At 42.3% G+C, this 72089-nt stretch overlaps 1 protein-coding gene across 2 annotated transcripts; it reads right to left on the reverse strand.

Moving 5' to 3' along the window:
• Window positions 1–6182: 6182 nt before the first annotated feature.
• On the reverse strand, window positions 6183–48487 carry Gypc (glycophorin C (Gerbich blood group)). Of its 2 annotated transcripts, none has more exons than XM_047547116.1 (3): window positions 48094–48487; window positions 16153–16203; window positions 6183–14556 (listed from the first exon to the last, which is right to left on the reverse strand). In XM_047547116.1, the coding sequence occupies exons 1-3, from the start codon at window positions 48131–48133 to the stop codon at window positions 14360–14362; spliced, it is 288 nt and encodes a 95-aa protein (XP_047403072.1). In that variant the 5' UTR covers window positions 48134–48487; the 3' UTR covers window positions 6183–14359. The 2 variants fall into 2 exon arrangements, with proteins under 2 accessions (XP_047403072.1, XP_047403073.1); XM_047547117.1 differs by lacking the exon at window positions 48094–48487 and adding an exon at window positions 17356–17454.
• Window positions 48488–72089: the final 23602 nt, after the last annotated feature.

The following is a 72089-nucleotide window of genomic DNA, read 5'->3' on the forward strand; positions in this document are numbered from 1 at the left end:
ACTTTAGAATATGTAGAAGAAAACGAGAGGGAGCGGGGTATGAAAAATGGTGGAATGAGACAGACATCATTGCCCTATGTACATGTATGATTACACAAATGGTATGAATCTGCATTGTGTACAACCATAGAAACGAAATTATGTACATTTGTGTACAATGAATCAAAATGCAGTCTGTAAAAAATTAAAAGCTAAATAAAAATTAAAAAAAAGAAAAAATAATTCATGAGAATAAAAAAAAAGTAAATCAAATGACCTTTCCTATGCAGCATGTTTTGGGGGGCCTACTTTTTCTATGCCACCAAATCTAGGACAGGGATTCAGGCTCATATGCTATAGGTGTTTATATGTTGGTGAATGCTAATATATTATAGGTTGGTGTTAAGGAATTACCCAGAGAGACAGAGGAGATGCCCAGGGAACCTATTTGCATTCTGTTCACTTTTGTTCCTGATAGAATATATTCCTCTAGACTAAGGATTTTAGAAAACGTTGAGAGTTTTCATCATTGTGGCCTGTAGTGGGTGAAGATACCATCTAGCCCATTTCTCATGACACTAAAGTGATGTTTCTAAATCATGTCACTCTCTGCTCAGAATCCTTCAGGGGATTCCACTGATGACAAAGCAAAAGAGTCATGGATGCATTCTGAGAAAACCCTGTCAGAAAATTTTGCCATTGTGCAGGCATTCTAGAGTGCAGCTCTCACATGAACCTGGATGGTGCAGGTCCATCACTTGAAGTGACTTTTAGATAAAGTCATGAGACGCAGTAAACAAGATGTATGAGGCTGCTGCCCACATCACACATCAGGCTGTTTTACACAAACTTTTTTTCTTTTCTTTATTTTTAGCAAAGAAATGCTTTTATTCATACTGAGAACACTCAGGGTAGAACTGGTCTATTTTTTCATGTTGAATTTTAAGAGCCATACAATTCCAATTATTTCTGAAATTGTGAATTACATTATTTTTCTAATTTTTTTATTGTAAACAAATGAGATACATTGTTTCTCTGTTTGTACATGGAGTAAAGGCATTCCATTTGTGTAATCATAAATTTACATAGGGTAATGTTGTTTGATTCATTCTCTTATTTTTTCCCTTCCCCCCACCCCTCCCACCCCTCTTTTCCCTCTATACAGTCCTTCCTTCTTCCATTCTTGTCACTCTCCCTAACCCTAACCCTAAACCTAACCCTAACCCTAACACTAACTCCTCCCACCCCCCATTATGTGTCATCATCTGCTTATCAGCGAGATCATTAGTCCTTTGGTTTTTTGAGATTGGCTTATCTTACTTAGCATGATATTCTCCAACTGCATCCATTTGCCTGCAAATGCCATAATTTTATCATTCTTTATGGCAGAGTAATATTCCATTGTATATATATACCACAGTTTCTTTATCCATTCATCAATTGAAGGACATCTAGGTTGGTTCCACAATCTGGCTATTGTGAATTGAGCAGCTATGAACATTGATATGGCTGTATCTCTGTAGTATGCTGATTTTAAGTCCTTTGGGTATAGACCAAGAAGTGGGGAAGCTGGGTCAAATGATGGTTCCATTTCAAGCTTTCTGAGGAATCTCCATACTACTTTCCAGAGTGGCTGCACTAATTTGCAACCCCACCAGCAATGTATGAGTGTACCTTTTACCCCACATCCTCACCAACACCTGTTGTTGCTTGTGTTCTTGATAATCGCCATTCTAATTGGGGTGAGATGGAATCTTAGGGTAGTTTTGATTTGCATTTCCTTTATTACGAGAGATGTTGAACATTTTTTCATATATCTGTTGATTGCTTGTACATCTTCTTCTGTGAAGTGTCTGTTCATTTCCTTAGCCCATTTGTTGACTGGATTATTTGTATTCTTGGTGTAGAGTTTTTGGAGTTCTTTATATATTCTGTAAATTAGTGCTCTATCTGAAGTATGAGTGGCAAAGATTTTCTTCCACTCTGTAGGTTCTCTCTTCACATTACTCATAGTTTCCTTTGCTGAGAGAAAGCTTTTTAGTTTGAATCTATCCCAGTTGTTGATTCTTGCTTTTATTTCTTGTGCTATGGGAGTCCTGTTAAGGAAGTCTGATCCTAGGCCAACATGTTGAAGATTTGGACCTACTTTTTCTTCTATAAGATGAAGGGTCTCTGGTCTGATTCCGAGGTCCTTGATCCATTGTGAGTTGAATTTTGTGCAGGGTGAGAGATAGGGGTTTAGTTTCATTCTGTTGCATATGGATTTCCAGTTTTCCCAGCACCATTTGTTGAAGAGGCTATCTTTTCTCCATTGCATATTTTTGGCCCCTTTGTCTAGTATGAGAAAATTGTATTTATTTGGGCTTGTGTCCGTGTCCTCTATTCTGTACCATTGATCTACCTGTCTATTTTGGTACTAATACCATGCCGTTTTTGTTACTAGTGCTTTGTAGTAGAGTTGAAGATCTGGTATCGTAATACCCCCTGCTTCACTCTTCCTGCTAAGGATTGCTTTAGCTATTCTGGGTTTCTTATTCTTCCAGATGAATTTCATGATTGCTTGCTCTATTTCTGTAAGGTACATCATTGGAATTTTAATTGGAATTGCATTGAATCTGTATAGCACTTTTGGTAGTATGGCCATTTTGACAATATTAATTCTGCCTATCCAAGAACATGGGAGATCTTTCCATCTTCTAAGGTTTTCTTTAATTTCTTTCTTTAGTGTTCTGTAGTTCTCATTGTAGAGGTCTTTCACCTCTTTTGTGAATAAACTTTTTTTCTCATAAGTTTAAGGAGTGCACTCTAAAATAGCAGACACATATAGTAAACACATAAACCAACATCACAGTCATTTATTACCATGTAGTATGTACAGTATGTAATTGCATGTGCTAAACTTTTATCCTACTGGCAGCTCAGGTTTGTTTACACCAGCATCACTGCATACACCAGAGTAATTATGACATGATATCTGGGCTTCACTAGGTAATGAAAACTTTTCAGTTCTGCTATGATCTTGTGGTACCATGTCTTACCTGTGGTCTGTTGTTGACCCAAATGTCATTATGTGGCACATGAATTTAGAAACCTCATAACTGGACCCTCGAGGCTATCAGTGTGCATCTTTCTCTGCATCTCTCGGCTTATCCCTGCCACCTTCCCTGCTCCTCATACATCCATCAAACACTCTCAGGACTTTGGACATGCCACATCTATTTCTGTCTGGTCACTCTCCACTTCCCTAAATTCACATTCACAAACTCAAATAATTGATGACTCAGATCATCAATTCCTATTTATCCATTCATATCAACAGAGTTCTTCCTTAAGAAGGTTTGCTTGACCACCTTCTCTTTTCCTCTGCCATCATCTTCTGGTTGTGCATGAAGCATCTTGTAGTTCTTTCTATTTCTGCTCTTAAAAAACCATATTAACATTTTTGGGTGACTATTTCTGTTGCTGTCTCTGTGACCTCCTTGAGGAGAGACATTCCTCTCTGTAGACCCAGTGTAGACACAGGGTCAGGCACAAGAGAGGTACTCCCTGCAAACTTGGTTACTTGGAACGAAACTGTATTCTTCTACCTTGGCACACAGTGGTGTTCTGTGCTCTCAGGATCCCACAAGTTCTTCTCTGCCTTGGACAAAGTACATAGTTTCCTAGTCCAACTCCATCCCTCAGGGCTTGCCCAGCACTACCATGGGAATTGTGTCTACATCCAGGTAGGACCTTTCTGGAAAGATGCACCTTTTTCTTACGCATCCTAGGCTACACCCATGGTGAGGTAGGGAAATCCTGATAAAAACAAAATACCTTGTTGGAAATCTCTGAGGTTTTCTTTGTCCTGACTTCTGGGGATTTGCTTGGGAAAGCATTTTCATTAGCTGGAGCTAAGATCAGCTCTGTACACAGGGAAATTGACTGGGTATGTTCAGTGCTGTGGATGAGCCCATTCACCTCATGTCCTGCAGGAATGTGTCTGGGTCCTCCTGGGGCAATTCTCCTGTAGTCCTTCAAGTTGAACAGACCCAAGGCTCCCAAAACTCAGAACGCCTCTTATTTCAGAATCAGAAGTTTCTAAAAAAATATATGGAGTGGTTAATTATACTAGCTGGAGCCTGAGTTCAGATCCTGGCCCTGCCACATTGTGCTCTGCAATCTGGATTAACTTTCTAATGTCTCTTTTTTCTAAGCTTTCTCATTTGTAAAATGGGAAGAAAATAATAACACTGTGTTAGTCAAAGTTCTCCAAAGAAAGAGAACCAATAGAATATGGATTTATTAGATTGGCTCTCATGATCGCAGAGTCTGGAAAGTTCTATCATGATCATTATAAATTGAGAGCATGGCTCAGTCCATGAAGTCAGAAGCCTCAAAACCAAGGAGCTGGATGATGCAATTGCCAAAATAAGGCTGAAGACCTGTGAATTTTCAGAAGACTGCTGATACAAGTTCCAGAGTCTACAGGCTGAGGAACCTGGAGTCGGATAGTCAAGGGTAGCAGCACCAGGAAAAGCGCCCACTCTAGAAGAAGAAAGGGGGTGGGGAGAGATTGATTCATTTTCTTTTATTTTTCTTTTTTAATTGTTTGTTCTAATTAGTTATACATGACAGCAGAATGCATTTTGATTCATTGTACACAAATGGAGTACAATGTTTCATTTCTCTGGTTGTACACCAGGTGGAGTCATTAGAACAAACATTTCTAGTTTTCCCAGCACCATTTGTTGAAGAGGCTATCTTTTCTCCATTGTATGTTTTTGGCACCTTTATCTAGTATGAGGTAACTGTATTTATGTGCATATGTCTCTGTGTCTTCTATTCTGTACCATTGATCTACCTGCCTATTTTGGTGTCAGTACCATGCCATTTTTGTTACTATTGCTCTCTAGTATAGTTTAAGGTCTGGTATTGTGATCCCTCCTGCTTTACTCTTTCTGCTAAGAATTGTTTTGACTATTCTGAGTCTATTATTTTTTCAAATGAATTTTATTATTGCTTTCTCTATTTCTATGACCAAAAGACATGGAAATTTTAATTCAAATTGCATTGGATCTGTATAGCACATTTGGACAATATTAATTCTGCCTATCCAAGAACATGGGAGATCTTTTCATCTTCTAAGGTTTTCCTTAATTTTTTTCTTCAGTATTCTGTAGTTTTCATTGTAGAGGTCTTTGACCTCTTTTGTTAGATTGATTTCCAAGTATTTCATTTATTTTTTTGAGGCTATTGTGAATGGAGTAGTTTTCCTAATTTCTCTTTCAGAGGATTCACCACTTATGAATAGAAATGCATTAGATTTATGAGTGTTGATTTTATATTATGCTACTTTGCTGAATTCATTTATGAGTTCTAGAAGTTTTCTGGTGGAATTTTTTGAATCCTCTAAATATAGAATCATGTCATCAGCAGTGATAGTTTGAGTTCTTCTTTCTCTATTAATATCCCTTTAATTTCTTTATTCTAATTGCTCTGGCAAGTCTTCATGGACTATGTTGAATAGAAGTGGTGAAAGAGGGCATCCCTGTCTTGTTCCATTTTTTTTACAGGGAATGCTTTCAATTTTTCTCCATTTAGAATGATTTGGGTTTTGGGCTTAGCACAGATAGCCTTTACAATGTTGAGGTATGCTCCTACTATTCCAATTTTTTGTAGTGTTTTGAACATAAAGGGGTGCTGTATTTTATCAAATGCTTTCTTGCATCCATTGCAATGATTGTATGATTCTTAACTTTAAGTCAGTCTGTTGATTTGATGAATTACATTGTTGATTTCCAGATGCTGAACCAACCTTGCATCCCTGGGATGAACCCCACTTGATCATGGTGCACTATTTTTAATATGTTTTTGTATGCGATTTGCCAGAATTTTGTTAAGAATTTTTGCATCTATGTTCATCAGAGATATTATTCTGAAGTTTTATTTCTTTGATGTGTCTTTTTGTGGTTTTGGTATCAGAGTGCTACTAACTTATACAATGGGTTTGGAAGGGTTCCCTCCTTTTCTATTTCATGGAATACTTTGAGGAGTATTGGTATTAGTTCTTTGAAGGTCTTCTCAATTTCAGGAATCAAATAGACCACAACACAAAAATATTGGGTGACTTTAACACAACTCTTTCACTACTGGATAAATCTTCCAAACAAAAACAGAACAAAGAAACCATAGAACTCAATAATACAATCCATAATTTAGACTTCACAGACATATATAGAATATTTCATTCATCAATGACCGAATATACTTTTTTCTCAGCATATGTTTTCAGAAGAAGATTTTGGAAAAATGTGAGATAGGAAAGTATCAAGAAACAGTGACTTATAACCAGCTACTAAGTCTAAAGAACCTCTGCTTCAGGAGCTAAGGCTCTCTGCAGAATAAATGCAGCCAAGATGGTCAGGTTTGCAGAATCTCAGGAGACTGTGGGTTACATAATGCAATGGGGTAGACCACTCCGACAGAAGTTAGAGAGCAGGTTGAGGTAACTCATAAAGGGATCTAATTTTGGAAGACAAAGAGAAGAGGTAACACTGGGGCTCAAGTCTCAGCAACCAAAAAGAGAGAATCTCAGAAAAGCTTCTTTGATTCCCATGGAAACATCTCCTAACAGTCTTTGCACCCTGAGTAGTTACTGTTAATATACAGGTGGACTTTCCCTATTTGTGTTCTTTTTAGATTCTTGAGTTTACACTGAATCCATAATATATTTTAATATAGTTTCATGTAAAAATTATATCACAAGTATTTTCCCAACTTATTAAGAATTCTTTACAACATTGTCTTCTTGCTGTAGAATATTTGATTGTGAGTCTTCATCATACTTCTTTTAACTCTCCCCTAATGATGAACACTAAAACAGTTCTCCATTTTTCCTACTGCAAACAGAGCTACGACACTCTTTGTTAAACTGAAATTTTGGTCTGTATTTCAGAATATTTTCTCAGGATAGACTGTTAGAAGTAGAATTTCTGGGTCAAAGAATGTGAACATTAACAAGATTCTCGGCACACTGTCAAATACACTGCCTGAGTCTTTCCTCTTCAGCCAGGGTAAGCCCATTGGACCCTTGGTGGCTTTGGTTAAGCATCTTTTAAATAAGCTCTGCTTTAATTAACATTAAAATGTGATACACAATGTACACATACACCTACACAGATATGTATATACATGTATTTATACTACAAACATTATATTTGTATTTCTTTGATTAGTTACACAGCTTTACGTATTTTCTTGTTAGAACAATTTTTCAATGCCAAGTGATTAACAGTGGTTGAAATAAACAAGTTTGAGAATTTCCTTCTACCTCCCTAGGGAATAACTGAAATTAGTTGTCAAGAATTCTAAATCAGCTTGGCTGTTTCAAATCTCCAGCCTTTAAAACAATTTTTTTTTTTAATCAAGCACCTCTGAGAGGAGGAAAAAACCTTCATATAAACAATCAAAAATATCTTTCTGATGGTACATTTTAAGAAGATATTGGAAGGAATGGAAAAATATTCTTGGTAGAGCTTTCATCACTTTTAAGCATCTTTGTATCTCACAGTACTGGTTTATCCCAACAGTTTTATGAGGATGGGAGGGCAGGATTTATTGCTCCCCTTTCTACTAATGAAGAATTCAAATCTGTAAGAGAGATGACTCTTCTCCACGACATCTTTCAGGGACCAACTTGCCTTCAACTAATGATGATCAACTGCAAGACATCAAAAGGTCACATCAAACATCAGCTCCACAGCTGGTGCCCAACAATGCACATGTATCCATTCTCTCACAGGAGCCCAGTCTAGCACAGATGCTGGCACAGCAGAGGTGCTAGTATTGCTCACTCTGGGATCTCCAGGTTCCCATTTCTTTCCCTTGCAGGAAAATTAGGTTACACATAAATCCCATATTGGTCTCAGTGACCTTGTCTAAAAGAGCCTTGGGTATGTTGCCTGATTTTAGCACAGCCTTTTTCTGGGTCCTGTGTCTCAATGGCTAGGTTGTGATTTTGACCTGAGATGGCATCAGTTGAGTCTTGCAAAGCTGTAAAGTTGAAACCATCCATGTTCTTTGCCCTTCTGTGTTTATCCCGTCTGCACCATTCAGATGTGCCTTAATGTCTCCTTCGGTTCCCCAAGCTCCAGGTTCTTGTACCCAAAGATTCTCTGGATAGAGAAGCAGGGTATGATTTTCACTAGTCCCTGCTTCTCCTCTGCCTTGAAGAATGTTTGTAGTGGAGAGCTTTGCAATACTTGTCCTAAAGGAGAAAACTAAATTCTAGAATTTCTGGTTTACTTGGGGTTTAACATTTGGGTACAATGGCTTTTGTTTGTCATCTCAGGTGCCATACAGGTTGGGCTTGATGAGGTGGCCCTTTTGAATCCTTTGTTTTTATTTTTCCTCTGGGATTCTAGCTAAGAATCAATCCAGAGTTGCTACAGATGTATCTATATGATACTGAAGAACCATAAAGATTTTGGTTACAAAGCCCAATAACCAGTCTTCATCTACAAGCCCAACAAGTCCATTTTGATCTTTTGCTCCTGGGTCAGGTGGATTCACAAACATAACCAGGTTCTTTGCAGTCTCTGGGTCCAGCCTCGTTCTTGGTAATTTCATTCATGACTCATGCTCCAGGAGAAGCATTGCACTCACAGCTTCCAATCTTGCCTCTATATTTTGCATTTGACATTCCCTCACTTGGATGACTCCTTTAGAAAGTGGCTCCTTCAAGAATCCTTCCTTGACCTTCTTAGTCCATTAGGTCCTTTTGAATGAGCCCTTGGCAACTAGAGTCATGTTAGCACATTTATTCTTATGTTTTCCAGGGTGGAGACAAGCCTCTGCTCTGTCCTACATTTCTGGAATTGTGCCTGCTGCATGGTTACACGTAGGGAACATTTGTGGAATGCATGAAGGAATGAATGAAGGTGTTTTCACTGCCTTATGCTGAGGTCTGGGTGCTCACCACCCTTCGATCTTAACATTTCAACTGTGACCTTAAGGAGACAATGCCTGTTACACAACAGCTGGGAGCAAAATGGTTCTTCCCCAGGGGAAGAAGTGGCCTGACCTTGGCCATCTTAGCAGGCTCAAACGGTGCTTGATCTTGAGAAAGCTAAATATAGACCTCTTTTCTAAGTCCTTTTTTTACTGGGAGGGAAAAAGAATTTCAGTTATTTGAAAAGTAAAAGTCAGCCAATATATTCAGTTCAAAGTCAAAGACTGGGAGGTCGGAATATCTACCCTAAGTATCTACCCTCCTTTGAGGTCTGTACTATTGGCAAGAGAGACCTCTTGATCACAAGATAATATTAGCAGTAAAGGTGGGCAGATTCTACCCAACTTCACTGCTAGGCTCTGGATTTATGAATCTACCCAGGAACTGGACATTTCCACAGCTGTATGCATTTATGTGATAGTAAGCGGATAAAAAGAACCAAACTTGCAGCTATTTCTCCCAAATACTATCAAAATGATGGAGAACAATTTTCTTCTTTAAACTCCCCAATGAAGATTAAAAAGCAGATGTTTTTGATTTTCTGGTGAGATGTCTGGGATACTTTGAAAGGCCATAAACACAGTAATTTAGTGCATTGCATGGCTTAATGTGTATGCTTATTTGTTCAACAAGTATTTACTGAGCATGTGTGGGCTATTGGGTGCTATGTTAGGCAGTGATTACTTTGTTGGTAGAAGATTCTTCATGGGTCTTTCATGTTTTTCACATATAATGAGTGAAGCAGGATTTGCCCTTTGTTCTGAGCAAAACAAAACAAAAATGTTATCAAACATTTTTGTATTTGCATATAAAACGGTCTTGGAAGACAAAGATAGTGCCTTCCTTCAGAGCAAAGGGTTGGTAATGTTTGTCGTGCATTATAAGGGAATCTAGTTTTCTTAGTTAATGGTTTCTCTTCTGCAACTCAACACCTCACAGTGTGGGTAAGCATTCTTTGGGATCATCCACATCACCCATGTGGGACTTAGGCACAAGGAGATCTGATACAAATATACTAATGTTCATGCTGTTTTCTGGGTTGGTAGTCATAGTCTCTTGTCTTTTAGCAAGGAGTCTAACGTCTTCTGTTAATATCTGCAAAACTTAGGTATACTAATGTAATTCACCTGAAAGCAGGGTAGAATTTAGACCCTTCACAATTCTTGGCAAGATTATATCCTTATTTAAACAAATATTCAAAGTACCTTAAAATTCCAATATTTTGATCTTCATGTTGATGAGAAGACTGAGATGTTGAAGAAGTTAATTAATTCTTCCTAAGTCACAAGGCTAATAAGTGCTGAGTTGAAATTCTTGTCCAGGTTTGACTAATTCTAGAGCCACCATCTTTCAGTAACTTCATGTTGATGTGTCAAATTGCAAACATTAAAATCTGTCTATAGTTCTCTTCCTGGCACTGGGCCAGTTAAACTCCTGTTGGTACTCAGTCATCCCTGTTGCCATGATGATGAAAATGCTCAGGCAAAGAATGGAAAGCAATGGAACAACACAAACAAGATAAAATCATCAGTTCTTTCCATTAAAAAAAGAAAAATTCTTCTCTAATGTTTACATAGTACTTGGCTCAGAGCCTTGACCTACTGCCCTTTCTTCTGGCTAACAGATGAGACCTGTTTCTCACCAGGCAGGATGAGTTGAGTCATGTGAAATCCAGACTAAACAATGGGAAGCAGGAGAGGTGGGTGAGCTCCTGGGTCTCCATTTCCCGGTACAGGGTCCGAGCCTGCATCAGTCATGAGAAGTTCCCTTGTAAATTTCCACAGTAACTTTTCATCTTGTCCTGTTTTAATTTGATCATTGTTTTACCCTTATGATAGAAACCAACATGTTCCTTGAGGGTTCCTATTGCCTGCAGTACAAAGGCCACATTTCTTCATTTGGAGTCCAAGACCCTCCATGGCTCAGTCCTTATGCACTGTTTACCTGACCCAAACCTCGCTTTGTCTCTGAAGCCCCTCTTGGGTCTATCTCATTCCCCACATAAAAAGAATCCCTCCCTCTTTCATTTACAAATTTATCTGTATTGCTTTATTTTCAGCAACTATAACACTTCAGGGTTGTGCACATTTTCTTGCTTATCTTCTCTACTGCATCTCAGATGCCTTAAGGCAGAAAATATTATCTTCAGTTATATAATCCCCTCATTTATAGGGGTACATTTGTTTGTGGTTTAGAACTTTATTCTTCCTCTCTCTCTCTCTCTTTCATGTGCACACATGCGCACACGCGCACACACACACACACACACACATTATTAATCTGTCTCCAGGTTTGAAATTTCATCATTGAATATGGTCCCTGATTTCCATGGTTAGACTCAGGAGTTTTTGACATTACTGTAGTGTGAAAGCATACCCATACAATCATTCTGTTGTTTGGTTTCACCACAATATTCTATAAGTTAAGTGAGTTATTCAATATTTTATTATTAAATAAGCTTTATGTCAGATGATTCTGCCCAACTGTAATGGGTGAAGTGTTAAGAGTTCTGAGAACATTTAAATAGGCTAGGGTAAGCATTGTTAGTAGGTTAGGTGCATTAAATGCACTTTGACTTAGTGATATTTCAATTTATGATGGATTAATTGGGACACATTTCCATCTTAAGGAGCATCTCTACTGTTTGGGGATGACTACTTTCTAGAAGCATGACTCATCCAAGAAGAGTTAGTATAGGTGCTTGGTCATGATGTCATCTAGCAGATCGTTTTCCTTTTGACGAGAGTGGCCTGGGAGTTAGCTACCTGAGGGCTTTGGATGTGGACGAGGAGTGACTAACCTGACACATTTATCTTCCTAACCATCCTGCCAAGGTCAGAAAGGCCAACTAATCTTGCGGTTTCCTCTCACCACACAGAGTGATCTTGCATCCCAGGTCAGCTTTTGGCAGGAATGGGAAAGGAGTCACAGGGAACAGGCTATCATGGGCCAGGTCCATCAGATGACAGAGACCTGGCCTGGGTGAACTGACCCCAGTACTGGTGAGTCATTCCAGCATCCCCAGGTCCTAGAGCTGATGTTCTGCTCCCTGAGGAGTTGCTGTTGATCAGCCACCTACTGAAGTGTTCTACGTATACCTCTGTATCCACTGATCCTATGTCCATGTAACTCTCAAAAACTGGAAGTGACGTCGCAGCAGAAAGGGATGTTAGAAGTCATTAGTTTGGTGTTTCCTAAACATGTTCCAAGGAACACTGGGTACCCATACTTGGTGTTTGTCACAGGTATTCTGTGAGGAAATGGGATCTGTGGCCAAGGACATTTGGGACATGCTGCACTGCTCTGTTCCTGTCCCTCAAGAGCCACAGTCCATGCTAGACTGTAGAGATGCTGAGACTTGCACAGGTTTAATTTCATTTAACCATGTCATTTTCTAAACTGATTTGCACATGGAACAACAGCCTATTTGTCTTCACTATTCTATAATTATTTTGCCAGGCTGGTGTTCTGCAGATCAGTCTGGGAAGTGGGAATACACAGTCGTCCTGCAGTTTATTGGCAGTTCAGTTTTCTGCAGTTTCAGTTACCCATGGTCAACTGTAGTCTGAGAAGATCAAATGGAAGATTCCAGAAGTAAACAGTTCATAATTTTCAGTAACTTTTATTACAGTTTATAGTTGTGCTATTTTACTATTAGCTACTCTTGTTAATTTTTCACTGTGTCTATAAATTAAACTTGATTTTAGGCATGTATACATAAGAAGAAACATAGTACATACAGGGTTCAGGATTATTTTTGGTTTCAGGTATCCACTGGGAATTTTAGAACACATCCCTCTCAGACAAAGGGTGGCTACCGTCGTCGAGCCTTGTATGTTATAGATGAGAAAACAGAGGGCCAGAGAGCTGGGGACACCAGGGAAAGATCTTGCATCTGACTAGGCTCCTAAAATCACCAGCTCCTGAGTTCTCTGTGCTTCTCTCTTTTATGACACTGGCAGGGCTTCTAGCTCCTTTAGCTGGTGGCCATTCCCAGCTGAGTTTGGATCCCCATCATCCTTCTAGGGAGATGAAGGGAACTGTTCTGCTGACTGTTCTGAGGTGGAGATGGTGCAGCCTCAATAAACCGAAAGGACTCCTGAGTGGACCCTGGCACCCCAGGGTGCAGTCTTTAATCTTGGAGCTGCTATTCTCTTAGTGATTTGAGTTGTTGGGACCCTTACAAAAAGAATGATTAATGAGTTCATTTTCTCTGTTATTCTATTTAAATGACATTTCCTCCTCAGGAGGAGTTTAGAGTGATGCAATGAGGAATTTTCATTAATAAATATATCCACTATCCACTATCCACTGTATTAGTGACACTGGAATATAGTGAATGTTGAGTACTTGACGCATCTGTTGCTGTCCTCAGTCCTGTGAATCATGTGCACAGAGGTACATTTTTAGCCATTTTCACTTGAAGGATGAAAACACTGAGGTCAGAGAGGTCAAGAAGTGGACCAAGTTCTCAAAAGCAGGAAAGGGGAGCTCAAACTCGGGGAGTGGTGCTCTCCAGCCCATGTCCTGCCCACTGGGTGCCATCTTTATTGTGATTGTGGGAGGATGGGGTTCACTTACAATTGTTGAGCAAGTCTATTTTGTCCCTATACTGTGCATCAGAAAATCAACACTTCAGCCAATGCCCTGACCACTTGAAATATCCCCCTTTTCAGAGGGATATTAAGTCCTTACATTTGTTTATGCAGTTGGTGCTGGTGTGGGAGAAAGATGCCGATCACTTGTCCTCCCACCTCCCTTGCCAGAACTGGACAGTCCCAGCCCCATGCACATAGACTCTGTCAGAGAACACAAAATCACATTAGGAAAAAGCAAGCACTGGGTGTTTGTCATTCCCCAGACAATTTCAGTAGTGCTGTTTTGACTCTGAATGCTTGATTACATTTCAAATTTATTTCCAATCATTTTGAGCTGGATCAATGGAAGACAAAGGTGCCTTTGAGCTCTGGCACCTGCTGTTCCCCCACCCAAATGTCAAGGACTGACATTTGATGCCATTACTGATATCTCACTTCCTTGGGTCCCCAGCCCCCAGGCCCTCCTACCACACTCATACACTGAAGAACTTTCACATTGATAAAATGACATCCTGAATTTCCCAGGACGACCTGTGTGTCCAGACTTGCTTTCTTCCTGTTAGAGCAAAAGCTGGCCTTCCAAGGTGGCTGCTGTGTCCCTGGGTCCCTGGGAGAGGTCTCTCTCAGCCTGTGTCCTCCCCTTTCCTCCCTGGGCAGCCACCACATGTTCTGAGGTGTGAAACTTGAGAAGAGTCAGGTGCCCTGTGGGGCCAGTAATGGTGGTAGGTGGGAGATGCATTTGCTCTCCTGAAGTTGGAGGAGACTTTTGGGGAGGTGAGGTCTGGTGCCCTCAGATAAAGTACTCTTTCCTGCTGTTGTCACTGGCATCCTGGAGGGCAGGGTCACTCTGCAGGGCTGCATCTGCACTCTCGGCAAACTCTGTGCCCTTGGCCTCATTGGTGTGGTATGTGCCCTTGTGTCGGTACAGGTAGCGAAGCATGACAAGGAGGAGGCAGACCAGGACTAAGGCCACAGCAGTGATCACAGCTGCAGGAGGGAAGAAATGCAGGAGTCAATCTGGAGCAGATGCTCTAGGACCTGGAGCAGAAGGTGGGGACCCCCAAGGTTTGTGCCAGCAGGACAAACATCCTGCTCAACGAGCCACAACCTCAGGGTGGTTACTTCCATCCTGTGCTTATTCCTGCCTGGTGTGCTTCCTTCAGAATTCCCTCTTTTTATCTCCACCCTCAGAGATGCCCTCTACTATGCTCCTTAGCTAGAACAGCATCCCAGAATTGATTCCTGCTGGAACATGCTCCTTGTCTCCTGAGGAAGACAGGTCTGTAAGAGAATCACTGCAAAACATGCAGTTTGCACAGTGCAAGTATGGGGGTTGGCTTGAAATGGAGAGGCTCGTGTGATGTAGAATTGTTATCTTTTCAGACAATCCTGACTGAGGTGTTTCCTGGAGAATGAGACTTTCTGTGGTAAAACCAGGAAAGTCCTGGAAAACAGGAAAGAGTTGGCTGCTCTCTGCATAATCTACAGGGGGGAAAAGGGCTATTAACTGAGCATAAGGATAGACAGGTGGTGGGAGATATGCTTTGGAAAACTGCCCCTCACCCCAACCCACTGCCACTCACTCTTGGGAGGTGAGGACTTGAATCTGCCAGGAGGAATTGGATTTGGCCATGTAGAGGATTCCCGGCCACAGTCAATGCCCAGGATGCCTGGGAACTTGGGGATGCAGGAAAATGAGGCATGAGGCAGGTCAAGAGGGGTCAAATCACTCCAGGCCTGGGGAGTGATGAGGCGAGGAGTTAAGACTGGTGAATCTGAGAAGGGACTGAACAACAGCACTCTCAAGGGGAATATTTCGAATTTGGGCATTTGATTGGAAGCTGCAGAAAAGCCTTTATCTTAGAATGCAGGTTTATCTGGAAAGTCTTGGGGAGGGGCTGTTGGGGATTAGGTGAGGCTAAAACTGTTCCCAAGTCCCATCCGTATGGAAGAATTTCCTAAACTTCCTACTGTCTTCAGGCGGGCACTTGTGTCTGTACTTAATAATATTGTCTAGGAAAAAGACGGGCTGAGGGCACAACGAATGGGAGAATGCTGGGTTAAGTAAAATTGAACAGGTGTCTTTGATGGTTCCTCCTGCTTGTAATTGTAGAGGTTCCCTGAGTTACTAATACGTGTGAGCAGGGTGGGTCTTAAGGAAGTGAATAGAACATGTGACACCTTCCAAACTTGGTTGCTCCTGAAATGCAGTTTGGAGTGACAGCTGTGACCATTGAGGAGCCAGCTGACCCGAGTTCAACACAAGGTGAAGAAAGGGAGATGGAGGAGAGGTATAGGCAGCCCGGTTAGTCCGCCAGCCCAAACCCTGTTCTGCCCAAGCTGCTTCCTCTAGCCCAGGTCTCTGCGGGTCAATGGTCTAGAGAGGAGGTGCATCTTGACAGGTGTACCCAGGCTGCCCTCATCCCCCTACCTTGCCAACTGTACCAGGCACCATGCTGTGCATTTCTTATACCCTCTGAATGAGGAAAAGCACTGACCATCCCTTTCCCCATTGGTATCCTCAGGCCAGTTCTGCCCTGGATCTTTTCTGACTACCAGAAAGGTCCCTGGCAAGTTACTAACCTGCAATGATGGCAATGTCCATCGTGGTGTAGGTCATCCCTGGACCAAGCTCTGTGGACAAAAGAGAAGAGCCCGAGGTGAGAGAGGAAGGCTCTTTGCACACAGCAGCACCTCAGCCGTAGCCTGTACCCTCTGCACACCTGTGACCAGCTCTGTGAATGGACTGAGTAGACAGAAATGGCATGGTAGGTGCAGAGACCTTTGTCCAGGTGTAAAGACCCTAACCCAGGCGTGGCTTGTTCAATGAGCAGGATGGAAAACACCAGCAAATCATCAGGTCACACCAGGATGGTCCGAGCTCCCTGCTGTATCTCAGCATCAAAGCCAGGGCCTGTACCTGGTAGAAACTCGGCTGTCATTTGTGGTATGTATAAGGTGTGCAAGACTGTGTTGAACTCTGCCATTGTGGTGTGTCCACACAGACCAGGTGTTGGCTTAGCTGTCCCCATCTACTCTCTCCTGTGGTCTTCATAACAATCCTGGGAAATCCGTGATGTTATGAGCCCGTTTCACAGGTAGAACATTGAGGCTCAGAGATGCGATGAGCTTGTGGCCATGCAGACCATCTGATGACTGTCTGGGTCTTCATTGTTTCTCTTATCTTTGGGTGTACTCTCTCTTTTTCTCTCTTTAACAAGCCCCTCACTGAGCCCTCTCCCTAGGTTTCTGCATCAACTATCCTAGGGGGAGGGGTACCCTGTGGCACTAAGTTACTGTTTTTCTGCAGCTCACTGATCTAGTCCGAGGGTGAGGATTCCAAGGAGGGCGGGAACCTCACAGTACCTTAAGATACTGCATAGACTGTCTCCTCTCCTCCGGGAGGTAAGTAAGAAGAAGGATTTATTAGACCACAGAAATAACAGTGTTAACACGGAAATCCCATGTTCCCATTACAACAGCTACGCATATTAAAACAGGGAAGGATGCTTCCTAATAGCCATTTCCGCTCAGATAATCACTTCAATTATAGAGCTATGAGGTCATTCTCCCCAGGGCAGCTGCCAGATGCCTCTTCCTGATAAGAAACTGACTGTGGTGTCAGGGGAGACAGCGGGCGAGGGAGAAACAGTTTCCATGCTGGAGACCCAGAGCAGGGGGGCAGGAGAGCCAGGATAAGGGGTCTGGTGCCAGCACAGAACCCAGAGGTGGGAGGAAGATAAAACCACGTTATCAAGGCAGTAAAGAGATGGAGTGGGCACCCACCTGGAGGCAGGGCAGACTGGACCAGGCAGGGAGGAAGGCTCAGCTGTCAAAGTGCTTAATGGAGGAGGGCTCAGCTTTCAAGACTTAAAGCAGGAAGTTCATAGTGATGCTGGATTCTGGGATCCAACTGGGACACGTACAGTCTGTGATTCAGTACCTGGATCATAGTAGGTATTCAATAAATATTCACTAAGGCATGAATGAAGGCATGCCCAGGTGAATGAGTGAATGCAGAGGCTGGCATTCTGGACCTTTATCAATCACATAGGAACTCATTGACAGTAAGAAAGAACAGCACCTTGCTTATAGTACATACATAGAAACATCAGTATGAATGTTTACAGAAGCTCAAATACTCAGAATTGTCCTGAGGAATTTTCCAGGTGAAGACCAGCATTTCATATATCACTCTGTACAATGCTGCCAGGGTTAGAAGGGACTTTTTATTCATTTTTAAGAAAAATAAGCAACTGCTTACCATGTGCCAGTATTTAACACATTTCAACTCAGTCCCACAACAATCCCATTTGGTAGGAGTTATTATTATTCCCACTTTACAGATTAGCAAACTGAGTCCCAGAAAGGTGTTATGTTTTCTTGGGGTCATTTGACATTACTATGAGAGTCAGGATGTAGTCAGTTCAAGACCAGGCAACTTGGAGTCAGGGTGTAACCCTGTAGGGCACTGCCCAGGGCACAGCCTCGGCAACCCAGCTTCCAGAGGAGACATTTGACTTAATTCATGTGGGGTGCATTTTGTGGCTTGTGTTTAGGACCTGCACTGAAACCTATCTGCTTGGATTTGAGTGAAATTTCAGCATGCCTATTCCATGATTCTCAGGTGTGAGAAGACCTTTTTTTTTGGGTAAAGACCCAAAATGTTCTGCATTTTTCATTCATGGCTCTCCTTAAGATTGCAACATTTTTACCACACAGTAAGCTCCAAAAGTCCAGATACCATATTTGTCCTGCTCAGAGTTCTATGTCCAGCATCAGGTTGGGTGCCTGACACTGAACGACAATTGGTGAATATTTGAAAGTGTGATTCCTCACTTTATACATTGTTGGTGGAACTGTAAATTAATACAACTACTATGGAAATCAATATGGAAATTCCATAAAGAGTAGGAATGGAACAACTGTATGACCTGGATATACCATTTCTCACTATTTGTGCAAAAGAATTAGAGTCAGCATACTACATGACACATGCATGCCCATAGTTATAGCAGCACAATTCATAATAGCCAAGTTATGGAACCAGCCTAGGTGCCTTTTAAGAGATGAATGGATAAAGAAAGTGATATATATATACACAATGGGGATTTACTCAGCTATAAAGAAGAATGAAATTATGTCCTTTAGTGCTAAATAGATGGAACTAAAGAACATCATGAGACAGAGCAAGTTTGCTAGAGAGGGCTCAGTTTTATAACAATGACAGTCCCTCATCAATTCACCAACAATTAATCAATGAATGGATTAATTCACTAATGAGGACAAGCCTTTATGACCTATTCACCTCCCAAATGTTCCACCTCCAAATACCATTAACACATGACTCTGGGAATGACCATTCCAACACATGGAATTTGGAGAACAAACATTCAAACCTGGCATCTGGGAAACTCTTTTCTTGTAAAGGGTTGTCTCTATACCTTTCAGCTTGTCTCTTAGAGTTCTTCACTCTGCCTTAGAAACTGATGAGGAAGCTTCCATTTCTGGTCTTCCATTGTCCCATTGTCTGTGCGATCCAGTAAAGAAGGAGGAATTCAGTTGCAAGGGCAAGAATTGAGAGTGAGAATGGTTTCACACTGGAACACCCAGGTGTCCTGGGAGCAGGACCATTGTTTTAAACTTAAAAGTATAAGGGGTCTTTGAGGAGCTATTATGATGAGAAATCATGTTGATGACAGCAATTCATCATCTTCAGCAGCAGCAGCAGCATCTGCTGCGTGGTGGTTTGACAGCACCGTGCCACTTATTAAGAGCATTCAATTTCAAGGAACCTACAGATAGAGTTAGAAAAGTCACTTTATAAAGTGTTCTGAGGCAGTGAGGGCTTTGTATGGGTCTGATTTGAGGTTCAGGAGCAAGATAGCTATGGGGAAGGGACAGTAGCCTTTGTGGGCATGGCGATGTTCTCCTTGGCTCAGGTTGGGATATTTTCTTCTTGCTCTCAATTTCTCAATGTCCTTGTGCAAGTAAAGTTGGCAGTTGAAAGCTGAAATTCATTGACTGACTTCAGTAGGAAAGGTTGAAGTTGAGAGTTGAAGCTCATTGATTGACTTTGTGGTAGGAAAGTCAAATACATTTATTTTTCCTTGATGATTTGTTTTTATTACTTTCTGAAAGGATGTGGTAGTCAGGCTCTGGGTTTCAGAATATGTGTCTCCAAAGAAATGAATGAATAGTTTAACACACATCCATGCATTTCTTTCAGAACCAAGGAGAGCAGTTCACGATTTACCCATCTCCAGGCTGAAAGTAAAGAGGAAGATGGCTTCTGTACCCAGGACTTGGTTGGGAAGGCACAACATATTTAATGAAAACCTAGACTGTGCACACCCTCTGTGTGATAAGGTGCCTGTATGGGTACTACAGAGGTGCCTGCTATTGTTAAAGAGGGACCTCAGCAGTCTGACTCAGCCTCAGCTATTTGACTCGGTCCCAGGACTACTGGATTCTTTGACGGTGAGGAAGCTCATGCCTATGCTTGCTCATTCTTCTCTTCAGAAAACCTTTTCTAGCACCTACTGTGTTCCAACAATATGCTCTATATTAAATCTGGGCTCCGGTCAATAGGAGTTTACTGTGTAAGGATGGGGACGTGCATGGGTAAGTTCAGGTAGTGTCATTCTTCAATGTTCTCAGAGAAGGTTTCCTGGAGGAGGTGGTCCCAATCCTGCCTGTTGAGATGATGGATGGCATTGCCAGCAAAGGAAAGAGGCATGGTGGTGACATAGGGACCTGGATGGAAGGACTGTGGATTGTGGAGTGATATGTGAGGTTTCTGAGTGGAGAAGGATGGCCTTCTTCAATAGGGATCCAACTGCTGTGATGACCAGTCACTGTGTCAGAGGCTGGGCTCCAAGAAGCTGCTGAATGTATGCTATGGGGACTTCACCTGCCTACTCTCCAGCAAGACCCACCCCTCCCATCTGTGCAGAAAGTATGTGTGCACTCACCTGGGCTTGCAGATAGAATTCAGAAGTGAGGCCCATGTGAACTTGACCATCCAAGACACACATCTCAAGGTCAAAATCATGGCCCTGAAGTTCCCTATGGGTCACCTTGGAAACAATCTCCCTTCCCCCAGGGCTGCCAAAGAAGTGCTGTGCATTTTTTTATACTGCTCTGATGCTTTCTTTTTCCTAACCATTATTCTGTCCTGCCTGTTGCTGCTGTATAAAAACATGGCACCGATGCTGGCACTGGATCCTTGCAGGCTACACCGTACGTACCCTCCATATCAAATCACTGTGTTGTGGTGGAAGCCTGGAGGCCTGGTGAGGCTAGATGGCAAAAGAAGTCGCTTCTCTGCCCTGAAGAAGACAATTATTTCTGCATCAGTTAACTGTGGAGGAGGCACAGACTCTGCACTCAGAAGGTAGCCAGGAAGGGACATCTCTTCCCTGTGTACGCTTTGGAGTCTTGCTGAGGAATTTTCATACCTAGGCATTTGCTCTTGGGATGTGCTCCCAGGAGAATTGGAAAGAAGGGCAAGGATGCTGTAACTCAAAACTCGGGTATCTGGTTACAAGGTTTTCTCTTTGTGTCTCTCTCTTCTATTATCCCTTAGTCATTAAAAAATAAACTAACAGAGCCTTATTTTAACAACAAGACCAATCTATCTTAGTTGAGTTACAGGATGTAAGTAAAAGGAAAAAAGCTTGGGCCAGAAAATAAAAATGGAATCACCTTCTCCTTAGTCCAGGATAGTAATACCAAGTGAAACCGACTGAGCAAAATGAAGTCTTCACTGTTCACATGGGGGTCTTCCTCTAGGGAGTGGGTAACCTGTCAACTTGGATTGGGTGGATTTTGTGGTTTATTAAGAAGGTAGCAAATATCCTCTCTTTTCACAGAAAAGTGAAGTAAAGGGGAAACGCTGTCTACCCATCCCTCAATCTCACCCCTGGCAAACACACCCAGCCTAGGATTTCTAGAAAAATCAAATTTAAAAGAGACAGGAAGAGAGGGAGGAGAAGATTCCAGCCAGGCTTCCTTGTCTGGCTCCTGGGAGGATCCTATGTGATTGGGAAATTGCCCAGAACTTGGTCAACATCCTGCTGCTTGGGTTGGGTGAGGGGGTGGTAGGTATCAACTGGCAGCTGGAGGAACTCAGTCTTAAGACAAAATGCTGAGACCACACAAAGGGAGATTATTCTTCATAGAAGGAGAAGAAAAATCTACCCTTAAAACGGTTAACAGTTGATGTGGCTTTAGCACAAGGGGAGAGGAGACTCAGCTATTTAACTTCAAATTTGCATTTGTCTTTTTATCAAGTCGACTAAACATTGCAAGAACAAAGCCATTAGGAGGGAACTGAGGCTGAGGGCACTGGAGAAGCAGTAGAAATCACCTGACAGTGAGACGGCATTCAGGGATCCAGGTTCTGGAGGAAGTCATGCCTCCTGGACACAATCGCTCCAGAGACCCTGAGGGTTGGTCTTACATCCTCTACAGAGAATTTATGTCCTCAAACACTCACTCCTCCTTTTCCCCCTGAATTCTCCTTACATTTGCTTCAGCATCTCTCCAAGAGGACAGAACCTTAATATGGACTGTTTTGCTTGTTACTGGTGTGGGTCTTTTTTGCCTGATCAATCCATGCATAGAAGAAAAAAACGTAGGTAGAAAGGAGACCAAAGGGAAGGAAAAAAGAGACTATAGCTGTAAATCTAAAATCTCCATGATCAGACTTGTTCCCCAGATCTCTTTTTTCCTCCAGGTCTGACATTCCCAAATTTCTAAGAAAACTGCAAATCTTAGAGCTGCTGAAAAGTCATTCCTCTATAAAAATTGCCTTATTTAGGCTAAAGCTTAAGTGAACTGTTAGCCTACACGATGCATTTTCATATTAGAGGAAACAAAGGGAGATGTATTTTAAGAAACCTGTAATACAGGCTAACTCGATTAGGTATCTTCACCTTTCACTTACTAATAGAGCTCTTCCTCTTTGCTAAAACCTGACATATCCCTAAATTCTTTTCTGCAATATGTCAAGCACCTGGAAGTTCTGAATAGAGATGTCCTCTGCCTTTGGAGAGATGTCCTCAATCCCTCTTATGGTGACAGATGGAGGTGATAGGAAGCATCCATTCCGGCAGGACCTAGACTCTCATATAACTGTGGACCAGGTCTGACCTCTGATCTTCAGGATAAAGAAATGCCCAACCCTCTGGGTAGACATGCATGTCATGCCTTGCACAGAACTCATATTCAATACGTATGGGTCCTCAAAGAAGAGAAAACACATCAAGTTTCTCTCTCAGACGTCAATAGGAAATTGAGACGATTGTAGCACTCAGTGAAAATTTGCACAAAACACAAGATCCTAAGAAGGGAAGGAATGAAAGACTCTTATGAGTCAGTCTCTTTGAATGGAACCTTATCCTACCTCTCTCATCATAAGGTGGGATTCTTACCTATGAAGTAAGCAATTTCTTTGGTTGGTTATCTCACCTTCTGAAATCTCCTCACCTCACCCATAAAACAGAGACAGCACAACCTCTGCCTAAAAGGGTTATTGTGGGGCTGAGGAGCTAAGGCAATGGTACTCAAATTTCAGTGCATCATAATCACCTGGAGGACTTACTAGGTTCCAGGTTGCTGTCTCCCTTGTACCAAGATTCTGAGTAATCCATAGGTCTGGGGTAGGCCTGAGAACCTGCATTTATAACATATTCCCACATGCTGTGGATGGTGCGTGTCTGGGAGCTTCACTTTGAGAACTACTGAGCACATAGCTGTGAAAGTATACTGACCATGTGACACAGTTAAAATGCTAACCATTACCTTCCACCCCTTTGTAAGGTGGTGATATCAGGGCTCAGTAATAGAATTGGGGGACCAGATACCCTCTTATCCATGCAAATAAAGAGTCACAGTCACAGCCACCTCAGTCACAGCAGTGAGTTACTGTCTGCTTTTTTCCAGTGTCTCTTTCTCTCCAGTTGATATAGCTGGAGACCTGAGAAGTAAAAACTCTGAGAATCTGTCACCTGTGCCTGTTTCCCTACCTTCACCCATGACTGGTATTGGATGTGGGGACATGGGGCTCTTGTTTCAGGCTCTGGTAGATGCACAAACTCTTCTAAACAACGGGTCATGAGACTGCAGTTTCCACAGGTTTATTCTTTGGCAATTAAGCAAATTCTGAGACCAATGGAAGAAAAAAAATTACCACTGCTGATTGGTGATGACACAGTGGGGAAATGTTTCACTGAAACACCAGAATGACAGAGGAGATATTCTGAGGAGAAGGGAGCTGTGCATCCGAATCAGTGCGTGCTTGGCTTCTTCCCAGCTTCCAAGCTCCAACAGAGGTGGCTGGAGTGCAGGGGGCCCTGGGCATACTATTTGCATCTGGAAACTTCCTTGAGAAGAAGGAAGATGCACAGAAAGGCAGAGGATGCTCCCAGAGCCTACACCTGTGAGGCTGGGGCTGGGGCTGGATGCCTGGCTTGTACACTGGTGAGGTTAGCACAACTGCCAGGCATGGAGCAGACAGGCAGCAAGTGCTGGCTCAGCTTGGACACTGGTACCTGGACCATCTTGCAAAGTGATTTTGGTCTTTCTAGTATTTGTCACTTTACACGTAAAATGTGGTGGCACTGTGGTGTAGGCATGTTGAGTATGTACCTACTCTGGTACCTGGAATAGGTTGGGCTATTTGGACATTTGTTATTATCACTGCTAATTTTGTTGGCATGACAATGGTTAAAGGGAGGTTCTCAAAAATGGGCACTTTCAATGTTCTTGTACACTATTTGGCAAATGTATCATCCTGAGAATCAAATCATCCACTTCTAGTGATCCTAGTGGAATAATCTTCAACAGAAACAAAAATCTATGCTCTGAAAAGTGCTTTGCAATGTGGTTTCAAATGGAAAACAGAACAATATAAATGTCCTGCATCAGGGAATTGGCTGTATAAATTATGATACACCTCTCTGATAGAAAGTGATGGAATGTGAATTCTTAGTGGCAGGAAGAAATACTTGTGATATGATGTTAAGTGAAAGGAACCAGACAGGTCCTGTAAGTAGCAATGGTGCTAAATAGTCCCCCCAAAATCTTAGACAAAGGAATACAAGGAAATGCTCTTAAAATGTTAGGTGGTGGTTTTTGGTTGGTGGATAGGGGTCATGAGCAGTTTTCTTTTCTTCTAATATGTAGTTTTCTGTACTTTCTAAGCCATACCATGTGCTACTTTTATAGTCAAGAAATGGGAATGGATCTTCCGAACTTGCTATTTATTGTTTTGCAGAATCTTCAAAGTCTCAGACTAGGTTGTGAAAGTAACTTTCCCCTGCCCTGCCTTGCCCAATAGGCTCCAAGCCCCACTGCAAGCCTTCACCTCATCACAGGTAATGCCATCCTCGTGCATGGTGGCAGGAAAACGTCGCTTAGAAGGAGGGGGTGTGTGCTGTTGAAAAGGAAGGCACTGAGAGAGGAAGGCAGATGCTCCATTCTGCCATGAGTTTAAGTGCTGGGGAGAGAAACGGCCATCCTGAGGGGCCCACAGTGTCATCAAGGGCAGCCAGGTGCTCACAGCCAGGAGGAGGGGAAGGTGTGCTGGAAAGTCTGTGAGACATCAGGAGAGGTGAGCCACTGTGCAGAGCTGAGCAGGGAACCAGGAGTGGCCAGGGGGTCATGTGTATCCAGGTGTCACAGCCAGGAGGCTGGGGGTGCTCCTAGAGTCATCTGTGAGCTCTGCTCTGTTCCTTCAGCTGTTCTTCCTCCAGACCACACAGTCCTGGGTTGGGCCCTCTGATTGCTCAAGGGGTAAAGTCACTGGCTTAAGGGAGGCCAGAGGTAGCCTGAGAAGCTGTTTCCCATCCCTGTCCTCCACCTGTGTGTTGGGCGATCAACCGTATCTGGCCGGATGGCTGTGTCCTGCTGAAGGCCTAGGTCAAGTTCCACTGCCTGACCTTTCAAAATCTCTGGGTTCATGGTCCTTATTTCAGATAGGAACTCTCAAAATTTGTCTCTTTTTTAAATTTCTTGTGTGTGTGGACTGCTGGGTGTAAGGAAACCTTTTGAGAGGCAAAGGTTCTGACCCCTGCCACAGCGACTTTTGAGTTTTTCCAAATTCCTAATTATCCTCTAAATTCAGATCAAGGTCACTTCCTCTGAGAAGTCTTCCCTGATTTCTGCACAAGGACTGTGTGCTCCTTCCTATACTCCCACGTGGTACAGCAGCAAGCTTTACTGGAAAGGACCATGCAGTATATATTTTAGTCTTTGCAGGCCACATATGGTCTCTGATGTATATTCTTCTTGGCTTGTTTGTTTGGAAACCTTTAAAAATGTAAAAACCATTCTTAGGTAGTTGACTGTACATAAACAAGCCTCTAGATGTATTAAGCCTACAGGCTGTAGTTTGCCAACTCACTTGTTCATATCACCATTAAAATGCTCTGCAGTTTTTGGTCCCTGAGCTATGGAGAACAAGGACTGGGTTTCATGCCTTAACATCTGACATATGCCAGATGAATCAATAAGTGATGTTGCATAAAATATCCTCTGACATGTCCCAACTGATTTTGCTATCATTATTTTATTCCTATACACCTGCTTCTTACATGCTGAATAAATAACCTCTCTATGATTCTCTAAGTCACTGAACAGTCACTCCACAGATGTAAGCTAAGCTTCCAGTGACATTAATGGCTGTCATTTATTAAATTCCTTGTGTGCAGCAGGCCTTTGTAGATTCCTAGGGACACAGAGGTGAGGGTGGTGTCCCTCTGCACATGTGCATATGTGCCTGTGTGAGCACACACGCATGGTTCAAGTTCAGACCACCAGGCCCCTGTGCAGGCCAGAGTCACACTGACCTGCCCTCTGAGGTCCCTTCTCTCCAGCTGGATCATACACACTAATCTTTGCCACTTCTCCAGAGGACTTAATTCACTTAAAAAAATCATATAATTGCATTTTCAGCATAATTAGGTACCTAATTACATGACTAAATGTCCTCGATCAGGCTGCATGTGTAAATAATGATGATTTAGTTAGCCATGCTTTGTTATTGGGTTTCCAGGAAGCTCATCAGTTTGCACACAGGATGTGGAAAGTGATTTTCTCCTTCCTTCACAGAGTTTGACAGGCAGGAGCAGCAGAGCCCAAATCCAGAGTGAGCAGGGTGGGGAGAAGATGGTGGGAGGGGACTTCTACTGTCTGCAATCTCAGCTCAAAGACTCAGGGTAAGGCTCTTAGATGAGGGTTCAGTGTCCATATTATATTCCAAGGACAGTGAGGCTTTTCGAGGAGGCATGCTTAGAAAGAAAAGGCCAAAGTAGCTCAGAGACAGCAAAAGCCACAGTGTGTGGACCAGAAGGGTGGACCTACAATGGTGAAGGATCCTGGGAGGAAATAAAGGCTGGGAACAGGAAGCAGGAAGTCATTTGTGCTCCTTCCCTAGAATGCATCTTTTCCTCCTGCTCCAGAGAATTTCTCAGGGTTACAGGAAATGCCACTGTGCTTGTGGGGGAGAAAACCTAAGGCTGAGGGTGGTGGCCAGGCTCACATGAGATGATACTGATAAAAGTCATCTGGGAATTTATACATAGTATGTGTTAGTCATTTCACTCATGACACTGAAATTGTTTAAGGTCTGGACACACTCTGACATAAAATCCTTAAATACAAAGTGCTTAAGCTGCCTTTAGGAAAGCCTCCGGGTTCTACTCAAGAATGGTTTGGAACAAGCTCTTCAAGGATAGACATACTTAGAAGAACATAATCCAGTCAATGACCTTCTGACACCAAAAGGTCAACCTGCAGAACATACTAACTCACCTGAAAAGACACTTGCCACCTGAAAAGAGTCAAGATGACCATCTACACCTGCACAAAGAACCTTATACTTCAACCCTTCTCACCATCCAATCAATGAGCAGCTTCTCCCTTCTTTCTTCTCAAAAATTCCCTCCCTACTAACTGCTTGAGTTCTGACCCCTTTGCTAGATGAGTGCAATGAAGTGTTTTCTTTTTGCAAAAACCCAGTGCCACAGTATTGTCTCACATTAGGCTGTAAGCCTTGATTGATAACAATATCACTGAGATTTGCTAGACTAGTGTTTGAAAAGGGTGCTGGGAAGGCAGGATGAACTTGGGTCTAAATATTTGGAAGATACTACTGGGGCGTTGGTGAAGACAAGGACAGGCACACATCAAAAATTGCTCTTTACAAAAATCTTAGAAGTGTTTCCAGGGTTATCCTGATGGGTGGCACAGGGAGCATGGGTTTTAGTGCCAGACAGATTTGTCAGAAGGCCTGGATCCCTCCATTCCCTTCCGCTCACACCCCTTTTTGACTTGTGGTTCTCTCCTCTGTTGAGAAAAGACTTTGGTGGCAATGTACACAAAGCATCTGGCTGACTCCTGGGGGATGGTGCCCAATGTATGAAAGCTCTTGTTATTGTCCTCATACATTTGAGAGCGGTTGCTTCATGTGCACACGTGATCATGTGTACATGCAGTCATGTGCACACTCACAGAAGCCGAGATTTGTGCTATGTGAGGGTGGGGTTGGCAGGAGGATGAGGGGGCCAGTTCCTGTAAGTGGGGATGGCAGGTTGTGCTTGTTTATCTTCTGGAACACTTGGGCTTCCTGAGTCCTTCCCACTGTGCTTTTAGCCCCCCTTTGTCCTCTAAATCCTGTCTTCTGTGTATCAGGCAGGAAGGGCACTTCAGGAAGTCACCAATTCATTTCCCAATTTGCATCTGTGACAGAACCAGGAAGTTGCCTGCCCCCACTTTGAGCGCCTGTGCTGTCTTTTTTTCTGTGCCTGAGAAGGAAAAGTCATTTATTTCTACCATTCCTGCCCAACTACCCCTTTCCGTCATCTTCCCACTGTTTTTCTAGCTAGTGAAAATACTTCATTATATATTTCAATCCATCATCCTGGCAAGCTCCTGCTCCATCTTCCCAGTCCCCCCTCCCTGCCCATGTCTTGTGATTTATATTTGCCCAACATTAATCTTTTAAAAGTGAAGAAGCCATAAACACATACATAATTCTGTCTCTTGTCAGCTGAAATTCCATGACACAAATCAACTGCCATCTAAATTAAATGTTTCTTTCATAGAAAGTGATAAATGCCCTAGAGACTAATCAAAGAAAAGCCAACAAACTTAAACCTTGTTTCACCTCTGGAATTTGTAGGTGATGTGATTGAAGTACAACAACTCATAAATGTCTCATGACCAACAGGAATAGGAAAATTGCACAATCCTCTTGTTTCAATGTTGCCAGGGGTCTTAGCACTTTTAAAGCAGGCTTGAAACCTATCATCTAATCTTTTGGGAAGAAGGATAATCAGAACACAATCTACTCTTTGGTCACTATGGTGTGTTGATTTCTTTAATAAAGGCAAGCAAAATAATAGGATGAAAATAGTTACCCAAAAAGACATCAGGCAGCCATAGGATTGGATATATTTGAACAATCAGGATTAGGGGTTCTCTGATAGGCCAGATGGTCTAAAACAGTACAGATTTCAAATGCTCATATCCTGCTAAGTACTGATGATTTCATACTGAAACAAATGAAATTTTATTTCAATTAACTACTTTTGCATTTTTGTAAGACATAAAAGCAGAGCTTTTAGGAGAAAGAAAAAGAATATGAAGGGCTAAACCCAGCATATTTTATTCATTTTACTACCTTCCTTTTCCTTGTCTTATTACTTCTTCCACTATCACTACCATGTTAGATATTATTAATAAGTTTTGTTATACAGATGCTTGGGGTGAGTAATAGGCAATGACAGGTCTTGAAAACCACATTAAGGAAGGTGGGTCTTTTCATGTAGGAGGTGAGCAGAAACCGCAGGTAAATCTGACAAGGCTAAGAGACCAGGGGATCTGAGAATTTGAGGTTTGGGCAGGAGTGTGATTAGAAGTTAACAAGGCAGTAAGGTTATAAATCATATCCAGTTACTGAATCATTTCACAACCATATTATTTCAAGTATTATAAATGAAGATGTACTTCAGATTTTTAAATTTACATAAAAATAGGTTTCTAGACCTAGGGGTGTAGGTCAGTGGTGGAGTACCTGCCTAGCTTGTGTGAGGCCCTGGGTTCCATTCCGAGTACCAACAAAGTAGAAAAATGTTTCTAACCATTGTGGGTGGCACTGACAAGATTGATGGGAAGGATGTGTAAGAAGAGAATCTGAAAAGCTTCTCCAAAGATTTTTTTTTTTTTTTTTAAACTAGGAATGTTTCATCCACCTGTAAGGCTGTGCAGTTGGGGACGTGGCCTGGGGCTGCTGTTGGTTGGGCTCCCTCACAGGAGGAGTTTCTTGTTCTTGATTGTCAAATATGGCTGCACATGGAATCATCTAGGGTTCTTTCAAAAACACCCTCATTAGGCTGAGGAAGTAGCTTCATGTTGAAGCACATGCTTAGCATGTGCAAAGCCTGGGTTCTATCTCTAGCACCATCAAACAAAACAAAAAAAAGAACACTCATATATAGGTCCATCCTACCAGGATTGCTGGATAACTATAAGACACCAGTTCAGATAAATAATAAAAAAAGGTTTAGAGTAAGCACATCTCAAATACTGCACGCCAGTTCCACACATGGTTCAGTCCTTTGAACTCACAACATGTGCTTAGGGTTTCACAATCACAGATGCTTAGAAGCTAAACTAAACTTTTGGAGTTGCAGTGGTCAAACAGGGTATGTATCTGGGGGTGGCAGTAAGGAAACTCCAGACAGTGCTTCCAGAATGAAAGGAAAGTTTTTGGCATCAGAACATCTGGCTTCCAACTGGAACACACCACATTAAATGAAATACCTGAATTCCATACCTGGGTCTCAGTGTCTTAGTTGTAAAATGGGAACAGGTGTACCTACCTCACAAGCTATTTTTAGTGGGGCTCAAACTGCACCCATAATCCTTTGATCCTATGGGAAGTGCTGACTCTAGGTTAATGTTGGGGCCCCAGGAACCCTCTGATACCCTTCTCCACCAGTCCTCCTCCTTAAACCTTTATTCTCAAGTGTTCCCAATCAGGTCCTGTGATCTGCAATGCCCAGATCACAGGTCTTCTTTGGTGTATAAGAAAATAAAGAAGTTTCTTGGGTCTCACTGCTCTTATTTCCAAGTTGTGTGGCACTGGGGATGGGTCCGAGAAAGCAGCTGGTGAGCGGCTAGTCCAGGTTTACTTTATCAGTACCAGCTGCCCAGTGCAGGGGCCCCAGGAGCCCTTGCAGCTACCTGATAAGAAGCTCAGCCACATGGGAGTCTTATCAGAGGCAGGCCTGGGGGTTGGGGGAAGAAGTCATTCTCACCAGCTCTAATAAGAGGGAGAAAGGCCTTCTGAAGAATTATGAAGCCCGTGCACACTCGCACATGCCAAGGAAGTTGCCTGTTTGTGAGGCCAAACTCTGTGTCCTGCTGGTGTAGTCTAGAGGTAGCATTTTGCCTCAGAGACAGGGTCCCCAAGACCCTGCTTAGGACAAGGCACATGTGTCCACATAGCATGGGGTCTTTAGCACTGTGGAGACCTCTTGGATTTAAACCACAGGTGGGGCCATTTAGGTCTCCTCAACACTGTGTGTGTGTGTATGTGTGCGAGCAGGGTGGAGGGGCAGGAAGTGCTTACCACAAAGTCATCTGTTCCCTGAAGATCATGGTGCCTAAAACACAAGCATGATCACAAGGTGAAGGGTGATACTGTCTGTTTGCATGTGTGCGCCTATGTGGTACAGACGTTAGAAAAAACTCTTGAATTCCACTCCTGGCTCTGACATCTGCTATTGCTGTGGCCATTGGACAGTTACTTCATACCTTGCCAAACCCCCTGTACTCAGGGACAGTCAGGATACCAAGTTGTATCAGGACCTGTGTTAGCTTTCCCTCAGTACAATATATAAATACCTGAGGTAAATCAACTTATAAGGAGCAAAGATTTATTCTGGTCCACAGTTTGGGAGGTAATGGTCCAAGATCAATTTGCCCCACTGCTGTGGGCCTATAGGCAGGCAGCACATCACGGTGGGAGCCTATGGTGGAAGCTGCTCACCTCACGGGTGAAAGAGAGAAAGGAGGGGACCAGGGTTTCAATATTCCCCTGGAGGGTAGTCCCCCAATAACTTAAAGACCTCCCGGTGGGTCTCAACTCTTACAGGTTCCACCTCCTCCCAATAGCACTATTCTGGGGACCAAGACTTTAACACATGGGCCTTTGGGGGTCACACAAGATCCAAAGTATAACAGGATCTGAGACCCATACTCTAAACAAGTGTATAACACCACTCCCCTTCTCAAGAGCACATGGATAGGCCATCCCTGCATGGAGCAAGCTCACTGTGAATACCTTTTCCACCACCTCTGCCCTCCATTGTCCCAGGCTGTGGCGAGGATAGAAGGGATAAGAAATATGAGTGTACTTTAGTATCCATGAGAGACAGGAGAAAGTGGCCAGACTGCCAAAGCCATTAGGCAGAAGAGAAGCCCAGGAGTCAGGAGTCTGTTATTTCTATATCACCTGGATATTTGTCCTGAGGTCACATAATTTGAGGAGGAAAGTATACAGGATAAGCCCATGGGTTTGTGTTTAAGGGGTTTTGCTTATCTTCCCAACATCAGAGTAAGCAAGATGGCCCCGGCAGATGAAAATTATCTCTGACACCCTTCCTGGTCTTAGGATCCTGACCTCTAATGTGACTTGCCTTCTGGGTGAATATAAGAATTTGTATCTCTGACATGGCTGATGCGAGTTCTAAGAAGGTAGAATCCTGTGTTAGAAGCTAAGCTGTGTGAACTTGAGCTTCTCTCTTTACCTCTCTGATTTGGGGGAGGAGAAGAAGCCTGTGTTTCAGGGATAGACTTTCAATGTGCCAGCGAAGACCATGTGAGGCTGAGTGTGGCATAGGCCTTCTTTCTTCAGGAATGTGGCAGCTTGGACCCAGGAGCAGTAGACCAAGACCACCCTTGTCCACACTCTCTCCCAGTTGTCTTCTCTGTTCTCTGCTGGACTAGACCCTCCACCCTGAGGGGAAAAGGTCAATGCTCTGCGCTCTCTGCTGGGCTGGTGCCCCCAGGATTTATATCAACTTGAATTTTCAGGGGAGAGGCTTATACACATCTACCCAGCCTGCACAGGGCTTGCTTCCAATTCTCAGTCATGCTCCTGGATGATCCCTGAGGTCTTGGAGAGCTACATAACTCCCGGAACTGCAAAAAATCTTTACCCAGAAGATCCGTGCAGAAATTTCAAGCAGGTTCTGAAAGCTGGTCTGTATGTGCTTGTGTGCGTGTGTACATGTAAACTGGGCACTTGGAGAAGTCCTTCCTGGCTCTCCTTCGTTTCAGGACTCCATGGAATCCCTAGGATCCTCTTCTCCTTTTCCAACTCCCACCACATGCCACATCTTTGATGCCCAAGGCATTAATCTCAGCTCCTGGCTGGAGAATTAACTGTGACATTAAAGGCTCTCTCTCAGAGCAATGAGTGATTTAGGTTTGAAGGGTCCCAGATTCGGGGATAGTAGAGTTGCAAACACAACAGAAGTGGGGACATGATCCCATTCATTGGCCCTCTGCCACTTCATTTGCCTGCCTTCCTCTCCTAGTTACCTCTTCCCACCTCCTCCCCCAGCTATACTAGCTCCCCTGGTGTTCCTTGACTGGGCCAGACCTGCTCTTACTCCAGGGCCTTTGAATCTGCTGTGCCCTTTGTGTGCTTCTCTAAGATACCCCCACGTTTGGCTTTCTGATTTCCTTCAAATATCTCTTAAACATCACCTCTTGCATCCTGGGAAGACTTATCTGGCCACATTCTGAAATATCAGCCTATCTCTCCCCTACCTTCCCTACCTCCCTAGTGCCATCTGATGGACTGAGCATTCTACCTGTGTATCCCCTTTGGTATTACTGCTGGCTGGTTTGCTGTCATATCCCCAGGAATGACACACAGTTGGGGTGTCCAGTCCTCGTTTGTGGAGTGGGACACCTGGCCACAGACTGGCCAGTACAGGTGAAGGAGACAAAGAATGCAACAAGGGAAAAATCTGAATACACCACCTGCTCTTGGTTCCTGAGTAAACCCTGTAGGCTTCACCACTTACTTGCTTTATCACCTGTTATTTGCTTTTCTAGACTTAAACCACATCACCTGCTCTTAGTTTCTTGCTTTTTCTGGATTTTTGAAAATTGCCAATTTTAGAGGTACAGATAACACCTCTGACATATGGGTCAGGATGGTAACAGCTGATGAAGTGACTATACATGTGCAGACCACCAATTACTTCCTAACCTCCAACCACCTTTCCCTACGCCTCAGCTCATCAATATCCCCCAGCCCTATCCTTGAGGAAATAGATTTGAGACTTGCTATCCTTTCTCCATTTGCAGCCACTTAGAGAATAAACTCTCTTTTGCAACACTTGTCATTCTGTGATTGACAGTCTGAGTGATGGGTGTGAAGGGATAAATTGGGCCAAGGCCAGGTGTGGTGGTACATGCCTATAATCCCAGCTACTTGTGAGGCTGAAACAGGAGGATCTCAAGTTGGAGGCCAACCTAGACAACTTAGCAAGACCCTGTCTCAAAAGATAAAAAGGGCTGGGGATGTAGCTCGGTGGTAGAGCAACTCTTGGTTCAATCCCTAGTATGGCGAAAAAGAAAACAAACAAAAAACCACACATACACAACAAACCAAAAAATAAAACTGAAACAAGAAAACAACAGCAACAAAAAATAGAACAAAGAGGGGGGTTCAGTAATAGCACAGGTGTAAGGCCATGGTTGAGCATGGTAGCCAACATTTTTTAATTGGCCAGATGTGGACATCTCCCCTGAGAAACCATCTCTAAATCTGGTGACAGTCTCGTGGGCTGACATGGTTTCAATAAGAAAATGTGCAATGCATCTGTCCTGGCCCTGCCACATGGAAAGGTTGCTCCTTCTTGCCCACATAGTGGTGAGAAGTGCCACTTTCTGAACACAGGTTGGAGATGACTAACCCCAGTTGCAGGGCTCATGGAGAGCCTGATGTGCTGTGCATCTGCTCTGGCTTTTCTTCCTCCTACCTGGGTGAGGTGAGAATTTCTGAAGGGCAGTGGCAGAGCTCTGAGTGCCTGTAGGCACAGAGGGGGTGCAGGAGGAAGGGAAGACTGTAAGAGGCACCTGAGAAATGGCAGTAAGGAGAACCAAAGTGCTTCTTGTGTCCCCAGGTCAGCTGGACCCAGCCTGAGCAAGCCTCTGCTCCTGGACCCCACATACAGGTTTTCTTTCCATGACTTTTCATCCATCCATGAGTCTGTGGTGTCCCTAGAGAGGGGAGCTATGGAACCAGGTTGGTTCTTGGCCTAGAAATTGCACCACTTAAGATTTTCCTGTTGAAATCATGAGTTGGCAAACTTTCTCCACAAAGGGCCTGAGAGTGGTTTAGGCTTTGTGGGCCTATGGCGACTGCTCATCTGTGCCATCATGGCATGAAAGCAGCCACAGACACTCGGTAAGAGAAGTGGCATAGCTGCTTTAAAACTTTATTTGTAAAAGTAGATGCTTGCTGGATTTGGCCCACAGGCCTTTGTTTGCAGACCTCTGTTTTGTCTATGTCTCTGTGTCTCTTGACTATCAGGTTAACATGCACTTTGTATTATGACTTCTCATTGAAGGTGCCCATAGAGATCGAGTGGCTGAGCTGTATCTTTAACCCAGGTCTGTCTTGGCGAAGTCTGTGACCCTACCAGAACACAGGGACATGTCCCACTGCCTTGGCCCTACTAGGCCTCATGTCATCCTTCAATACCTGTGAGGCTGTATAAACTCAGGCATTGGTGGGGAAGCAGAAGCCAAAAGGAGGGGGAACAGTAGCCCAAGGCAACTCTCACTCAGTGTTGGGCTGAATCCACAGCTGCTGGGACTCATGCATGTGGCTCTGACTGGCATGGGACACTGGTTGGCTAGGCCCTGCCACAGAGGAACCCTGAGCCCTGGGGGTGTTAGGATCCCACAAAGGGCCTATTCAAATAGCCATAGCCTGGCCAAACTTAGGGTTTGGTCTAGGAAGGCTGCAGCACAGGTTCCAGGTGGAAGTTACTGCCCTAGAAGACACAGGCTCTGGGGCACAGAACTCATTTGTTCTTGGGGAGGGTTTCAATGTGGGGATTTCAAAGGAGAGCTATCATCAGGGCCTGTGGGGCAGGGGAGTGGGAGGTCAGCCTTTCATTTCCCCATAAAGTTACTCCACAGCTCTGGGACAAGGAGGCTGGTGTGGCCAGGAACTTAGATAATTATGTCTCCAACACAGTACAACCTCAGAGATGGCTTTTATCAAAAGCACCACTCTGGAAACAAAACAGAAACCAAAAGCCTCCAAGGAAATAATAAGAAGGCTCAGAAGTGCTCATGAGTGGGAAGCAGGGGCTCTCAGGGCATCTTCTCTTGAAGGAGCACCAGGCATTTCATCTGCTTTTGACTACCATGTCCTCAAAGATGAATTTTAACTTCCTCCAGCATTGTTTGTTTTCTCAGTGAATGACAAACATTGTTTCACTCAAATGAACTTTTAAAAATAGACTGTTTCAAAAGGGGGTTTCAGAGGTTCCAGGATTCTTAAATAGGAAATGACCAAGGGGTAATTACCAAAGTCCGATATAAATAAATGTATTTAGCCTATTTGAACCAACTTTCCTTCACTTCCCTGTGAATGAAAACTTTGTTCTCCTTCAAAAGTCCTCATTTCCTGCACTTATGAGAGAGTGTTTTGTAGGAGGGACTCAGAGGGGGCCCAGAAGTTGAGCCCACTGGGGTCAAATCACAGTCCTGCCACTTATAGTGGTGTCCTGCACCCTGAAGAAGGGGGTACCTTCCAGGGCACTCAGCTCACAACACAGGATGATGGCCAACAAGAGGATGATGGCCAGGATGCTAGTAGACAATGTTTGTCTCCCATTTACAAAGGCCAGGCCAGCCTTGCACAAGGGAGGACTCTATGTTGGCACTATTTTTTCTATTTTATATTCTTGCAACTTGTCCTCACTCAAGTCATTCTCCAGATTTGGAGTATTCTCAAAAATCAACATTGATCACAAATGACTTGTTTCTGCAAGTACAAGATTTTAATTAAACAAGTAAAGATGATAAAGTAGAAATTCACTGTAATTTACTCTTAGCTAGAAAGGTACCAAAATATACAAGGAAAGTTATATGACTTGAAGTTATTCTTTAAATATCTAAATGTCTATTTAGCTAAGTCAGAGCAATTCAATCTGAAAGCTGAATTCATGTGATAAGCTCTTTCTCACCAGGAGAAGTGAATTCTTTTTATTTATATCATGGTGTGTACTTCAGTATCCCAAGAAACCCAGCAATACTTTGAGGGCAGGGGTGGTATCTTGCACTATCTTCATCTCTTCTCAATTCCAAGGACCATGACGAGGTGGAGCCACCGTAATATGAAATGCTTCCAATGATGAAACCAGGGATGTATAGTAATTAGAAACACTTATGAATGAATTGCTTTCATAATAGAAATTTACATCCACTTTCTTTTCCAACTTTCCAGATTTTCTTTGTAGAGTATGAGCACAGGGCTTCTGAAGTCTGATAACTTGTCTCATAGAATTAGAGAAGTGATAAATGGCTGTGTATGTGTTATAGTCTGGCTATCAGCAAACATTCAACCACAATGAAAACATTTTGCAACTTTGATAGAAATGGCTTATCAGGAAGGATCATCTAAGATCTAAGCCCAGAGCATTATTTCTGGCAAGAAGTAGGGACTGTTACTGGTTAACTGTTCTGACTCTGGTAGGCACTTGGCAGGAATTTTCATACTTGTCTCAGGATGGAGCTATCTATCACAAGGGCCCTCGGGATATGGTCACCAGATCTCTCATTCTCTACTCAATTGGATCACATTGGCTTTTGTCTCATGTATTTCTGAACTTCAGCTAAGAATTAATTTTTAATATTGTCACTGCTACTAACAAATAATAAAAGATTAAAAATAATTGCAATGATGACTTACAGTTGTGACATCATTATTTTGTGTATGCCTTTTGGGGTGGGTCAGTCCTCAGGTGGGAAGTTACTTATTCTGAAGATTCAGAGATATATGGCTTTCATTCCAGAGGAGACCAGCTTAGTCACATGTGCCTGAACTAGGTGTGGTGAGTGTCCTGTGGGTCAGGCTGCTTCTGAATGACATTTAGACTTGTTTTGTGTCCTGATATTCTTGGGTCTTGCTCCATAACTAAGCTAAGGCCCTTTGACAACATGTAAACCCTCCTGTATTCTCTGCAGGACTTTGCACACAGAAGGAACCCACTGGATTAAAGTCAGTGTGCATCAGATCCACTGCTGTGCTCTGGCTTGAATTCACTATAGGTGGGTGGAAAGCCAAAGGGTCATGGCTCATGTTACCTGCAGCCCAACACAGATCATGTGATAGGTCTGGAATAAAGAAGGATGTACACAGGAGTCATATTTGGAAACTGATTCGAGAATTTAACTATTGGTGAATAGTTTGAGGGGCAGTCACAGGCAACCTTCCAGAGGGAAGGTGCCTTTCTTTGTCTGTTTTTTTGCCTTTTGGTACTGGGGATTGAACTCAGGGGCACTCGACCATTGAGCCGCATTCCCAGCCCTATTCTGTATTTCATTTAGAAACAGGGTCTCACTGAGTTGCTTAGAGCCTTGCTTTTGCTGAGGCCGGCTTTGAACTCACAATCCTCCTGCCTCAGCCTTCTGAGCTGCTGTGATTACAGGCCTGCACCACTGTGCGCGGTCTCTCTTGTCTTTATTGATAGACTTGGGGTAAGTTCAATGGGGAAGGGCATAGGAAAGATAATATTGAACCAAACCCCAAGCAGCCAAAACAACTTCGCTGAATTCTTCAAATTTTCATGACACTATCAGCCTGGTGGGGCCTCATTACCACAATGACCTTGGGTGAGATAAGATAGAAGCAGCTGTGAGGGTTGGAGCACCTTGCAGGTGGTAGCCAGGTGTTCTGGACATATTCCGTTTGCAGGTAAAGAAATGGGTACAGCATCCCCAAAACACTGGAGTAGGAAAGTTTCAAAAGCACTGGGTACTTGATGCCCAAGACTAAAGATGTTATAGTCAGCATTTATTTTACCAGTTATCTCTGGGAGGTCAATAGGATCTATGAAGTAAATGCTTATCTACCCTGTCCCAGGATGAGCCAGATCCCAAGATAACTCTCCTCAAGCTTCAGGCTCACACCTGTCCGTTGCTGCGGAATGCAAGGAGTTGGTGTGTGAGAAGAAACAACTGTGTATGTGTGTCCGTGAATGTGTGTGCATTTGTGTACATGTTGGAGTAGGAGAAAGAAGGAATGGGAAAATGTAAGGCCAGCATCACAATTTCTTCCTTTTCATGGCCCTTCCATCCTCAGCTCCTCCCACTTAGAAATCCCATGAAAGAATTTCTGGGGCACAAAGAGGCCACTCACAGAGGAGGTGGAGACCCATATTCCTGTTCATCTCTATCTACTACAACCTGGTTTTGTGAATTCTGCCAAATCACTTAACTTTCCTGAGCTTGCTCTGTTCATTTGGAGGGCAGATGAGCAGCGCCTCTTGAACTGAGGAGAGGTGACAATTTTGGAAGTACCCAGCGAGGTGGAACACAAAATGCAGTCAGGCAGTGGCGAAGGTCCTAGGGCTTTCTGCATTTTAACACAAGACAGAGCTGCCAGCTCAGGGGTGGTTCTCGGGTGGAGGCATTCCAGGAATTGGTGGGGGCAGGACATTATTCCCTCCGGTGCCCTTGCAGTCACCCTGAGAGGCAGCTGCCCACTGCATCTCTGGGGACAGTGGGTTGGCCTGGGCTGGCAGGACTCACTCATAGCCACCAGTCAGCCTTTGGACGGCTGCATTAGCAGCTGTTGGGCCACCAAGTGGGTGAAAGCCAAGCAAGGTGGAAGAGCACATAAGGCCCTGGATAGGGTAGACAAAGAAAGGCCTTTCCTCCAGAGGCTGGGACAGCGACCGAAGGCTCTGTGGAGCCAAACAGAAGGGCAAGAGGTCAAGGCAGCCTTCAGCCTGCATGTCAGGCAACAGAGTCCCAGAGGTGGAGGAGAAACGGCAGGCTTCAAGGCTGTACAGTGTTGATGGTGCTCCCGGAAGCCCTGGGGAGGTGACTCTTTGAACCTCTGCTGCCACATCGCTCACCTGGAATTAACAGTATCCACATGGGTAACATCTTCAGGGTTAAATGGGGAACAACATGTATACATCCTCACTGAGGAAAAGAGTGGGCCCTTGCCAAGCGTGCACCTGTGCTGAGGCCCTGGTTTGGGGTCTTGCTCCACATCCACCCTGTGCCCTAAGTTCCAGGGATCAGTGTCTCCGCAGCTCCCCACTGGGCCCCATTCTATCCAAATCTCCTCTGAACTGCTCTCTACTCATTACCTGTCCAACCCATGAGTATCTTCAAGTTGCCTTCTTCTCAAAGAACCTTCCTACATCCTGGCTCCTGGTCATGTACCTATGATTCTACAACGAACCTGGATTGCCTTTGAAATAATGAAACAGGCAAAGGAAGCTTATTTTTAAACTTTTGAATGAAGAACAGTCTAACTCTGCAACTTAAAAGGCCAACAGAGTAAGAGAAAGGGATAGAAAATGAAAAGAGAGAAGTGTGTGGGGGAGGGCCACCCCCAGTCCTTCAGCCTCAGGTGGCTGGGATCAGGGCCACCTTGGGACTTCCATGAGCCAATATTGAAAAGTATAGTTTATGGTTAGATGGGTATAAAGACAGATGTACTCTTTGACCTTAAATATAATTTCCTTCCTTCTAATTTTAAAAGAAACAAATGCATGTTCGTGGAACTTTAAAAGCACTGTGGACCCTGAGTACTGTGTCTGAGGGTGAGTGCAACTGGTTGAGCTGCTCCTGTATAGCCTTGGGAAGGTACGTAAAGAGAAGGGGACCATTAGGGTCTGTCAGGGGCTCTCTGCAAAGTCCTGTCTCATCTACTCTTGGTTTCAGTATCATCATATGCAAAAGAGAGATAAAAATACCTCCCCTGGGGCCATTCAAGGGTGAAATGAGATAACTTATGTCAAGTGCAGCCTGTCCCAGCTTTGAGTCAGGGATATAGTCACTGTAAGGAGAGGAGAGGTCAGGAGAGTTTATTGAGTTGGTGAAAAAAAAAAAAAAGATTATGAAATTTAAAAAATCTTATGATTTTTGCCATAGCTAAGATTAATTTCACTAAAATAAGTTCTGCAGAAGTTGAGGGAAGAAAGATTAAATGATACATCAGTCTCAGGCATGATCCAAAGAAGCAAGGACTGGGTTTCCTCATAGAGGCCTCACAGGAGCCCGGGGTGGGCTGGAATAGGCCAAGAAGGAGCCCTCTTGGACAGATGGGAGCCAAGGTTTTCAAGAGCACCCCAGAGAATCCCAGTTGTGAACCCATTCAAAGGAGAGCATAACGCATACCAGAGAAATGACGAATGCCAGGAAACACTGAAAGGGAGATGGCATCAGGCCAGGGAGTAGGAAGGAGCCATCAGGCCAGGGAGCAGGGTGCACGGGCAGCTGAAGGGAGGGGGAGGGCAGAGCCAAGAGGAACTCGGAGTCTACTTTGGTCACCAAGAGACGGGGTCTTACACATAGTTGGGAGGAGGTGCAGTAATAGTGGAATGATGGCATGCTTTAGACGCTTGCCTGTGCTGGTTGGACCTTCACATAGGGACATCCATCCATCCATCCATCCATCCCACAAGATATTTTTAAAGAGCCCATTCTTCCCCATGGAGAACAGAGCTGAGATTCCTGCTATCCTGTGAGGCAGGGGGCAGAGATAACACCACAGCCCAGTACCAGGTGTGAAAATGGATCTGCAGAAACTAAGAGATTCATCCCAACTGCACAGCTAGTGTGTGAAGTCGACAACTGGGTTGCAGTGTTTCCCAGATTAGGGACACCTAGATGGACCTTTGGCAAAGATGTGAAGATGATCCCTTTTTCATTCCTTTTTCTCTCTTGACTATTTTAACTAAATAGAAGAGAGACCAGGAAAGGGAATTGCGAGGAGGGAGGGACAAATGGAGGCATGGGGAGCTACTGGGGAATGAAACTGAACAAATTATTCTATGAAACTGAACAAATTATTCTGTGTGTGAATATACCACAATGAATGCCACTGCAAAATTATAATGCGCTAATTAAAAAAAAAAAAAAAACAGAAGGAAACCCACTAGAATAGAGGAAGGGGATTACAGGGAGGGAAAAGAAGAGGGAAAGAAGAGATACTGGGCAGTGAGACTGGTCAAATTACATGCACACATGAACAAATGCATCACAATGAATCCCACTATTATGTATAATTAAAATGCACCAATAAAAATGATTAAAAGAAAAACCCTCAGTGTGAGGATTCAATTCTCAAGGTTCAGAGGGAGGAGGCGGCCCTGCTGAGTGTAGGGCCTTGCCCTGGGCTCTCTGGGATCTGGGAAGCCCGTCCCTGTTTGGAGTATGATTTGCAGTGGCACATGGTCAATCAGAGGCAAGGCTGGGGAGTGTGGAGGGAGCAGGACACACTCAACACTCAGTGAGTTGCAGTCATTAAGCATGACCATGAGTACAGACCAGGTACCACACTAGGAATTTTATCTATGAGAAGACAGTTAATCCTCAAAACAAACTCCTAAGGTGGAATTATTATGGGATCAAGACTAGCTACAGAATTTGGGGGCCTAGTGCAAGATCAAAATGCTGAAATATAAAGACTTTTAAATAGTGAGAACAGAACATGAAGCCAAGTGAGCACAGGGCCCTCTGGGCACTGGGCCTTGTGGGAACACACGGTTGCACACTCCTGAGACCAGCTGGTCTGTTTTGGATAATGAACTGGGATGTAAAAAAGCCCAGCAACTGGTCCAAGGTCACAGCTCACAGTGGGTCTAGATTATAAACTAAATCTTTGGACTCCAAATGCCATTTACTAGCTGGTACTACTCATTTTTGTCATTAGTACATTGACAAAGGGTATTTGGACAAGTAATTTTTAAACAGTAGTGAAGGGGAACCTGAACTTGAAGCCTCTAGTATTGATAAGGTATGCGTGTAGGTTTTAGCAAGCATCTCAAGTGAGAAATGATGGTAAAGGAAGTAGACTCTGATGCTTGGTGAACAGAGAAGTCACCAACTGGGGCCCAACACAAAAGACACAGGTTTTGATCATCTGTCAAACCACAATTTCCTTCCCCTGAGATTCTGCTGAAGGTATGGGTATTCATCAGCTGCTGATAAAATATAAAGATTCTCCAATACAGAGTCTAGGGGAAAAATAACAGCATTTGGGTTTGCATTCAGCTGGAAGCCCCGTACTTGGCCCTCTGTTAGTGTGCAAAATGCATGCAGGAGAAGGAGGTGCAAGGGGTTCTGGTGGTAGCACTCTCTGAGAGATGCCTCAGTCACTACCATCCCATGCAAAGCAGAGATAGAGAGCTGTGCCCAGGGTGTGTCAGTGCCATGAGATAACTGAGGCCGCCATGCCCAGGGCTGGCCACTCACAAATGACCCCAAATAGGTGAGTGCTTTTTACACAGCCCTGGAACGGTGACCACAATTCTTTGGCAGTATGAGATGGAGTGTGTGGATTTAACATGGAAGGAAGGAGTTTGCCAGCTAAGCAGAAACAAGAGAACTATAATAAAGGGTCAACAAGAGGTATGAATGAGAGATGATGAAGTGGAGGCTGTGGAGGTGATAGAACAAGAGGAAGAGCAGGGTTGGGTCAGTAGCAAGCGGCCTTCCCCGAGCGCAGACAGGGGTTTGCCTATGAAATGCCAATATGCACAGGCTCCCCAGAGGCTGGGAGGGTGTGTGGAGGAGTCTTACAAAAGCCCTGCCTGACCCTCGTCTTGCCCAAGATGGAATCCAGAGCCAGGGGGTTGGGCTCTGCAATGCACCAGGGGATAGGGGACCTTGTCAGTTTCTGACACGGGCTAAGATTTTGTACAGCAACATTGTTTGGGAAGAATGTACAAAAATTAAAATGTATAATAATTAAGCGTAGAGGCCAGCATTTCCTCAAAAGGTCAGATTATATAATGATCTAAAGAAATTTCCAGGCCAGGATGAGTGGGAGGTGGGGGAGAATAAGGGTGGGTGAAGGGAGGAGGAGAGGACAAGAAATATGACTCAGTGCTAGGTGGGAGGGGATTTCTGGGCCCTCCTTGCTGTGGTCTGAGAATGTGTTTTGGTTTGACTTTCTGTCTGTTTCAATTTGCTATTTACTGGCCTCCTGGTACATGCCAAGTTCCGGTCTAGGAGCAACTGACTGAATGTATGATTTTTAAAAGGTACTTCAGGCCTTTGGAATGGGCCTTTGGCTTTAGAATGGCCCTGGCCCTGAGAGTGTTGGCCTTAGGGCCATCTGTGCAATCATTCATTTGTACCCAAGTGGCTTGTCCAGCCACTCTGTGTGTCAGGATCCAAGTTGTGGGCAGGGGGTGTCATGGAGTCTTTTAGGAGGTCAGAATTCTGGGAAGGGGACATGCATAGGAAACTGTCAGGACTGAAAAGTGTCCCCTGGGCTGTAGTAGTTGGTGTCTGGGGTTGGGAAAAATTTCTGAGATGGGATTTCATAATCTGGGCCTTGATAGACAAGCAGGTGTGTGTATGTGTGTGCGTGTGTGTGTGTGTGTGTGTGTGTGTGTGTGTGTGTGTGTGGCAGGGGGGTGGGGGGCATTTATCCAGAAAGCCTGAGGGCCTCATGCAGACATTTGTGAAGGATGAAGCAGGAGAGGCAGACAGGCTTGGGGTGGGTGCATCAGGGGCCAGCCATCAGGGAACGCCCAAGGCAGGGCGGGTCTGACCACAAGAAAGGGAGTGATAATGGGCAGTTAAGGATTGGGGTTGAGCTGTGGGCCTAGATGAGGAGTGGGGAGTAGAGGGAGAGCAGCTGACAGGTTCCCAATGCCAATGCCACACACAGTCTTTCTGTGTGACCTGCTCTGAGGTGATTTTCCAGAGCCCCTGTAGAGGGCAGGATGCACATCAGCTACCAACCTCCACATATCCTAATCCCCTGCTCAGATAGGCCTTAGCTGGTTGTGGGATCTGGCAGCCTCTGTCCTCAGCCTAACTTTGAACTCAGTATCTTGGAGCCCCCTGGCAGCCAATCTCCCCTAAGCCTCAAGTGTTCCCTCTGCCAAAAAGGTAAGCAAATGCTCATCTCTCCAGGCATGGAAAGGTGACCCGGGCAAGGCCCTTAGCAGGGCTTGGCCTAGAAGCATTAATGTTGCTATATTATCAAAATCAAGAACAACAGTCAGTCATCTGCAAAAGAGAATTCTGAAATTACCAGCATCTGCAGATCAAGTGTGCTTTGATAAATTCCGTTAGCAACTGCTACCTCCATACCATTATTGCTGGGCATGGGGGCAGGCGTTTACACTCTTGTCTATCAGGTGAGTCCTGTGAAGTAGCTCATATTATTTCCACCAACAGATGAGAAAACTGAGGCTATGAGGTATTTTGCATTTCTCCTATAGTCAGTAAATGCCCAGGCCTGACTACACAAGCAGGTGGGGCTGTGAGCGGCAAGAAAACATGCTCAGCCTTACTTGTAATTAAAGAGGCACATTTCAAAGTGACAACATTTTCTACCCATCAATCTAACCAAGATGAACACTATACAATGTAAGTAAGAATGTGGGGAAGTAGCTACACATAAGTTAGCATTAGAAAATGGTGTGACCTTTAGGAGGGGTTTCTGAGTATCTACTAACATTTTAAACATAGTTTTTTTGTTCTGTAAATTAAATTTTGGGGTGGGTGAATTTTTCCTAAAAGTCTACAATCACATGCAAATAAAACTCAACTTATAAGGGTTGCCATGGCAGCACTGCATCTGGTTGAATAAAAATTATAAATAAATCTGCACATATCCTAAATGCCAATTAGCAGAGAAATTGGTTAAATAAATAAACAAATAAATAAAAACAATTTGTTCATAGATTTGTACAGTTCATACTCTGCAGTCCCCAGAAAAATTAGTCTATATATGGTGGTAAGGTATAATCTTTAAGATGTTCTTACAGAAAAATGTAAGATGGAGTAGAATATATGAAACAGGTTCCATTATGTAAACTAAGAAGTAATTGTACATGCATATAATGCTTCCAGAAGAATTCTCAACAATCAATAAGGTCACTGCCCTTGGGGTGGGAAGAAATTGTTTTTGTCTTCCCTGTCTTTAACTCTTTATTCATCTCATTCAAACTTGTTTGTTGGGTTTGGATTTTAACTAGTGCTTGTGGGGCAATTGTGTTGGCTCAGTCACTGGAAGGTGTTAGGGTTAAGGTGTCAGAAAGACATTTGAAGAAAAAAAAAATCTATCTATATAATTCAAAGAAGCAAACTGACTTGGCTTGTTCAACCTCTCATTTATCTGCTCCCTTTACAAATATAGAATGCCTCTTTCCCCACACCCTTCTACTTCCCAGAGAGCTTTGCAAGTTCCCAGAAATACTTGCTTAGCCAAGGGCACCCTGGGAAAGTTTCGGTGATTATGCCAGCCCCATGTGACTCCTAACACCACCAATATCTGGAGGGATTGAGCAATGACTGTGATGGAATCTCATTTGGCACTTAATACAATCCTCACCGCTTCTGCCAGAGGCAGCAAATTCTATATAAAGCTGCCAAACCTGGCTGTCTCCTCACTGAGCGCTGACCCCTTCCAGCCAAGGGCAAGGCAACAGGACTGCTGTGCATGAGTCACTCACAGTGACTATGGCATTCAAGCCTAGGAGAGCAGGCTGAATGCAGCTGGGCAGGGCAGGCCTGGTTGACAGAAGCAGGTCTTCTCCACTCTAACCTCTGGTTCTGAGGAGCAGTTACAGCTATGTAAACTGCCACAGGATATAGACACATCCTGTCTGAGTTATCGGTGAGAAATGGGGCCCCAGAGTTCTCCCACAGCAGGGATCCTGCCATAAATCAACTTCAGAGGGTAATCTGGAATGGTATGCAAGCAAGGGCTGCATCTCTATCAATCCCAGAAGGGAGGTGTTTGCAGTCATTGGTCAAGGTCTGAAACTGGAATCCTGAAGAACTCATTGGAGGGTGTGGTAGGGGTGAGCAATCCTCTTTGGGAATGGCTGCAGCCTGAACTTTGGCAGTGCCTGAACAGAAATGATCACAGTGGTTTCTGTCTTCTGAGCCCTTAACCCAGGATTTGGAACATACTCATATGTAAACACACTATTACTCATGAACTCAGGGACTGTAGTCTTATGTAAAGTTAATATAAAGATGCCTGACATTCATTGAGCACATGGTATATGTTAGTCTGTGCTGAGTTGTATAGATGCACTTAATTTTTACAACCCAATGAATAATATTCTATTATTATTCCCATTTTGCAGAAGGCAAAATTGGAGCTAAGAGAGGTTTACTTTTTAATAAGTGGCATAGCTTATCCAATACTGACAACGAAGCCCAGGAGCCCAGGTTCCCTTGTAGGAATACTGTCTGCTACATGACCTGACCCAAGCAAGCTTCAGGGCATAAACATAGTCCTGTGCACTTACAGGCATGGAATACACACCTGCAGATCTAAACTTTCTCATCCATGCCCTGGCTTGGGCTGGGACAGGTCTCACTACCACCTGCATTTCAAAGATTATTAGAGTGGGTGTCTCCAATACTCACATCATTATATTAATAGTATAAATTGATCACATTATAGATTCAAAATATCTCCTCTTTGATAGACTAATAATCTTATTTGGCCAGGGTGGGGATAAAAGGATAAACAGTCATTTAAAAAACAGAAAACAAACAAACAAACAAAAAACAAAGAAAATAAAAAACAGTTTTTGTCGCAAAAGCCCCAAGTCAGAGCACAAGGGCGAGGAGAGGCCCAGCAATTTTTCCGAGCATCCACAAAAAAAATCTCAGGGCGAACGATTTCCTGTTAGGAAGAAAACGTGTGCTATCTAACACCCCCAAAGAGTGAAGACTAGCGGATCCCTCCAACACTGTGTTCTTCCCTAGACTCTGAAGGAAGCAAGCAAGTCCCGCGAAGCGGCTGGAGTTAGCTGGAGTTTGCCAGAGTCCTGCCCTCTGTTCCCCTGCGCGGCAGCGGCCCAGAAAGCAACTTCGACTCTAGTGGACTCTGGGTTGCTTAAGGCTCTGCCGCTCCCTCCTAGCAGGCGCCTTCTTTATTCTCTTAGCGGGACAAGTTCTGGCCCCAGGCACTTCACTAGCCCCACACAAAGAAACAGAAAGCGAGCGGACGCGCCGGAGTTGGCCGGCTGGCGGCCTGTCCAGGCTTCGGGCGCACAGAGCCCGCGGGTGGGAGTCGGGAACGTGGGACAGGGACCCACCCGAGCCAAAGGCGCAGAGGGTCTGGGGCCGGCGTCAGGTTCAGAGGTGGCACGGCACGACTGGCGGGTGTCCGCGACCGCGCCCGACCCATGCGCTCCTGTCCGGCCGCAGCGTGCGGTGAGCCAAGGACCCCTTCCCGGGGCGGGTACTCACCGTGGTGAGGGGGCAGCGACGTGAAGTTGCGGTTGCTCATCTCCGACGGGTCCTGGGCGGCGACCCAGTCTGAGGCCGAGAGGCCTAGGGTACGAAACGCGGCAGCGGCGAGGGTCGCGCTCACTGGCTCCTGACCCTGAACGGAGGGAGGAAGCGGCACCTGGGTCACACTCCTCCCGCGCAGCCGGGCCGAGGGGAGGGGCTCCGGCCGGGAGATAGGCGCACTTCAGTTATTTTTTTCAACTTGGCTGGTGGGGTTTCCACCCCCACTTTTTTTTTTAAACTCATACACCCGCCCACTTCTGAACTCTTCTGCGCTCCAGCTGTCCAGCGCAAGACTCACTGTTTTCTGTTTTTTCTGTTTCCATCTGCATCTGCCAGTTACAGAGGTTGTGGTTGAGAATCTCCCCTCTGTTGCACTGAAAAACCCCAGAGGTGAGGCCAGGATGGTCTGATTGGTCACTGTCTGGGATGGCGACCAAATAGTGGCAGACCCGCTTTGAAACTTAACTGGTTACTTTGTCACTTAACGGTTGTGTGGCCTGAGTCAGCTCAGGGTATTTTTAGTTTTAGTTTTTCCTTTTAGTTAACACGAGATAATTGTAAATATTTATGGAGTATTGTTTGATATTTCAACACATGTATACAGTAGGTATTGATCAAACCAGGGCAATTAACATTTCCATCTTTGCATGATTTCCTTATGTATAAAGGCTTCAAACTCCTCTCTTCTAGTTTTTCATAAAATATATAAAAGCATTTTGTCAAACAGTTACCCTACTGTGCTGTAGAACACTAGAAATCATATGTCCTATATTTGGTATCGCTTATCCAACCTCCCTCTGTCCTCACTCTCTCCTCCCCTTCTTAATTACTAGTAATTTCTCTTCTTTTTCCTACTTTGACGTCTGGGTTTGTGAGAGAACATACGGTATTTGCTTTCTGTTTCTGACTGGATTCACCTAACACAATGTTCACTTCCAGCAGTTTTGCTGCAAATGACAGAATTTCATTCTTTTGATGATCAAATAGTATTCCATTATGCACATTACACCACATTTTCTTTATCCATTCATCCAGTAATGTACACTTTTTTTTGTTTGTTACAATGAAAATGCGGGTGAGGATATCTCTTTAATATGCTGATTTGATTTCATTTTCTTTGGTTACATATTCAGAAGAGGGACAGCTAGATCATATTGTCATTGTATTTCTAGGTTTTTAATGAGACTCTATGAGACTCTATAGTGTTCTCTATTATGGCTATACTAATTTACATTTCCACTAGTGTATAAGAGTTCCCTTTTTCTCTGCATCCTTGCCAGCATTTGTTATTTTTTTTGTAATAATCATCCTGACTGAGATGATATGGTATCTTTTCACTCCATTGTTGTTTCCTTTGCTGTGCAGAAGCTTCTTGGTTTGATAATCCCATTTTTCTGTTTTTGCTTTTTTTGTCTGTGCTTTTGAGGTCTTATCCAAAAATATCTATATATATATCATTGTTTATACCAATGTCTGAGTTTTCTTCTAGTAGATTTGTGGTTTCAGATCTTACGTTTAGGTTTTGATCTACATTGATTTTTATTGATTGTGAGAGAGAAGGGTCAAATTTCATCCTTTTGCGTATGAATATCCAGTACGTTTATTGAAGAGGGTGTACTTTTTCCAAGGTATAATTTTGGTGCCTTTGTGAAGAATCAGTTGGCTTTAAATGTGTGGATTTATTTCTGGAAACTCCTGTCTGCTTCACTGGTCCATTTGTCAATTTATATGTCAATATCATCCAAAATTGGTTTCTCCATCTCCATGTTATGTCTTGAGATCAGTGTTGCTATGTGTTCAGACTTGTTATTTTTGTTCAAGATTGATTTGGTTATTCAGGGTCTTTTGTGCTTTCATGTAAACTTTAGGATTCCTCCTCTGTTATGGTTCAGATGTGAGGTGTCTCCCAAAAGTTCACATGTGAGACAATTCAAGATGATTCAAAGGAGAAACCATTGGGTTGTGAGAGACTTAATCAAATCAGTGACTTAATCCCCTGATAGGGATTAACTGAGTGGTAACTGAAAGTGGTAGGGTATAGCTGGAGGAGGTGGGAATTGGGTGCGACTTTGGGTATACATTTGTATCTGGTGAGTGGACTCTCTCTGCTTCCTGATCATGGTGTGAGTTGTTTACTCCACCACACTCTCCTGTCATGATGTCAGCCTTACCTCAATCCCCAAGGAATGGAGCCTGCTGTCTATGGATTGAGACCTCTGAGCCATGAGTTCCTAAATAAACTTTTCCTCCCCTAAATTTATTCTGGTCAGATCCTTTTAGTCACAGCAGCTAAAAAACTGAATAAAACACCCTCTCCCCCATTTCTGTGAAGAATACCATTGGTATTTTGATGGGGATTGCATTGAATCCGTAAATTGCTTTTGGTAATATTGTCATTTTAACAATATTATTTCTTTCTATCCATGAACAAGAGAGATCTGTCCAACCTTTTCTGTATGTGTCTTCTTCAAGTTTCTTTTATCAGTGATTTATCATTTCCATTATAGAGGTTATTCTCTTCCTTGGTCAAAGTTATCACTAAATAATTTTATTTTTTGATTTGATCATAAATGGGAATATTTTCTTGATTTCTTTCTCAGAAATTTTATTATTGTTATATAAAATGCTACTGATTTTTGCATATTGATTTTCTATCCTGCAACTCTACTGAATTTGTTTATAAGTTCTAAAAATTTTTTGGTTGAATATTTCATTTTTTTCTTGTGAACAAAGACAATATGACTTTCTTTATTTCTATTTGTATGCCTTTAATATTTTTGTCTTACCTCTTTCTCTGGTTAACACTTCCAGAACTATGTTGAATAAGAGTGATGATAGTGGTTTTCTTTGTCTTTGTCTAGATCTTAGAATAAATACCTTTCTTAAAGATTAGAAGGAAATGAGTTCTGAAGGAAAATAACTGCCAACTGAGAATATAGTAACCTGCAAAGCTATCCTTCAGAAGCAAAGAAGAAATAAATGATTTATAAGGTAAGCAAAAACTGTGGAACTGCATCATCACCAGATCAGCCTTTCAAAGATGTGTAAAGACTTCTATACCTAGAAGCAAAAGAAAGATAATTATCATTATGAAAACATGTAAAGGTATAAAACCCAACAGAAGAGCAGATACACAAAAGAAAAGAAAAAAAAAAGCCACAAAGATAAATAGTAGCAGAAGAAAAGAACAAAGAATATTCAAATTCCAGAAGAAAATTAACAAAATATCAGGAATAAACCTTTACATATCAATAATAACCTTGCATATAAATAGATTAAATTCCCCAATTAAAAGATACAGATTGGCTGAAGCACTAAAAATAGTGCTTCACTAAAAATAGCCCCAATAATAAGCTGCCTGTGAGGAGCTAACTCCACCAGTGACAACACACACACACATGAAAATACAGGGATGGAAAAATACATTTTACACAAATAGAAACCAAAAAGAAGCAGGAATAGTTACCCTTATGTCAGATAAAACAGACTTTGAATCAAAAACTATAAAGAGAGAAAAAGAAGGTCACTGTATAATGATCAAAGGATCAATTCAACAAGAAGATATGACAGTTGTAAATGTATATGAATCTAATGCTGGAGTACAAATTTTATAAAGCACACATTATTAGATATAAAGGGAGAGATAGGCCCCAATGCAACAACAGTTGTTTCTCAACCCCTCACTTTTGTATTAGAAATATCAACCAAAAAAAAAAAAAAATCAACAAAGAAACACTGGAATTAAATTATAGCATAGATCAAATGGAGCTAACATTTGTAGAATATTTTATTTAACAGCTGCATAAATTACTTTCTTGTCATCAGCACATGGAACATGCTCCAGAAGGCCATATATTAGCCCACAACATGTCTCAACAAATAGAAAGAACAGGAGACCATATCACATGCCATTTCCGACCACAATGGAATAAAACTAGCAATTAACAACATAAAGAACTTTAAAAACTGTACACATTCATTGAAACTAGGTAGTGTGCTATTGAATGAACAATAGGTCATCAAATAAATCAAAAGGGAAATTAAAAATTTCTTGAAACAGATGAAAACAGGAAAACCACAGACCAAAACTTAAGAAAAATAGTAAAAGCAATACTGACAGGTAAGTTTATAGCAATAAATACCTACATCAAGGAAATACAAATATTTTAAATAAACAACCTACTGGTGCATCTCAGAGAACTAGGAAAGCAAGAACAAACTAAACTTTAAAACATAGGGGAAGGAAAGAAATAACACATTAGAACAGTAATAAATGAAGTATTAAACCTACAAAAGATCAACAAAAAGGAGATTATTTTTGAAAGAAAAAATTGACAACCTTTACCTATACTAACCAAGAAAAAGGAGACAATACCTACCCAACTAAACAAAATTAAAGATGAAAAAGAAGGCATTACGACTTATACCACAGAGATACAAAGATCATTGGGTACTATTCTGAACAATCATACATCAAAGAATTTGGAAACCTAGAAGATGCAGATAAATTTTTGGCCACATAACCTGTGTGAACTGAATCATGAAAATACAGAAAACCTGAACTGAACAAAAGTAACACAATTGAATCCAAAATAAAGTCTCCAGCAAAGAAAAACCCAAGAGCAAATGACTTCACTGTTGAATTGTACCAATTCAATAATGCCATTATTCTCTTGTGCTAAGGATTGAACCCAGGGTTTTGTGCATGCTAAGCACATACTCTATCACTGAACCACACCCTCAGCCCCTCTACCAAAGTTTTAAAGAAGAACTAAAACCAATTATTCTTAAACTATTATAACAAAATTAAAATAGAGGAAACTTCAAAACTTTTTTTAACAAGGTCAGCATTACCCTGATAATAAAATAAGACATGGGTATGACAAAAACAGAAAAATTACAGACCAATATCCCTGATGGACATTGATGCAAAAACTACCAATAAGACACTACCAATTCTAATCCTACAGCATATCAAAAAGATCATACACAATGATTAACTGGGATTTACTCCAGGAATGCAAGGATGGTTCAATATACTCAGACCAGTAATTGTAATACATCTTTGCCCATCTCTTCCTGAGCTGTGCAAACTCTAGGCTTTGTTATTTGGATTATCTTTTTATGCAGTGAGAAAGCATACATGATACTCTTGACAGGGTTAATGGAAATCTGTACTGCTTATAGGGTTTTGATCAAGCTGGCCATATTCTACACATACGTGTTGGCTTGAAATGAAGTTTTCACTGAATACCTTTGCCCAGGTATATAAACCTTGAACCTTGGTTTCCTCATCTATGAAATGGAAAAAAGAACATCCATGTTTCAGAATAGTATAGAAAAAATATTTATCAAATAAAAAAGTGGGAGCAGAAAAGATGTTTAATAGAAGTTAACAATTTATACTATAAGAGTTCAACATTTTGCTTTATAAAACTTGCATGTCGGTAAACACGGACCACTGGGAACATCGTAGAGGTGGCTGCTCAGCACAGGAGTTGGACTCGGAGCAACCACTAGGGCTCCAAGTGGCTGCCTGAGGAGGTGCTGCGTGGCGAGCTGTTTGGACTCAGAACGATCGCTTCTGAACACCGGGGGACTGCCCGGAGGAAGAGGAGGAACGTGGCGGGTCACTTGGTCTAGGAGTGACTGCATCAGAGCCACAGGCGGTTGCCAGAGGAGGAGCTGCGTGGTGAGCTGTTTAGACTCAGAACGACCGCTCCTGAACACTGGTGGACTGCCTGGAGGAGGAGCGCGGTGGGTTGCTTGGTCTCCAAGCGACTGCTCCTGAACACCCTGGGGGCTACCCCGAGGAGGAGGAGGAACAGGGCGGTTCACTTGGACTCGGAGTGACTGCCTAGGACTACGGGTGGTTGACGGGAGGAGGAGACGTGAAGTGAGTTGCTTGGACTCCTAGTGACTGCGTCGGAACACCGGGCGGCTGTCCGGGGGAATAGGTGTGTGTCAGGTCTCTGGGTCTCGGAGCTATTGTACAGGGTTCCAGGTGGCGGCTCAGAGGAGGGACCGCATAGCCAGGTGATTAGGTGCAGAGCAGGGTCCCAGGACCTAGGCGGCTTCTTGGTGGAAGAGCCGCACAGAGACACATTAGGGTGGAGCAAAGGTTCCAGGACTGCGGGCAGATTCTCTGAGGAGAGACAGCCTAAGGAGACTTGTCTGCGAAGGGTGAGGCTCCCAGGCCCAGGAGGTAGGTCTGGGCCCCTGGGAACGTTGCAGAGGAAGGCAGCCCAGCCCAGGCGGTAGTTGTAGATTGAGGGGAACCTGTAGGAGGGGAACTGAGCAGCGAGACCTCCCCACCGGGTGAGTCTTCCCTGCTGGGTGAGGTTTTCCCACAAGGATGGTAAAACCAGAGACAAAGGCACAAACAGGCCTTGCCTCAGCCCGCAGCCTAGTTCCCCTTTGGATGACCATTGGTCAACAAGTGGAGGCACCTCTGCCCACTATCAGGGAATATACCCCACCTGAGGGTCACCAACCCTAGAGAGGCAGCTTCCTAGTGGAGCACCGCATTATCAACTTCCTCCAAGACTGCAGGCTACTGAAGGATAAGAGGGGATATACTAGCAATCATCAGAGACATTATAAGTCAATAGAGGAAATCTGCAATATCTTAATGATCCACTGATTCCTGAACAATATAAAAAAACAAGGGAAGAAAATGCCCCAAACAAATCTAGATGTTACATCAATAAAATCCAATGACAGCATAGCAGAAGATATGACAGAAAGGGAGTTCAGAATGTACATAATTAAAATGATCAGAGAAGCAAACGATTAGATGAAAGAGCAAATGCCGGCATTGAATGATGAGATGAAAGAGCAAATGCAGGCATTGAATGATCGCACCAATCGACAGTTAAAAGAGCAAATACAGGAAGCAAAGGATCATTTCAATAACGAGTTAGAGATATTGAAAAAAAACCAAACAGAAATCCTTGAAATGAAGGAAACAATAAACCAAATTAAGAACTCCATACAAAGCATAACCAATAGGATAGAACACCTGGAAGACAGAACCTCAGATATTGAAGACAAAATATTTTCCCTTGAAAACAAAGTTGAACAAACAGAGAAGATGGTAAGAAATCATGAACAAAATCTCCAAGAACTATGGGATATCATGAAAAGGCCAAATTTGAGAATTATTGGGATTGAGGAAGGCTTAGAGAAACAAACCAAAGGAATGAACAATCTATTCAATGAAATAATATCAGAAAATTTCCCAAATCTGAAGAATGAAATGGAAAATCAAGTTCAAGAGGCTTATAGGACTCCAAATACACAAAATTACAACAGACCCACACCAAGGCACATTATAATGAAAATACTGAACATACAAAATAAATACAGAATTTTAAAGGCTGTGAGAGAAAAGAACCAAATTACATTCAGGGGGAAACCAATATGGATATCAGCAGATTTTTCAATCCAGACCCTAAAAGCTAGAAGGGCCTGGAACAACATTTTTCAAGTTCTGAAAGAAAATGGATGCCAACCAAGAATCTTATACCCATCAAAACTTACCTTCAAATTTGATGATGAAATAAAATCATTCCATGATAAACAAAAGCTAAAAGAATTTACAAAAAGAAAGCCAGCATTACAGAATATTCTCAGCAAAATATTCCATGAGGAAGAGATGAAAAACAAAGAAGCAAATCAGCAAAGGGAGGAATTATCCTAAAGGAACTGTCAAATAAAGGAGGAACCAAGTTGTGTCAAAAAAATAAATAAATAAATAAAATTTAAAAATGAACCAAATGACTGGGAATACAAATCATATCTCAATAATAACCCTGAATGTTAATGGCCTGAATTCATCAATCAAAAAACATAGACTGGCAGATTGGATTAAAAAGAAAGATCCAACAATAGGTTGCCTGCAAGAGACTCACCTCATAGAAAGAGATACCCATAGACTAAAGGTGAAAGGATGGGGAAAATCATACCATGCACATGGACTCAGCAAAAAAGCTGGAGTATCCATCCTCATTTCAGATAATGTGGACTTCAAGCCAAAGTTAGTCAGAGGGATAAAGAAGGACATTTCATACTGCTTAAGGGAAGCATAAATCAGCAAGATATAACAATCATAAACATCTATGCCCCAAACAGTGGCTCATCCATCAAACAAATTCTTCTCAATTTTAGAAACCAAATAGACCATAACACAATAATACTAGGTGATTTTAACACACCTCTCTCACCACTGGACAGATCCTCCAAACAAAAATTGAACAAAGAAACCATAGATCTCAATAACACAATCAATAATTTAGACTTAACAGACATTTATAGAATATACCATCCAACCAAGAGCGAATACACTTTCTTCTCAGCAGCACATGGATCCTTCTCTAAAATAGACCATATATTATGCCACAAAGCTAATGTCAGCAAATACAAGAAGATAGAGACACTACCTTGTATTCCATCAGATCATAATGGATTGAAGTTAGAAATAAATGAAAGAGTAAAAAACAGAAACTACTCCAACACCTGGAGATTAAACAATATGCTATTATATGATGAATGAATAACAGAAGATATTAGGAAGGAAATTAAAAAATTCTTAGAGGTACATGAGAACAAAGAAACATCATATCAAAATCTCTGGGACACTATGAAAGCAGTACTTAGAGGAAAATTTAATTCATGGAGCGCATTTAATAAAAGAAGTAAAACTCAAAAAATAAACGACCTAACACTACAGCTCAAAGCTCTAGAAAAAGAAGAACACACCAACACCAAAAGTAGTAGAAGACAGGAAATAGTCAAACTCAGAGCTGAAATCAACAAAATTGAAACCAAAGAAACAATACAAAAAATTGACAAAATAAATAGTTGGTTCTTGGAAAAAATAAACAAAATTGATAAACCTTTAGCCACACTAACAAAGAGAAGATGAGAGAAAACCCAAATCACTAAAATTCGGAATGAACAAGGAAATATCACAACAGACACGACTGAAATACAAAACATAATTAGAAGCTATTTTGAAAATCTATACTCCAACAAAATAGAAAATTTTGAAGACATCAACAGGATTCTAGAGACATATGAATTCCTAAACTGAACGAGGAGGACATACACAATTTAAATAGATCAATTTCAAGTAATGAAATAGAAGAAGTCATCAATAGCCTACCAACAAAGAAAAGTCCAGGACCAGATGGGTTCTCAGCCGAGTTCTACAAAACCTTTAAAGAAGAGCTCATTCCAATACTTCTCAAAGTATTCCATAAAATAGAAGAGGAGGGAACCCTCCCAAACTCATTCTATGAAGCCAATATCACCCTGATACCTAAACCAGACAGAGACACATTGAGGAAAGAAAATTTCAGACCAATATCCTTAATGAACATTGACGCAAAAATTCTCAACAAAATTTTAGCAAATCGCATACAAAAACATATTAAAAAGATAGTGCACCATGATCAAGTGGGTTTCATCCCAGGGATGCAAGGTTGGTTCAACATCAGGAAATCAATAAATGTAATTTACCATATCAGTAGACTTAAAGTCAAGAATCACATGATTATTTCAATAGATGCAGAAAAAGCATTTGATAAAATACAGCACCCCTTCATGCTCAATACACTAGAAATAAATGGAATAGTGGGAACGTTGATTAACATTGTAAAGGCCATCTATGCTAAGCCCATGGTCAATATTATTCTAAATGGTGAAAAACTGAAAGCATTCCCCCTAAAAACTGGAACAATGAAGGGATGCCCTCTTTCACCACTTTTTTTCAATATCGTCCTTGAATCTCTAGCCAGAGCAATTAGACAGACCAAAGAAATTAAAGGGATATAAATAGGAAAAGAAGAACTCAAACTATCCCTATTTGCTGATGATATGATTATATACTTAGAGGAACCAGGAAATTCCACCAGAAAACTCTTAGATCTCATAAGTGAATTCAGTAAAGTAGCAGGATATAAGATCAATGCACATAAATCTAAGGCATTTTTATACATAAGTGATGAACCTTCAGAAAGAGAAATTAGGAAAACTACCCCATTCACAATAGCATCGAAAAAAATAAAATACGTGGGAATCAATCTCACAAAAGAGGTGAAAGACCTCTACAATGAGAACTACAGAACACTAAAGAAATAAATTCAAGAAAACCTTAGAAGATGGAAAGATCTCCCATGTTCTTGGATAGGCAGAATTAAAATTGTCAAAATGGCCATACTACCAAAAGTGCTATACAGATTCAGTGCAATTCCAATTAAAATCCCAATGATGTACCTTACAGAAATAGAACAAGCAATTATGAAATTCATCTGGAAGAATAAAAAACCCAGAATAGCTAAAGCAATCCTTGGCAGAAAGAGTGAAGCAGGGGGTATCACAATACCAGATCTTCAACTCTACTACAAAGCAATAGTAACAAAAACGGCATGGTATTGGTACCAAAATAGAAAGGTGGATCAATGGTACAGAATAGAAGACGTGGACACAAACCCAAATAAATACAATTTTCTCATACTAGACAAAGGTTCCAAAAATATGCAATGGAGAAAAGATAGCCTCTTCAACAAATGGTGCTGGGAGAATTGGAAATCCATATGCAACAGAATGAAACTAAACACCTATCTCTCACCATGCACAAAACTAAACTCAAAATGGATTAAGGACCTCGGAATCAGACCAGAGACCTTGCATCTTATAGAAGAAAAAGTAGGTCCAGAGCTTCAACATGTCGGCTTAGGACCAGACTTCCTCAACAAGATTCCCATAGCACAAGAAATAAAAGCAAGAATCAATAACTGGGATAGATTCAAACTAAAAAGCTTTCTCTCAGGAAAGGAAACTATCAGCAATGCGAAGAAAGAGCCTACAGAGTGGGAGAAAATCTTTGCCAATCATACTTCAGATAGAGCACTAATCTCCAGAATCTATAAAGAACTCAAAAAACTCTACACCAAGAATGCAAATAATCTAATCGACAAATGGGCTAAGGAAATGAATAGACACTTCACAGAAGAAGATGTACAAGCAATCAACAAACATATGGAAAAATGTTCAACATATCTAGTAATAAGAGAAATGCAAATCAAAACCACCCTAAGATTCCATCTCACCCCAATTAGAATGGCGATTATCAAGAATACAAGCAACAACAGGTGTTGGAGAGGATGTGGGGAGAAAGGTATACTCATACATTGCTGGTGGGGTTGCAAATTAGTGCAGCCACTCTGGAAAGCAGTGTGGAGACTCCTTAGAAAACTTGGAATGGAACCACCATTTGACCCAGCTATCCCACTCCTTGGCCTATACCCAAAGGACTTAAAATCAGTATACTACAGAGATACAGCCACATCAATGTTCATAGCTGCTCAATTCACAATAGCCAGATTGTGGAACCAACCTATATGTCCTTCAATTGATGAATGGATAAAGAAACTGTGGTATATATGTACAATGGAATATTACTGAGCCATAAAGAATGATAAAATTATGGCATTTGCAGGCAAATGGGTGAAATTGGAGAATATCATGCTAAGTGAGATAAGCCAATCTCAAAAAACCAAAGGACGAATGATATTGCTAATAAGTGGATGGTGACACATCATGGGGGGTGGGAGGGGTTAGTGTTAGGGTTAGAGTTAGGGTTAGGGAGGGGGGCAAGAATGGAGGAAGGAAAGACTGTATAGAGGGAAAAGAGGGGTGGGAGGGGTGGGAGGGGTGGGAGGGACTTGATCACAGGAACCAAAAAAGGGCTTTATTCCACAAGTCTCCGACTTATATTGAGAACATCAGCCTATCAGAGAGTAGACTACCAGGAAAGTCAGTCTATCAAGGATCAGTCTCCAGGCAGATACCAGGATCGCCTCATGTACAATAGCCAACCAGAGTTACTTCCTAAAACTTGTTTATGAGTGCAGCTATGTTTGGCAAGCTGCCAGGTGCCATCTTAGAGATCAGGCCACGGTGCGGCTCTGGGGCCCTCAGAGTCCACCCCTGACAGGAGGGGAAGGGGAAAAAAATAACAGAATGAATCAAACAACATTACCCTATGTAACTTTATGATTACACAAATGGTATGCTTTTACACAAATGGTATGCCTTTACGCCATGTACAAACAGAGAAACAACATGTATCCCATTTGTTTACAATAAAAAAAAAACTTGCATGTCGTTTAACATCCGTAAATCAGTAAACGTAATCCATCATGTCAATAGACTTAAGGATAAGAATCATATGGTTATATCAATTGACGCAGAAAAAGCGTTTGACAAAATACAACACCCCTTCATGCTCAAAACACTAGAAAAAATAGGGATAGTAGGAACATACCTGAACATTGTAAAGGTTATTTATGCTAAGCCCATGGCCAACATCATTCTAAGTGGAGAAAAACTGAAACCATTCCCTTTAAAAATGGGAACAAGACAGGGATGTCCTCTTTCACCACTTCTATTCAACATTGTCCTCGAAATTCTAGCCAGAGCAATTAGACAGACTAAAAAATTGAAAGGCTACGAATAGGAAAAGAGGAACTTAAGCTGTCACTATTTGCAGATGACATGATTCTCTATTTAGAGGATCCAAAAACCTCCTCCAGAAAACTTCTAGACCTGATCAATGAATTCAGCAAAATAGCAGGCTATAAAATCAACACGCATAAATCTAAAGCATTTTTATATGGAAGCGATGAAACAGCTGAAAGGGAAATGAGAAAAACAACTCCATTTGCAATAGCCTCAAAAAAAATAAAATACTTGGGAATCAATCTAACCAAAGAGGTAAAAGATCTCTACAATGAAAACTACAAAACATTGAAGAAAGAAATTAAGGAAGACTTTAGAAGAGGGAAAGATCTCCCATGTTCTTGGATAGGCAGAATTAATATTGTCAAAATGGCCATACTACCAAAAGTGCTATATAGATTCAATGCAATTCCAATTAAAATCCCAATGGCGTACCTTACAGAAATAGAACAGGCAATCATGAAATTCATCTAAAAGAAAAAGAAACCCAGAATAGCTAAAGCAATCCTTAGCAGGAAGAATGAAGCAGTGGGTATCGCAATACCAGATCTTCAACTATACTATAAAGCAATAGTAACAAAAACAGCATGATATTGGAACCAAAATAGACAGGTAGATCAATGGTACAGAATAGAGGACACAGACACAAACCCAAGTAATTACAATTTTCTCATACTAGACAAAGGGGCCACAAATATGCAATGGAGAAAGATAGCCTCTTCAACAAATGGTGCTGGGAAAACTGGAAATCCATATGCAACAGAATGAAACCAGACCCCTATCTCTCACCCTGCACAAAAATCAACTCACAATGGATCAAGGACCTTGGAATCAGACCAGAGATCCTGCATCTTATAGCAGAAAAAGTAGGTCCAAATCTTCACCTTGTTGGCTTAGGATCAGACTTCCTTAACAGGATTCCCATAGCATAAGAAATAAAAGCAAGAATCAATAACTGGGATAGATTCAAACTAGAAAGCTTTCTCTCAGCAAAGGAAACTATCAGCAATGCGAAGAGAGAGCCTACAGAGTGGGAGAATATCTTTGCCACTCATACTTCAAATAGAGCAGTAATTTCCAGAATATATAAAGAACTCAAAAAACTCTACACCAAGAATACAAATAACCCAATCAACTAATGGGCTAAGGATATGAACAGATGCTTCACTGAAGAAGATCTACAAGCAATCAACAGATATATGAAAAAATGTTCAACATCTCTAGTAATAAGAGAAATGCAAATCAAAACCACCCTAAGATTCTATCTCACCCCAATTAGAATGTCTATTATCAAGAAAACAAGCAACAACAGGTGTTGGAGAGGATGTGGGGAAAATGGTACACTCATACATTGCTGGTGGGGCTGCAAATTAGTGCAGTCACTCTGGAAAGCAGTGTGGAGACTCCTTAGAAAACTTGGAATGGAACCACCATTTGACCCAGCTATCCCACTCCTTGGCCTATACCCAAAGGACTTAAAATCAGTATACTACAGAGATACAGCCACATCAATGTTCATAGCTGCTCAATTCACAATAGCCAGATTGTGGAACCAACCTAGATGCCCTTCAGTTGATGAATGGATAAAGAAACTGTGGTATATATGTACAATGGAATATTACTCAGCATAAAGAATGATAAAATTATGGCATTTGCAGGCAAATGGATGAAATTGGAGAATATCATGCTAAGTGAGATAAGCCAATCTCAAAAATCCAATCTCACTGATAATCGGATGATGACACATAATGGGGGGTGGGAGGGGGCAAGAATGGAGGAAGGAGGGACTGTATAGAGGGAAAAGAGGGGTGGGAGGGGTGGGGGGGAAGGAAAAATAACAGAATGAATCAAACATCATTACCCTATGTAAATGTATGATTATGCAAATGATATGCTGTTACTCCATGTACAAACAGTAACAACATGTATCCCATTTGTTTACAATAAAAATAAATTAAAAAAAACTTGCTTGTCCATATTGGACAATAGTACTCTCTGTATTCAGAGTTCATAAATAAAATGACTTCAATGATTTGAAATGTATTTGGGGAGCTGGAAGGTAGAGAAAATTCCCACCTAGCAACCAAAGAATAGGAAGCCAGGTGATGTTACCAACTTACAGGAGAATGTCTTAGAGACTTCCAGTCACACCCTACATGCCTACAGTTAATGACTTTAGACATAACAAGTTTACTTATCTAATTTCTCTGGATGGGATAGGATTAAACGGCACCAAAAAGTAAAAAGGATTTCTTAAAGAAAGATAGTCAGAAAATGAACTAACTCAGCCATACAGGTAGAGTGCTCTATGAACTCTAAAGGTTGTAACTACTATGCCACATAGTGCATCTCAGTTCTAGCTATAACCAGAGGTTGTGACTGTTCTGCAAGCTGTAGGAACCCAGGCATTGGGACTGGGTTACTCCTTACTAGCATGGTGGCCTTCAGCATTTTATTCTGAGGCTCACTTCTCTGAGCCTCAATCCTCTCTCATGAAATTGAAGCCATTTGCTAAGTTGGATTGTTGTGACACATTAGATAGTTAATAATTACTGAGCTAATGATCATGTCTTGGCATGTTTTAGTCGTATTTTCTATCCTATGACAAGAGGATCTGACACAAACAACACAAAGGAAGAAAAGTTCATTTTGGCTCATGTTTTAGAGGTCTCAATACATAGATGGCTGTCTCCATTACTCTAGGCCCTGGGTGCTGGAGAACATCATGGTGAAAGGGTGCAGTGGAGGAAAGCAACTCAGGACATGGCAACAAGGAAGCAGAGAGACAGAGGTTTGTCACCAGGGACAAAATATAAACCCCAAAGGCATGTCCCCCAGTTACCCACTTCTTCCAGCACACCCTATCTATCTAAAGTTATCATCCAGTTAATCCAGATTAGTGGATTAATCTACTGATTAAGTTGAAGCTCTCATAACCCAATCTTGTCACCTCTGAACTTTCTCACATTGTCCTACACATGAGTTTTGAGGGGATGCCTCAAATTGAAACCATAATAACACGTAGGAGTTTCTTAAAGATATTGGTCTCCTTTCCTTCCATTCCACACTGTGTGTAGCAAGGTGTAGAATAGAATGGACCCAGATCATTCAGAAAAGAAGGTAAATAGTGTTTTATAGTACAGTTTAGCTAGCAGGGAAACATGGGATGCAGTTAAGGAAATTTAATCAGAAAAGTGTCTAATTTTTAAAGAACAAAAAGGAGTGTTATTTTAAGAAGGTAAAATATTTTATATTGAAAAAAATAATATAGTAAGAATATGATATTAAGTAATCATATGTATCATTAGAAATGATCATTAGTGTGTGGGTATAAATAGAGGGACCATTTTAAAGGTAAGAACATTGAGTTCAGAATAGTGACAAGAACTTGTCCTAAGTAGTCCAGCCAGGATGAGACTCAATTCAGGTGAGATGTCTCGGATGAGTATGGTGAATGAGTGAGCCTTTCAAAGTCTGAGAGGGTATAACTGAGTGCTGGAGGAACATTTTCTCTTCCTTCCCAGCAGGACATGGGCAGGAGCTGCCCATGGGAATCTGCCTGCCATATCCCCATCCCAAACTACCACACACCCAGTGCTGGTCTTGAGCTGAAGATTAGAAGTCTACCTGTTGGAATTGCTGTCTCCTGAGTGTGAGTAAACAGGCAGAGGTGGGTAGATGTTACTGGGATCCTTTAAAATTTTTAATGAGAAGTTTTGCTCTTCATCTAAGTAATAGATGTTCTTTGTAAAAACCACATTTCACTGGAGAAAAAAGCCCCAAATCTTAACAATTGCTCGTAATCTCTAACACATTAATGTTATTTACTCTTAGTCTAATTTATGCAGCTATGGATATTGCCTTGATGCTACTGAGATTTTTCTGAATATATGATTTCGAGTGCCATGCTTTCATGACCTCACATTATGTCACAGTCATTTTCCCATCTAACAGTAGAAGAGCTCTTTTATTCATGTTAATTACAAGATTGTTTGATTTTCTAAATTGTGCTGAGATAAACCATGTGAACATAAATATCAGCATTTCATACTTTTTCCTTAACTTGCATTCCCACAAATGGAATTGCTGGATAAAGGGTTGAAGTGGGTTGAAGCCTTTTGGATACTTCATAAGTTGTGACTGTAGCAATTGAAGGTTTCTAAGTCAAGATGACCACTGCTCACTTTAGAGCCTCTTGCCAAAATTAAACAATAAATTTTAAATCAATGTCATTTCAGTAGAAGAGAAACATGTGGTGATTTGAATCTTCATTTTCCTGATTACTGGTGAGACCAGGTATACTGTCATATGCTTCTTTATAAATATGCTTGCTGAATGTTTTGTTTGTGATTGTTTTTCTTTAGGAGGAATAGTGAATTTTTTTTTTTTATTAATTTATTTGGTCTCTATATGCACAAAAGACAACATTGCTTTTTCATGTATATTACAGTATTTTCTCTTTTGGTCATTAGCACAGAAACATCATTTGACTTATCTGATTGGCAAGCTGGTGGCTTTTAAGAAAACTCAAGTGCGGCTATGCATATTTTAAGAAAGGTGGAGAGGGGAAAAAAAAAAAAAAACCAGGAGTCCAAGTTTGTTCATGTTGCAAGCTCCTTGCAATGAAGAACTCAAGGTAAAGAGTGGGAAAAGTTATAACTAAGAGGCAGCCTGTACCTGATCAAGGCACCTGCAAACTCTCTGCTTTCCCAGCAGAACATTCACTCTTGGAATCCTTTGCTTTGGGAGGTCTGAAGGCTCAACCCAGCACTTTAGGCAAGGGGGGACCCTTAGGTTGTGTGCTGGGACTGAACTGTTAGTCATCTTTCTTCCAAATATTGCCCAAGACTGGTTCTCACCATAGAAGTCAGAAAAGTGGACACAGAAGCATCAGGTAGGGTTGTGGGGCAACTGCAGTGCGTGCTCCTACCTATAGCTGCACCCCATCCAAGGTGTCTTTAGGTAACCATAATAGCCCACTTCTGGAAGCTTCCAAACAGCATCACTAAGAAACATGGAATGGCTCAGAAACCCAGGGGGAACACCAGGTGGGCTAAGGGAGGAAGAAGTGACACACAGACAGAATTTATTTGTGGGTTTAACCTGTGTGAATCAGGGTTGAGAAAATCAGGGAAGCTTCACATTAGAGAGGCAAAGGTCCCAAAAAATGTCTGGAGAACTTTAATTTCTAGCAGAGGGTAAATGTAAAGGAGAATACAGTATCAAGATCAGCCCTAAAGGTTCACACAGTCCAGAAAGTACTTGATTCTCCATAAAAAATGTCTCTAGCAGGCATAATATTATACAAATAGGAAGAATTTCCTGAGCTTCTGGAATGTGCTGTGCTAGATTTTTCCACAAATGGCCATTGTCAGTTGTCATATTGTTGATTGACACCAGGGTAGTAGCTTTGTTTGGGTTTCTTTATCCTTTTTCTTCTTCCACAATTTACAGAAAAGGCAACTATGGACCAGAGTGGTAAAATAACTTCTCATACTCACATAGTTGCTCTAGACTGAGCTAGAATCTCACACCAGGTGTGTCATGTCTATAGCTTTGCCATGGGGAGGGCCACCAATTCAGTCTCTCTGGTGTCCCACCTGTCCTGCATACCCCAGGGTCCCTGGTGCCTTCCGGTGCCAGAGACTGGCTCGGTGAGGCCATTTATGCTGGGTGAATGCCGTGAGACATGCAGACTGGGCAGGGAAGTGATGAACAAACTTCTTATGATTCTCTTCAGAACACGCAAATGAAAATCTTCCAGTGGCGAGGACGTGAATTACTGTTTTGCAGGAACCTTGTGTGGCTCATTACTGTTATGGTTTGGATATGAGGTATTCCCCCAAAGCTCATGTGTGAGACAACGCAAAGAGGTGAAATGATTAACTGTGTGGTAACCATAGGGAGGTGGGGTGTTACTGGAGGAGGTGAGTCATTGGGGCATCCCTTTGGGGTATGTGTTTTGTTCTTTGTAAGAGGAGAGGTTTCTCTCTGTCTCTCTCTGTCCATCTCTTCCTTTCTGGTTGCATGTCCTAAACTGCTTTCCTCCTCCACACTCTTCTGCCATGATTTTCTGCCTTACCTCAGGCCCAAAGCAACAAAGTTGGCCATCCATGAACTGAGATCTCTGAAACTGTGAGTCCCAAATAAACTTTTCATCTTCTCCATCATTCTTGTCAGGTCTTTTGGCCATTGCAACAACAACAACAAAAAATGACTAAAACAATTACCCTTTTTATTTGGGTCTTGGTTTTTGTGAAACTGAACTAAAGCTGTATCTCCTTCTGCTCCCCTGCTGAGCTCTTGAGCCTACTGAGGGAAGGCAGCAGTTCCTCCTTGAACTTTTGTTGTCCTTCTTACTCTTTTGCAAAGAGGAGTGGGTATTCAGGGGCATGTGACTCGGTGATGTTCAAGAAGGAAGAGGAATGGTAATTATGTTTGTCAAAAATTTTCAATAAACTTTACATATTTTATCTCATTTAATTCCCAGAACGATCTTGTAAGCAGGGTTGGTGCAGGATTTGGAATGTGGCAGTTGTGGCCTCTCATTCCTGGTTTACCATTTGCCACTGTACTAAATAACTTTGCTTCCAAGTTGGTCCCCTAAATCTCCTAATTCTGGTGTGCCCTAAAGAGTTGATGTGGGATCCCTGGGAGCTTTGCATGTTCACTGATAATGGTAAGACAAAGCCTTCAAGACTGTGGAGAAGACTCAAAGCTACCCTATGAAATGAACATGTATGCTTAGGCATTGAGGTGTCATGATGACAACCAGTTGCAAGGAAGTCTACCTAGGTATGGGCATAATCATGCCTAGGTCTCAGGAACCTGAGTGACTGACTATTCCCCTACCTGTTTCTCATTTATACTTTCATTCAAGTTTCTGGCTCAAGGATGATAGACTTAGCATGTTCTGTATTTTCTCCCTTTTGGGAGGCCATTACAATTACATGAAGGGATTTAAAAAAATCTTGCAAAGGGCAAGACCATATAGGATTCCTTCAACCACCTGAGAGATTCCAAGAATTCCTGGATGGTGGATGGGGCTTGGATGCATGCTGGCGAAATAGTGGAGAGCTGGAGACTGCAGCTAGGGCACACTCAGGAAGAGGGTGTATGTGTGTGGTGGGGGATATGCCTTCGGAGCCATAGGGGTCTGGTCTTAAAGTTCATGGGTTGGGAGGGAGGAGTTGCAAGCAGGGAAGACAAGGAGCTTGGTTGAAAGTTTGTTTGGAGTGGGGCAGATTCTCCCTACTTTGGATATAAAATGCCAGGCAGTTTACAGAAAATTCCTCCAAGTGATAAAAATTGCGGATGTCTCCAAGAAAATTAAGAAACTGTGTAGGAAAGCCAAGGCTGGTAGTGTGGGAAGGGAAGTGTTCTCTTCTTGGGATATTGGGACCCCTAACTTTTTAGGCAGCTCCCCCATCTTTCCCTAAAGCAGAGACCATCTGGTCCAGAAACAGAAATCTCAGGCAGAGGTTTTACTCAGCAGAGAGGGTGATTAAACACCTTCAGAATAATTAGCCGGGGCCTTCATTTTAAATTTTGTTGGACAAATATATATGACAACTGAGCTATATATATGGGGAAAAAAAGGCCAAGTTGACTGAAAGGAAAAGCTAAAAGAAACAGAGAGAAGAAGAGAATGTAGAGAAAACAAAAGAACAAAGTAAAATCCCAATAAACTGAGAGATGTGAGAAAATGGTAAAACCATGAAATAAGAGTAATGTATTTTAAAAAAAGAAAGTGATAAGAAAAGGATTTTTTGGACATTAATAATGTAATGGTTGAAGTGAAAAGGGTTGAAATTTAAAGTTGAATAAATTTTTCCAGACTATGAGAAAAATAAGAGAGAAAAGATGAGAGATAACATAGGAAATCCAAATTCTCTGAATTTCTCAGAGATGAAAGAGAGAAAACTACATACAAGCACAGTCATCCCTTGATGTCTGTGGACTGTGGGCTCCAGGACTCCCCTCTTACCCTTTGTGGATATCAAATCTGTAATGCTCAAGTCACTCATATCCTTATATACTGCACATGTTCAGTTCAGGTGAGGTATTTTCCACTATTTTCAATCTGAGATTGGTTGAAACCATGATGTATAACTCACAGATACAGAGGGTTGACTATATATATGAAGAAGACAGAGAAGGGAGGAAAGAGGAAATAGAGCTAGTGAAAGACATGGTCTTCAGACTTAAACAGCTGAATTTAAAAAATGCGTATATCTCTATATTATGTAATTCTAGAACAACAAACAGGGATTCTCTTACAGAAGAATAAAATCAAAGGGGCATTAGAATTCATCAATAAATGGAACACAGGAACATAAAGATCGGTGCTTCCAAAATTTGGGAGGATTTGAAGATGGTTTTGAACCTTCCATCTTATGCCTAGCTGAAAGATCAATTGCCTACGAGAAAGTATAAAGACATCTTCAGAGAAGTAGAGACTGAAAAAGTTATTTCTTACACAGGAGAGAGTTGTGGGGAATAAAATCCATCAAAGCAAGAGAAAATGTCAAGGGAGAAGAGTCTTGGGATGCAGGCACAGTGACCCTGCCCAGAGGTCAAGGTCAGGAGGTTCTAGAGCTTTCTCTCAAGTCTCAGAGGGAATTGAGGACAGGGAAAGCTGTAGAAAAAAGTAAGGAGGAAATTATACAGATGAGCAGGATGATGGAGAGGCTGGACACTGCTTTTCCCTAAGGAGAAATGAAAATGGCTAAAATCCAACAATGAACAAACAGAAAGACGTATGAAAAGTCACGCCTGAGTCTGAAACTAACTAAGAATACCATCATTTGGGGCCACTATGAGTATGAAGGAGAACCACCCATTGAACCTGAAGGATGGGAGCATTTTCTATGGGGAAACTCAAGTTAGATCCCAAGCACAGGAAACAAGCCTCTCACGGCCCTTGGTTCTGTAGTAGGGGTAGTTCCAGAGCTTTTCAAGAGTACCACTGTTGCTTGGTACTCAGGTTTTGTATGAAACATGGGGAAATAAACAAACAGCAAAGAAAAACAAACCCAGACCAAACAACAGACAGAGAAAACACATACACAGAGAATTCAATTGGGGTCACTGAATAGAAAGTGATTTTTGGCAACATTGATATGAAAGTCCAAGTGACAGAGATGGAAGGAGATGGAGGCAGAATGTGGAGGGAGAGGAGAGGCCGACGATACTCTCTGTTCATAGTGGAGATTGAGACCCAGCTGGTGGGGGACAAAGGAACAGAAGACAGTCAACCAAGGCAAGTGCCAAATAGAGGGGAGAAAGAGTGGGTAAGGAAGTGGGGGGTCATGTTAGAGTGTTGAACTGCCAGCATTCTTAACATGAAAACGAGTCCCTGGACCCTGGAGTGAGAATGACAATCATTCTAAAGGATGATCTCACAGAATTTAAAGGAAGGGGGTTCACATGAGAGGTATGAGGTTAAGGGCCTCAAATTCCAGGACAAATACCTGCGGGTGTGGTGGGCATCTGGAAGCAGGGGAGGACCGTGTTATTGGAGCTGGCTTGGGGGTACCTGGCTGAGGGATCTCCCTACAGTTGTTGCAGTAGAGGAGCACAGTACTGCACACCACAGAGGGCAGGTGGGAGCAGGGTGGGCGTCCCTCCTCCTGGCTGGTGCTGGGGCCATCTTTGGCCTCACCTACCTGGATATTCAGCTGATAAAGCCAAACAGTCAGTCTTCCCTCTTAGGCTCAGAGTGCATGGAGAATGGATCTGGGGAGGGGATACATGGAGCACAACCAGTCAGAAGAGTTAATAGACATTGTCTGAAGTTGTTTAGTCAAAAAATAGGATAATAAGAATGTTATCTAGAAAAATGTAGAAGCCGAGAGGAGACCTACAATGAGAGGTGGTGAAAGAGGCCTTTGTAGAGCAGGCTGTGGGTGTATGTGGTGGGAGAGAGTTGCTTTTAAAACAAAAGCCCTCTGTACTTTTTTTTTTTTTTTTTTTTTAAGTTTTGGGAGGAAAAAAAAACCTTACGAACTACAGGGAAAACATAAAATATCAAAAAGACCTCATCTGACTGAGAAAATGGGCTTGATTTAAGTGAGATTATATTCCACAGCAATTAATTTAAGTCACTGATCTTGTTTAAAAAAAAGTACCAAGGCACTCAGTCTGCCTGTCTCAAGTCTGCTCACAGTGGGATTAAAAGGTGTGTGTGTCTGAGCTTTGTGTCCTCTCTTGAAGGACTGATCTTGACTACACAACCAATTCTAGCTGAGGCTCTAAATAGAAATGATAATCCATCTTCTCTCAATATGCCATTCAGATTAATACCTTTAATTAAAAGAAAAAGATTGACACAGGGGACAAAGGAAATAGCATTTATTTGGGAAAGAAAGAATTGCAATTTGGGTACATTCAATCAAGAGAGCACAAGGCGAATGTTAGATTTTTTTAAAGGGGATTTCTGCAGCTGTTTTTTAAAGGCAATACTTTGGGAAGTAATCCTAAATTGCGAACCTGTTCTGATTGATGAGTTAATTAGGGTATTTCTAGCTCAGAGATGTTGAAGGCAGGTGTATAGCTAGATTTCAATGGTTCATTCAAGTCCATTGGAACGTTCTGTGGCTTGACCTTTGGCAGGTGTGAGTGTAATCCATTTGCAATCTCCTGACTCCTCTTTAGAAGGTGTTGGCTTAATTGCTTCATTTTCTTTCACTGCACCATTGTGCATCCCTGTTGACAGAGTCACCACCCAGTGTTCCAAGCCTCCTAGTAGAAGAGGCCCTTCATGGAAGTCTATCATTCATTGCCTCTGATTCTGTAAGTCTTTCCTCTAGGTGTTCTGCATTGCACAGTCCTGCTGCAAATTCCCCTGTATCCTGCAATTATTTTTTTATTAAGTGTTACTTTCATGCTCATGCTCCTTCAGGAACCTGGTTTTTCCTTGCCTTAAAGACATTCCTTCCTCTTTAGTTTACTCAAATAGGTACTATTTGTTTGTTTATTTCTTTATTTAGTCCTTGTTTGTTTTTCCCATCCTAAATACCACTGGGACCAACAGGGGAGCAGGTCCGTTTTTTGCTTCTTATTTCTTCTGTGATCATTTCCCATTCCGCCTCTTACAAAACCCCCAAATACTGGAAATACTCTCCAGTAGATTACAATTCCTGTTTCTCTGCTTTCTAGTTATTCTTCTTGGTGTTCTGAAGATAGTATATGGCTTAGTGTTTTCTCTCTGTAGCACTACTTTTGTAACAACCCTTGATAATTTTAGGGGTCACATAAACAATAGTCTGATTTTTGATCTCTTGGCCTGTTCACTACCAACACCCATTTCCTCCTCCCCATCAGGCCTTCATTGCGTTGGTCATACCACAGCTGTTACTATATTCAATGCCACAAGTATTCCATCTTCATCCCTATCCTCTCTCACTCTCAAACCAATTTTAGTC

Source organism: Sciurus carolinensis, chromosome 3, assembly GCF_902686445.1.
Source record: "Sciurus carolinensis chromosome 3, mSciCar1.2, whole genome shotgun sequence".
NCBI lineage: Eukaryota > Metazoa > Chordata > Mammalia > Rodentia > Sciuridae > Sciurus > Sciurus carolinensis.

What these genes read in the sequence shown, in the direction of transcription:
- Gypc (XM_047547116.1), bottom strand. Translation starts at nt 48,133, where the DNA reads ATGAGCAACCGCAACTTCACGTCGCTGCCCCCTCACCACG. An exon ending in GTCGCTGCCCCCTCACCACG is followed by an intron (nt 16,204 to 48,093) that starts GTGAGTACCCGC and finishes TTTTGTCCACAG; the next exon opens with AGCTTGGTCCAGGGATGACC. An exon ending in GGACATTGCCATCATTGCAG is followed by an intron (nt 14,557 to 16,152) that starts GTTAGTAACTTG and finishes TCCCTCCTGCAG; the next exon opens with CTGTGATCACTGCTGTGGCC.